Here is a 72,089-nt window from a genome sequence, read left to right as displayed (position 1 = left end):
AAGTCTTCGCCGTGTCAAGTTTGCAACACTTCATAAATACTTTTAGCCAGAATCGATAGTAAAATATTTCTCAACATGTGCTGCATACTGGAATAACTATTTTAAAGCTAGAATTGCGTATCGCTCATTCTTGTAAAACTGCGAAGTATTGCCTTTATTGGTAATGATTGCTATCTCCATCCAATCGTCTCTTGACATAGTCGTTAGAAGAAACCTATCGGACCCCAATTATGATTTGTGTATGATCTGCTATGGCACAAGATTCATATTTTTGAAAAACAATAAAGAAGTGGGAGTTGCTCCGTTTAATTTGGTCCTACACAGTGCTGCTCTTTATTTCCATGGTTCATCACCTGTAGCTTGCACCAAACTTACAGAAGGGATCTCCTGGAAGGATTGCGACTACTGAGGCACTCATAGCTATGAATGTGAGGAGAATCTGGATATATATGACATGGAGCAGTGTGTAAGCTTCACGAGTGTTCATTGGCTTACTGATATTTTACACTTTTTGAAGAAACTTACATATTACAGTGCTCGTTGTTATAGTACTTGTTAGGCTGGGTGGACACGACCTATTTTCAGACGTAAACGAGGCGTATTATGCCTCGTTTTACGTCTAAAAATAGGGCTACAATACGTCGGCAAACATCTGCCCATTCATTTGAATGGGTTTGCCGACGTATTGTGCAGACGACCTGTAATTTACGCGTCGTCGTTTGACAGCTGTCAAACGACGACGCGTAAATTGACTGCCTCGGCAAAGAAGTGCAGGACACTTCTTTGCAATGTAATTTGAGCCGTTCTTCATTGAACTCAGTGAAGAGCAGCTCAAGATATACGAGCGTCACAGACGCCTCGTATATTACGAGGAGGAGCATTTACGGCTGAAACGACGCAGCTGTTTTCTTCTGAAAACAGTCTGTCATTTCAGCCGTAAATGACAGCTAGCGTGTGCACATACCCTGAGTGTTCTATTGTTTGCCTGATCTGTGGAGTAGCAGTCTAATTTTAACCTCTTCCCGCTCTGCCCCGTAATCGTATGTCACGGTTCACAGTTAGTAAACTCCAGCCAGGGGTTCTATTGCGACACTGTAATGCCGCGAGTCCAGGAACTGAGTCCGTGCCATTACTTGCGAATGTCAGCTGTAATATACAGCCGACATCCCGCTCTAATCGCCGGGATCTGAGATAACTCTGATCCCAGACCACAACTAACATGCTGTGGTCAATGATGCCCTGGTTAGACAGAGGAAGAGGTTCCCTCTTTCACCCAATTGGCGCCCTGTGAAAGTGATCGCGAGGCAATAATGGGTTGCTATGGCAGTCAGGGTTCTCACAATGGCCGCCAGATATGCCATACACGGGAACCTATTTGTTTTACACTGGCACATATAATGAATTGCAATACATTATATGAGTAATCAGAAGATTAGATGTTGAACTCCCAGTGAGACTTCAAAATAAAACTTTAAAAATAAAAGTTTTCAAAAAATATAAAAAAATATATAAGTAAAAAAAAAATAGATTTTTTTTCTCCAATAAAGCCCTTTATTTGAACAAAAAAAAAGTCTAAAAATGAAAAACTATACAAATTCTTGTTACACACATCCGGTTCCCTTTTGCAGTCATTAACTGATTTTACGTAATCCTTCCTTTTAAGCGCGCCAGGGAGCAGAGTCTGGAACCATGTGCATTGTTCGTGACCTCATACGATTAGGTAACATTCGCTTTTCTGATCGGCCCATCTCTAGAGAAATAGTTGGTGTGATCCAGTACCAAAATATTTCCCAGAAGAAGCAACGGCGAAACATGCATTGGGCAGCTGGTAGCCCTCTTGGTCTGAATGCCTTATTTCACTTGCATCCCTTAAGTCTTTATAGTCTTTATATTGTAAATTTTAATATGTAACAAACGAATAAAGTAATGGATTCTTGATACATTATGTGTATCGTGTGGGCCCATTTTTAGGTTTAGATTTCACAGTGCATTATATGTATCCCAAAATAGTGTCATTATAAAATACCTCTTGTCCTGCAAAAAACAAGCCTTTATATGACTACTTTGATGAAAAAATTTAATACTTATTACTTTCTGAACAGAAAGATGAAAAAAAACAAAAGAAATTGCTGTATATATATAACATAGTCCACAAAACATTCCGGTCTCAAAACATTTTATTGATGCTAGATATACTGAAAGGGACCTTTATGCATGGATCATTGATCATATCCCTACACCACGTAGAGGAGGCAACAGAACTAAGATTTTGAAACGTAGGGAGCTACAGTAGGTTCAGAGGCTTAAAACACTAAATCCCCAAAATAGATTTTTCTATAGGTGGTGCTATATGCAGAGGCGTGGCTAGGTTCTCCTGCACCCGGGGCAAAGATTCAGATTGGCGCCCCCCCCCCAACTTATTTCCCGACATCTCCTTCCCCCGCGCAATGTTTGCTTTCTCTACCAATCAATGAGGTGTCATTTTTTTTTTCACTATTTGTTTAATGTAACTCGAGCATAAAAGCATTTCTACATATTACAAGCTATATAGTTATATAATGTAATTAACATAAAAATAAATTAAAAGAAAATAAATTAAAGAGGCCACACACAGCCCCCTGTAGATAGTGCCACACACAGCCCCCCTTGTAGATAGTGCCACACACAGCCCCTCTCTTGTAGATAGTGCCACACACATCCCCCCTTGTAGATAGCGCACACACAGCCCCCTTGTAAATAGCGCCACACAGCCTCCCTTGTAGATAGTGCCACACACAGCCCGCCTCCCCCCTAGTAGATAGCGGCACACTCCCCCCCCCCTTGTAGATAGTGCCACACACAGCCCGCTGCCCCTTTGTAAATAGTGCCACACCCCCCCTCTTGTAAATAGTGCCACACCCCCCTTTTAAATAGCGCCACACTCCCCCCCTTGTACTTAGCGCCACACTGTGAACAGAGCAGTGAGCGCTAGCTTGCCGCTACCACTCTCCGCTCTGCCTGGTGTGACTTACCGGAGGAGCCGAGGAGGTCATGCAGCGCAGGCAGCGGCGGAGTTCCTTCTGACTAGGGTTGATGACAGACAGGGCCGGCCTTAGCTTGGATGGCGCCCTGTGCATCTATTGCCACCCCCTACACAAACCAAAAATTAACCACATATATGGACACGCTGGAACATATATACTGTACACACATAAAGACAGATATTTACACATACAGGCAAATATACATACACACATTCTGGAATACATACATACAGGTAAATATATAGACGTATAGACACATGTACGCACACACACCGGCAGATAAATACACAGACAGGAACATATACAAATACATAAAAGGCACATATATACAAGCACAAAGACACATTCACAAACAGACCCATATATACGCACACAGGCACATATGTACACAGCACAGATATTGTAGTAGATGTTACCTGCAGTCCTATGTAACAACACAGATAACACAGTGATAACTCTCTGAGTACATATATTGTTGTAGATTTCACGTGCAGTCCTATGTAACACCACAGAAAACACACAGTAATAACGGAGTACAGATAATGCAGTATTGTTGCCTGCAGTCCTATGTAACACCACAGATAACACTGTGATAACTCTCTGAGTACAGATAATGTAGTAGTGTTGCCTGCAGTCCTATGTAACACCACAGATAATGTAGATGTTACCTGCAGTTCTATGTAACACCACAGATAACAGTGATAATTCTCTGAGTACAGATAATGTAGTATATGTTACCTGCAGTCCTATGTAACACCACAGATAACACAGTGATCATGTTCTGAGTACAGATAATGTAGTTATGTCATCTGAAGTCCTGTGTAACACCACAGATAACACAGTGATAACTCTCTGATTACAGATAATGTGGTAGATGTTGCCTGCAGTCCTATGTAACACCACCGATAACACAATGATAACTCTCTGAGTACAGATAGTAGTGTTACCTGCAGTCCTATGTAACACCCCAGATAACACAGTGATAATTCTCTGAGTACAGATAGTAGTTTTACCAGCAGTCCTATGTAACACCACAGATAACACAGTGATAACTCTCTGAGTACAGATAATGTAGTAGATATCACCTGCAGTCCTATGTAACACCACAGACAACACACAGTGATAACTCTCTTATTACAGATAGTAGTGTTACCTGCAATCCTATGTAACATCAAAGAAATCTACTGTAGTAGATGTAAGAGATAAACACATGCAGAGACACACACACACACACACACACACACACACACACACACACACACACACACTGTAACATATACACATACAAACACAGAGACACACACTGTATACACACTACAGACACATACACACACAGACACTCACTCACCACCTATCAGCAGCGATCAGCTACGCTGCGGCTCCCCCCCCCCCATTCCCTACCACCTATTTGCGCCCGGGGCACATGCCCTGTCTGCCCCCCCCCCCCTAGCTACGCCCCTGCTATATGATTCCCCTCTAATTAGGATCACGCTGAACATCCAAATCTGTGTAATAAGTTCAAAAGTACATTATAAAGAATAATTCTAATTTATTTTTTAATTTCTCTTTTACAGATATTGACACATGCACTCTTCACTGTCACATGTTGGAATACCTGACTGGATCCAGACTTTTGTGTATATTGTTTTACTGTACATTTATCCATTAAATATTTCCTTTTTTTACCTAAGTGTAGATTTGTAAAAAAAAAATTTACACTATATATTCCTGGGGTTGAGATTCCACCCGATTTATCTCTATTTATTTTAACTGTCCCATTATTATACTGAGGGTTGTCTATATGCTACCCACCAAGTTCCCTCGACATTTGGCAGTAAGTGCAAATTTGTTTTAATATTGGGGCAATAAAGGGCGCATGGTAGCATCCGGGTTCCTAATATAGGAAAATTGGAAAAGAGGCAGCAATGACAATGGCTGCATTGAGCAGCTGAAATGTTGCATCCTTTGCACATACCGTTATGTCCAGAATTATTTGGGCAGTGACACAATCCTCATGATTTGGGCTCTGCATGCCACCACATTGGATTTGAAATGAAACAACTGAGAGGCAATTGAAGTGTAGACAGTGCTCAAAAGTAATTGGACAAATTAACATTACCATAAATAAAATGTTTTTTAAAAATAATTTGTAGAGAATCCTTTACAGGCAATGACTGCCTGAAGTCTGGAACTTATGGACATCACCAAACGCTGGGTTTCCTCCTTGTGATGCTTTCCCAGGCCCTTACTGCAGCTGTCTTCAGTTGTTGCTTGTTTGTGGGTCTTTTTGCCTTAAAGAGACTCTGTCACCACATTATAAGTGCCCTATCTCCTACATAAGGAGATGGGCGCTATAATGTAGGTGACAGCAGTGCTTTTTATTTAGAAAAACTATCTATTTTTACCACTTTATGAGTGATTTTTAGCTTTATGCTAATGAGTTTCTTAATGCCCAAGTGGGCGTGTTTTTACTTTAGACCAAGTGGGCGTTGTACAGAGGTGTGTTTTGACGCTGACCAATCAGCGTCAAACACTTCTCCCCATTCATTTACACAGCACATGGCGATATAGCTATATCGCTATGGGCAGCCACATACACAAACACTAACATTACTGCAGTATCCTGACAATTAATATACATTACCTCCAGCCTGGACGTCATGTGTATTCAGAATCCTGACACTTCTGAATATTTTCTGTGAGATTTCCAGCAAGGCAAACTTAATCTCGTTTTGAATGACAGTTTACATCGTAATCTCGCGAGATTACATTTGCCTTGCTGGATGCTTGACAAAAGTCCTAATGTTGGACTGAAACATCGCACCGCTGTATGTTGGCTTGAATAAATCACAGTTTTTTCATTCATCCTGTTGGAGTGCTGCAAGATTTATTCCATCTGAATATTGATACAGTCCTAGGATCTGGACTGCTTGCTGGCACCCGTTCACATACAGTGAAGGAAATAAGTATTTGATCCCTTGCTGATTTTGTAAGTTTGCCCACTGTCAAAGTCATGAACAGTCTAGAATTTTTAGGCTAGGTTAATTTTACCAGTGAGAGATAGATTTATATAAAAAAAAAAAAAAATCACATAGTCAAAATTATATATATTTATTTGCATTGTGCACAGAGAAATAAGTATTTGATCGACTACCAACCATTAAGAGTTCAGCCTCCTCCAGACCAGTTACATGCTCCAAATCAACTTGGTGCCTGCATTAAAGACAGCTGTCTTAAATGGTCACCTGTATAAAAGACTCCTGTCCACAGACTCAATTAATCAGTCTGACTCTAACCTCTACAACATGGGCAAGACCAAAGAGCTTTCTAAGGATGTCAGGGACAAGATCATAGACCTGCACAAGGCTGGAATGGGCTACAAAACGATAAGTAAGACGCTGGGTGAGAAGGAGACAACTGTTGGTGCAATAGTAAGAAAATGGAAGACATACAAAATGACTGTCAATTGACATCGATCTGGGGCTCCATGCAAAATCTCACCTCGTGGGGTATCCTTGATCCTGAGGAAGGTGAGAGCTCAGCCGAAAACTACACGGGGGGAACTTGTTAATGATCTCAAGGCAGCTGGGATCACAGTCACCAAGAAAACCATTGGTAACACATTACGCAGTAATGGATTAAAATCCTGCAGTGCCCGCAAGGTCCCCCTGCTCAAGAAGGCACATGTACAGGCCCGTCTGAAGTTTGCAAATGAACATCTGGATGATTCTGAGAGTGATTGGGAGAAGGTGCTGTGGTCAGATGAGACTAAAATTGAGCTCTTTGGCATTAACTCAACTCGCCGTGTTTGGAGGAAGAGAAATGCTGCCTATGACCCAAAGAATACCGTCCCCACTGTCAAGCATGGAGGTGGAAACATTATGTTTTGGGGGTGTTTCTCTGCTAAGGGCACAGGACTACTTTACCGCATCAATGGGAGAATGGATGGAGCCATGTACAGTCAAATCCTGAGTGACAACCTCCTTCCCTCCACCAGGACATTAAAAATGGCTCGTGGCTGGGTCTTCCAGCACGACAATGACCCGAAACATACAGCCAAGGCAACAAAGGAGTGGCTCAAAAAGAAGCACATTAAGGTCATGGAGTCGTCTAGCCAGTCTCCAGACCTTAATCCCATCAAAAACTTACGGAGGGAGCTGAAGATCCGAGTTACCAAGTGACAGCCTCGAAATCTTAATGATTTACAGATGATCTGCAAAGAGGAGCGGGCCAAAATTCCATCTAACATGTGTGCAAACCTCATCATCAACTACAAAAAACGTCTGACTGCTGTGCAAATATATATAATTTTGACAATGTGATTTTCTGTTTTTTTTTTTTAATATAATCTATTTCTCACTGGTAAAATTAACCTAGCCTAAAAATTCTAGACTGTTCATGTCTTTGACAGTGGGCAAATTTACAAAATCAGCAAGGGATCAAATACTTATTTCCTCCACTGTATATATATATATATATATATATATATATATATATATATATATATATATATAGATAGGGGCGTAGCTAAAGGCTCATGGGCACGGGTGCAAGAATTCAGCTTGGACCCCCCTTCCCCTCACAACACAACCACCACTAGACCTCTGGGTGCACCTATGCCAAACTGCCTTGCCCAAGAACCCCCGTAGTATAATGCACCCACATAGTATAATTCTCCCGTAGCTACCCCCACAAAGTATAATGCCCCCATAACTGCCCCATACAGTATAATGCCCCCATAACTTCCCCATACAGTATAATGCTCCCCATATCAGCCCCCAAAGTAAGTATAATGCCCCACATAGCTGCCCCATACAGTATAGTGCCCCCCATATCAGCCCCCATACAGTATAATGCCCCCTATATCAGCTCCCCATACAGTATAATGCCCCCATATCAGCCCCCATACAGTATAATGCCCCCTATATCAGCTCCCCATACAGTATAATGCCCCCATATCAGCTCCCCATACAGTATAATGCCCCCATATCAGCTCCCAATACAGTATAATTCCCCCATATCAGCTCCCCATACAGTATAATACCCCCATATCAGCTCCCCATACAGTCTAATGCCCCCCTATATCAGCCCCACATACAGCATAATGCCCCCCATATGAGCTCCCCATACAGTATAATGCCCCTTCATATCAGCCCCCATACAGTATAATTTCCCCATATAAGCTCCCCATACAGTATAATGCCCCCTATATCAGCTCCCCATGCAGTATACTGCCCCCTGCCTTATCAGCTGCCCATGCCATATCAGCCACTCCTACAGTATAATACCCCCCGCCATATCAGCCCCCATACAGTATAATACCCCCCGTCACAGTATAATACCCCCATATGTGCATAATAGAAAAATAACATAATTACTTACTTATCCCCGTTCCCACATCGGGTGGAGGATCCTTTGCCTCCTCCGTTGTGTGCTATGAGTGACTCGGCGCAGACAGGCGCGATGACTGCACTACATCGTGCCTGCCTGCGTCGAGCCGCTCAGGGTGTAGTGAATGCAAGAGCAAGAAGTCGTCAGCTCCTTGCTCCAACATTGAAATGAACCGGGACCTCGGTGAGTGACTCACGACCCACCAGAGGTCTTGACACGACCCCCCATGGGGTCACGACCCACCGTTTGTAATGTATTGTGTTGTACTGTGCAGTTTGAGGTGGAGAGAGGAGGGGGGGCTTTAATTGAACACCCCCCCCCTCCTCTCTCCACCGCAAACACAGACAGAACAATACAACACAATACGTTACAAGACAACACAATACATTACAATACAGACTCTGCAGGTCACCTGGAGTCCTCCACATCGGCTCTTCCACGCTGGCTTTAATACCCCCCACGTGACGTCACGGTCACATGGTACACTAAGTGTACCATGTGACCATAACCAGCATAACCAGGAAGTGCCGGCTTCACGGCACATAAAATGTATTTAATCAGCACGCTGTATGGAAATAGGGGCCTCGTGGGCCCCCAAGGCTAAGGGACCTGGTCACAACTGCGACCCCTATAGCTACGCTACTGTATATTAGAATTAGAATATCATCAAAAATGAATTAGAATATCATCAAAAATTTTACTTATTTCAGTAATTTAATTAAAAAAATGAAATATTATTTAGATTCATTACATACAGAGTGATCTATTTCCAGCATTTTTTTCTTCCCCAGATTCTTGAAGGGCCTTTTCTTGACAATCCTTTCAAGGCTGCGGTTATCCCTGTTGCTTGTGAACCTTTTTCTACCACACTTTTTCCTTCCTCTCAACTTTCCATTAATATGCTTGGATACAGCACTCTGTGAACAGCCAGCTTCTTTAGCAATGTCCTTTTGTGGCTTACCCTCCTTGTGGAGGGTGTCAATGACTGTCTTCTGGACAACTGTCAAGTCAGCAGTCTTCCCCATTATTGTGTAGCCCACTGAACCAGACTGTTGGACCATTTAAAGGCTTAGGAAACCTTTGCAGGTGTTTTGTGTTCATTAGGTGATTATAGTGTGACACCATGAGTCTACAATCTTGAACTTTTACCCAATATTCACATTTTCTGACAGACAAAATTTTGGGTTTTCATTAACTGTTAGCCATAATCTTCAACATTAAAATAAAAAAATGCTGGAAATAAATCACTCTGTGTGTAATGAATCTATATAATATATGAGTTTCACTTTTTGAATTCAATTACTGAAATAAATTAACATTTTGATTATATTCTAATTCATTGAGAAGGACTACTATATATATGTATACAAACTATATTTTTTTCGACTACACTATTGCTTCCGCAAAAAAAAAAGGAAACTTTATGGAATGGAAACAAACGGAAGCCAACTGCAACAGAAGCATTACCATTGAAATCAATGGTAATGCAAATGGAAGCTATGGTTGCTGGTCAGCTTTCCGTTCATTGGTTCCTCCGATGGAAAGGTAAAACGGCACCGATGAACGGAACTCGGCAGTGATGTGAACACAGCCTAAGGTCCTGTTCACATCTGGAGGTTTCGCACCAATTAAATTCTTTTTAGCCTGTGGTTACTATGGTTCTTGTGGGACAATGAATGTTCCTTACCTAATCAGGTGCGGAATTGCAGAGAATGGTGACTTAGCTAGTGGCTACCTATGGTGCCTACAGAACAATGCAGGCTCCTTACCTAATCAGGATCAGAATTGCAGAGAATGGCGACTAAAGCCATCAGATTACTATTGAGCATATAGCACAGTGCATGTTCCTTACCTAATCAGGTGCAACTTTGCAGAGAATGGTGACGGTATATTACACTATACAATGGTTGGATTAATCTCTCACTGTTCAGTCATAGGGGGCTTAAAACAATATCAGCATGTTGGAGGTACACTTTAATGCTAAAAGTCTACACTTCAATCACATCTTGATTGCTTTGTGTCAAATCCATTGTGGTGGTGTACAAGGTCTAAATTATAAAAATTGTGTCACTTTCCAAATATTTATTGACTCAGCTGTCTATCTATCTATCTATCTATCTATCTATCTATCTATCTATCTATCTATCTATCTATCTATCTATCTATCTATCTATCTATCTATCTATCTATCTATCTAATCTATCTAATCTATCTATCTATCTATCTATCTATCTATCTATCTATCTATCTATCTATCTATCTATCTATCTATCTATCTATCTATCTATCTATCTATCTATCTATCTATCTTGTTGAGATCAGGACTCTGTGGGGGCCATATCATCACTTACAGGGCTCCTTGTTCTTCTTTATGCTAAAGATAGTTCTTAATGACATTAGCTGTATGTTTTGGGTCATTGTTCTTCCGCAGAATATATTTGGAGCCAATCAGACGCCTCCCTGATGGTATTGCATGATGGATAAGTACCTGCCTGTATTTCTCAGCAGCAAGGATACCATTAATCCTGACCAAATCCCCATTTGCTGAAATGCAGCCCCAAACTTGCAAGGAACCTCCACCATGCTTCACTGTTGCCTGCAGACACTCATTATTGTACCGCTCTCCAGCCCTTCAGCAAACAAACTGCCTTCTGTTATAGAAAAATATTTCACATTTTGATTTATCAGTCATCAGTCCAGTGCACCTGCTGTAATTTTTCTGCACCCCATTTCCTATGTTTTCATGCATAATTGAGTCACTTGGCCTTGTTTCTACATCAAAGGTATGGCTTTTTGGTTGCAATTTTTCCATGAAGAACACTTCTCTCCAGACTTCTCCGAATAGTAGATGGGTGTACCTGGGTCCCACTGGTTTCTTCCAGTTCTGAGCCGATGGCACTGCTGCACATGTTAAAGGGAAGTAAGCATGATGGCTTTGATCTGCTGCACTGTTTCCTTGGCTAACCACTGCATCTACGGTCATCAACAATACTCGATTCTTTGGGCTTTTTCAAAATAGCTTGAACAGCACATCTCAAAACCCCAGTCTGCTTTTAATGCTTTGCCTGGGAGAGACCTTGCTAATGCAGTATAACTACCAAGTATCTTGTTGCTGTGCTCAGTCTTGCCATGGAGGACCTGTGACATGAAACTTTGTTCCACAACCTCACCTTTGTAGCAGAGTTTAGCTGTTCCTCACCCAGTTATGTCTCCTACACAGCTGTTTCTGTTACAGTTAATGACTGTGTTTCAACCTACATATGAAAATGATGATCATTGTCACCTGTTTGGTATAATTGGTTAATCATACCCCTGACTATAATCCTACAAAATCCATGACTTTATGCAAGTGTACCTATAATAATTTATACTGTTTTGAAGGCAATGGGTGGTCGCACCAAATTTTGATTTGATTTCAATTTCTCTTCTGTCCATTCACTTTGTATTTTGTTAATTGATAAAAAAAAGTATTAACATTTCTATTTTTGAAAGCATTCTTATTTTGCAGAATTTTTCCACAACTGCCTAAAACTATTGAACAGTACTGTGTGTATATATATATATATATATATATATATATATATATATATATATTCTGAAGGTCACTTTATTAGAGACACCTGCCCTTTCAGGATTGGAAATTAGACACCGTGCAGCATAAAATCCAGTGAGTACGTTTTCTGTAGATCAGTTCCAGTGTGAATCCACATTAGAATTGGAAAATCGAGCAATCTGAGCGACTGTGAACGAGGTATGGTCATTGGTGCTAGACTAGCCGGAGCAAGTATTTTAAAAAACTGGCAAGCTTTTTGTGCAACGATATCAAGAATATATAGAGAATGGTATAATAACAAAAAAACATCCAGGGAATGGAGATTCTGTGGATGTCAACAAGTCGTCAATGAAGAGGATTCAGAGGAGGATGTCAAGAATCGTTCTGATGATAAGTAAAGCAAATTGCAGCCAAAAACAACTCTGGTGCTCCAACTAACATGTCCAAATGCACTGCTCATCGCTCCTTAGCACGGATGGGCTATAACAGCAGAGTGCAATTGTTATCTAAGGTAAAAAAAAAGGCAACACTCTAGTAGGAAAAAGAGTCCGAAAACGGAATCATTGAGCAGTGGAAAAACATCGCCTGGTCAGATGAATCCATGCCCCATGCCATTAGGAGAGTCGAAATTTGGCCCAAGCTGCATGAATTAATAAACCCTTCCCCTCAGGTGTCAACAGTTCAGGCTGGTGAAAGTGGAATAAAGGTGTGAGGAATGTTTTCTTAGCACACCTGGGGTCCTCTGATACCTTTGGATGGGCGTTTGAACAGTAGGGCTTACCTAAGCATTGTGGCTGACCAAGTTCATCCATTCATGACAGCAGTTTACGCTATGGCAGAAGGACACTTTAGCGGCAACTGGGAGAAGCTATCCTGTCCGCATGAGCCAATATTCCTGCAGAACAATTTCAACACCTAGTGGAATCTATGCCGACAAATTGCTGCAGTTCAGAATGCTGAAGTAGATATAATGTGATACTAATTGGGGGTCTATAATAAAGTGGCCATTCAGTATATGTATATATATATATATCTATATATATCTATATATATATCTATCTATCTGTCTATCTATCTATCTATCTATCTATCTATATATATATATATATATATAGATAGATAGATATATATATATATTTATCTATATATATATATATATATATATATATATATATATAGGGAATGGCCACTTTATTAGAGACCCCCCCATTAGTAGCACGTTAAAGAGTTACTAATCAGAAAGCTTCTGATGTGAACCGAAACGTTGCTCACGTTCGTGGTGATTAAACCAACACCTTCTTATCTACTTTGAAGTCCTGGTGCGGTTACTTTTTGTACATGTTTCGTTACCAATTTCAAGTCAATGAATTGATTCATCCATTCCGGTAACGTGCACATGGCCTGATTTACAGTGTATGGGAGTGCTGTGTTCGTCTCTTTGGCATTCATATATATATATATATATATATATATATGTATATACAGCATATCAGTATATATAGATTGTTGCAGGGCGGTTACTAAAGTGGCACATTTGTCTAGCAGAGAAAAGAGGACTTTCTCTGCATTAGGTTTTGTTCAAAATCCAGAATTGGGCCTGGTTGCTGCAGTGGGCATAGAAAGTCAGTCTCCCACTCCATCCAGACAGTACATGTCAGGCTGTCTAATTAGCCTTATTAGGAGCCAGCTGGAAAAGCTCCTTAAATCAGGTGCCAGCTGTTCACACATGGCAACCAGCCTGGGGAAGTAAGGCATTGCCAACCTGTGGGAGTCAAGAAGTTCTGGTAACAAACAAACACATATCCTGTTATGAGGTGCTGGGCAGTGAGTGGCCATACGGCCAAGGGTTTATGTTTGCTGTACTGTTCTTATGATTTGTCTTTTCTGCACGAGGAGATAATAAAATTGTCTGAGGCTAGTCGTCCTCTGTGCTGGAGTAATCTCCTTTCCTGTGCCAACCATCTTACCTAAGAAGTAGCATGAGCTAATTCTCCTGAAAATCTAACAATATATATATATATATATATATATATATATATATATATATATATATATATATACTCTACCCTCTCTCCTTTATGGCAACTACATAGTAATCAATCTCACCTTCAAATCGCATATATCTCACAAGCTATTAGTTGGAGACAGTCATGTAAAGTTTCCAAGCTGGTCTTCAAGTCACACTTTCTGCTTTCTATGGAATGGAGATTATTAAGTTTACTTTTCTAGGTTGAAAACCTTTCCTGATCATGTCCATCTGATTTTAGGTCTGGTTACCATGGGACAGATACGCTGCTTAAAAACCACAGAGCGTATTCGACCTGGAACCTGCAGTACATTTCGTACAAAAACCGCACCAAATTGTGGTGTGTTTTTTTTTTACGGGATTTCTGCTGCGGAAAGCAGCGATAAAAACCGCTCATACTTACGTAGGTCGTTGTTACGGTGACGCGTCCCTCCATCGCAGTATGGTCCGGACTGTGATTGGCTGCAGTGGTCACATGGGATGCAACGTCATCCCAGGAGGCCGGACTGCAGGAAGGAGAGGAAGGAGGAGGACGTTCTGGGTAAGTATGATTTTTTTTATTTTCCGAAGTTGCAATTTTTGCAGCGTTATTGCTGCGAATATACTACAAAAGTCGCATCACTGTGCTTCTGTTGCGGGTTTTACATCCCCATTCAATTCAATGAGGAAAACCCGCAATGGAAAATCAACCAAAAACGTAGCATAAATTGACATGCTTCGGAGTTAAATTCCGCACCGCAGGTCAGATTATAGATGTTTACGCAGCGTTTTTTTCCCCGCAGAGCAGGCATGGGATTTTCTGAATCTTATCCACTTTACTGCTGGTCTGCTACTGTAAATGCTGCAGAATTTCCATACAGAATTCCATTGCGGAAATTCCCCAGCGTTTATGCTGTGTGGGAACCCGGCCTTAGGGCTTATTAAATGTGTCAGTGCTTTCTTGCAAGAAGCCTTGAAGCCGAGTCAGCAGGACAAGATCAGGACAAGTTTTTAGTCTTTGGTGTAAACCAAAGTGTAACATTTACTGACAGCAAGCACAGATCTGTGAAGAACTGAAACAAAGTATATTAAAATGTTGCCTAACCTTTCACTATACGATTAAGCTTTATTTACAAGACTGGAAAACTTTATGGTGTAGGTTCAACTTTCAAAAATATGTTAGGCTACTGCTTAGGGTTATTGCTATTCAATTGCTATGTGAGACATTTCCAGAGATGTCCTTGAAGGTTCATCAAAGTAAGAGCTCTACTTTGAAGGAATACAAATCAATTGATCCCTTCTAAAAGTTTCTATTCTAAACTTTCTGACTTGCTCTCTTCTTCACATTATTGTAATAAAATATGTTAGAAACAACTGTACATTATGTAAAGGTCGCCACAGGAACGTGCAAATCATAATATTCTTCAATTTCATTGTTCCTTGGAGACCATAGTTATATGATAATAATTGTATATTTATCCCAGTAGTACTACTACTACCGAGGACACAAGTTGTACTTTGCTGTACAAAAGGGCACAAATATACAATTATAATGTAAAAACCTCAGCACCATCGCAATAGAAAGCATTTCTTCATATCCTTCATGGTTGCTTACACAGCCGGCTATGTACCTATGAATATATCATAATGCTAACAGACAGAAATATCTAAGCTAGTAACAAGTGTTAATGTGGAATGAAGGCATGGTCCAGAGAAAAGACATTTGTTGGCAGGATTTGCTCATATTCCAGCTGTTCTCAGAGCTGGAATTATTCAAACACTGAGATAATTTTTTTTCTTTGCATTGGGTTCCATTAACAGCATCACGATGATTCACTCCAATAGACATGTTCAGATGATCACAGCGGGGCAAACTACATGCTCTATTGGTTTAGCGAACATTACAAATATACAGCTTACTATAACACAGTGAGGGAGCACAATACCATGGAATTCAATCTTTTGAAAGACTTACATTGTGTAACTGTTCACCTCAAAGACTTAAAACTAGCATAATACCAACCGAGTACATCTGGATAGAAGCAGCAGAAGGGCTGACAATGGTTGATGCCAGGACATGTTTGTTTTTGGGTCCGAGATGGTCAGGTGGTGGAGTTCAAGCTTTCTTTTTATAATTTAACGTATTTAATTTTTTTTTTTTAGGACAACTACAGTATACAAAGCCCAAGAAAATGTTTTCAGTGACAAGATTGACAGCTTGTCGTTCTTTGTTCTATTTTTTGCATGTGAATAAAAATTGACTAGACCCTACGTTGGCGAATGGAGATTCTTTACAGGTCATTTTTGATATGTTATTTCAGTCTATTTTGGGTCTAGGACAATTTTAAATAAAATTATTTATTGCCAATCTATTGTCAGAAAATTACGTATTGGGTAATTTTTATGTTAAGCAAACATTTTGCTGGTGATTTATACTATTTATATTATATTGAATCTATGGACATCTTAAGCATCCATTAATGTCCCATGGTTCTTCAGTGTTGGTTGCTCTTCTATACATCACTCTCGCATTAAAGAAGAACTGCCATGAAATGTTTTATTTCTTTGCCTGTTTGTAATTGGCATCTTGTCCATCTAAACGTTATTTATTTGCTTACCGAGAGTTTATTATACAAAATGCAGGCTCCATCCGGCTCCCCCGTGCAGTCACGTGATCTGTAAACGGACTTGCCGATTCACACAGTGTCTTATGTGTGGACCGGAAGCCAGTTTCTTTATGTAAGTCTATGAGACTCACATTCTGAATCTCATAGACTTACTTAGAGAAACTGGCTTCCAGTCCAAACATAAGACAATATGTGAATCGGCAAGTGAGTTTACAGATCACGTGACTGAACGGGGGAGCCGAACAGAGCCTACGTTTTGTATAATAGACTCTCGGTAAGCAAATAAAAAACATTTAAATGGACAAGCTGAGCAAAGAAATAAAACATTTTGTGGGGGTTCTTCGTTAAGTTAATAAAGGGATATCCTGGTTGAACAGGTATGTTAGTAACTCTACCCATTCGCAGCCACCAGATACCAGCTCACAGCTGCCGGCCGCATTGGATTTCTGCGGTAACCGGCCCGCTCTAATGACGTCATGCCTGACAACAGATTTAAGAAGGAGCTTCTGCTATGGAACAACTGCCTATGTGTTAAGGTACATTTCCTTACTGCTATAGATTGACACCGTTGTATTGCTCCATCTGGAAATGTAGATTGGCACTTTACATTTGCCTATTTGTGTTCTTTACTTCCACAATTCCCCATTTGCAGAACATGTCCAAGAGTCGCTTCAAGGATGTTTGCATTGGTGATAAAAATGAGTCTGAGGCATGATGAATTCATACATTTAGGTCAGTAGACGTGTTATTTAAAGATACGGTTTATGGGATGTGGTCTAATATCCTTTGGTGTTCAGTTGGTAGGGGGTATCTAAAATGTGTTAATTCCCATAAAATGAGTAATGGGGCAATGCCAATTGAGATGGGTTAAAGATAATAATATTCTCTTTGTTTCCATTGACAGCAAGCAGAATCAGCACATTTAGCTTCCAGTACCATCTCTACGCTGATGACTCTGAACTATACACTTCTTCTCTACTGTATTACAAAGCACCAGTGATTGTTGTCAGTTGTCTCTAATAGAGATGAGTGAACTTATGAAAAGTTCGGTTCGGCTGGTTCGCCGAATTTCACGAAAAAGTTTGATTCGGACCGAACTGCTTATCTGTATTTTCATTACCATGCACATAAACCAATCACGTTCTCTGAATTTTCACAGCGCAACCAATCTGAAAGTTTACAGTGCTTGGGAATAAGTGACTGGGGCAGAAGAGGATGGAGGCGCAGCCTTATATAGTGGATCGAGCGGGTTCCCCAGCAGCATTTAAAAGAAACAGGATCCTGAGCTGTCCACAGAGTTTAAGGCAGCACAGAGTATTTCAGGAGATGAGCGTGCGGATATTGTGCGGGGTGGTGACTTGCCAATCATGTGAAGGTGTTATTGAGGACAGGAGTGGAGGAGAGGTAACAGACTGAGAGCTACGTAATGGTAAGAGCAGAGTTCACAGCAGCACAGAATATTTCAGGAGAGAAGCGTGCAGATGTTGAGGAGTCTATGACGCTGACTGGTCACTGATTGGTCAGCGTCATACACATAAACACGCCCAGTTAAAAACACAATACACGCCCAGTTGGAAATAACGAAAAAAAAACGCCCAGTTGTCCATTTCAAAGCTCATTTGCATATATGCAGACGACCGTAAAAACTCCCGATAATGCGGGTCGTATTTACGACCAGTAATAACGGGCTCATAGACTTCTATTGGCCAAGGGTACCTTCCCGTTTTCTTACGGGAAGGTGCCCGTGCCGTTGAAAAAGATAGAACATGTCCTATTTTAGGCCGTAATAACGGCACGGGCAGCCCATAGAAGTCTATGGAGCTGCCGTAATGACGGGTGGCTACATGTGTGCATCCGTCATTACGGCAGCGTTGCTAGGCGACGTCAGTAAATAGTCACTGTCCAGGGTGCTGAAAGAGTTAACTGATCAGCAGTAACTGTTTCAGCACCCTGGACAGTGAATTCCGATCAGAATATAGAGTAACCTGTAAAAAAAAAAGACGTTCATACTTACCGAGAACCATACTTGCCTTGGTGACGCGTCCCTCTCGACATCCGGCCCGACATTCCTGGATGACGATTCAGTCCAAGTGACCGCTGCAGCCAATCACAGGCCAATCACAGGCTACAGCCAATCACAGGCCAATCCCAGGCTGCAGCGGTCACATGGACTGCCGCGTCATCCCGGGAGGTCGGACTGGATGTCGAGAGGGACGCGTCACCAACGCAACGGTGACGCGTCCTATTCTTGAAATCCAGCCCGACTTCCCTGGATGACGCGGCAGTCCATGTGACCGCCGCAGCCTGGGATTGGCCTGTGATTGGCTGCAGCCTGTGATTGGCCTGTGATTGGCTGCAGCGGTCACTTGGACTGAATCGTCATCCCGGGAGGTCGGACTGGAGGAAGAAGCAGGGAGTTATCGGTAAGTAGGAACTTCTATTTTTTTTACACGTTGATGTATATTGTGATCGGAAGTCACTGTCCAGGGTGCTGAAACAGTTACTGCCAATCGTTTAACTCTTTCAGCACCCTGGACAGTGACTATCTCCACCGGGTTCGGTCAAAATGTGTTCGACCGAACCCGGTGAAGTTCGGATTCGCTGCGAACTGAACTTTTCCCGATGTTCGGACCGAAACCGGGTTCGGTTGTCCCGGTTCGCTCATCTCTAGTCTCTAACATCGTATTTTCTATCTTTTTGAAAAACTGAGCTTCTAGTGTTCCCTCTATTTACTACCTAACCTACCTAAACCTGATGTTTCCATTTCAGTGAGTGATACTACCATAATTCCTGGACTGCACGACCGCTGTTTTTAGGGTTATGCTCAAATCAGATATTTTCTTTACTCATAGTATTTAATCACTTGCACACCCATGTCGAATGCACCTCAAAAACATCTCAAGTATCCATCCTTCCTTACTGTGGAAACAGCCCGTACTCTTTGCTGTTCTCATTCTTTCTTGCTTGACTACTATAATGTATTACTAATCGGTAGTCCTCTCCTCTCAACAAAATCCCAACTTTCCAATATTTCATAAATGCAGCAGCAATGCTCATCTTTCAGCCCAACCGATATTTTAATGCATCTACCTTATGTCAGTCACTGAACTGGTTGCCCATTCCTTTTAGAATTCCATTATAAAGTCAAACTCTTGCCCACAAAGCTCTCCATAGTGCTGCAACTCCTGATGTTTGCCAACGATCTCACTAATTCTCCATAATCATAACCTCCAACTCCCGCCTCCAGGATTTTTCTTACGCTGGAATGCGCCAACTCTGGCAATCAGATTAATTCCCAACATCTACAGAAATAAGCAAGCTAATTGGACTCCCCTCTTATATATTGTTCCTCAGAACCCTACCATTTATTTCTACAAAATCTCTCACACTCTGCACCCTAAAAAAAACAACTCATATCTATGTCTACATAGATAATGGCTGGGTGACTGCCTCATGCAGCTTTATGTGTCTTCCCTAATTTTGCACAGTATGTGGTGCTGCATAAATATAGATTATTATTATTACAGGATTAATGTATAACAAAGACAAGTTGTAGCACATTGTGTGAAGCAGACGGAGATCCTTGTCTAGACAACACATAATAAAGCCCTAATGTGGAGTACCACTTTAAGGCTGAGTTCACACGGGGCGGATACACTGTGTAACAGCACGCAGCGTATCCACCCTGTGCACTGCAGGGAATTCCCGCCGAAAAAAGCACACCGAATTGTGGTAAAGTTTTTCGCCCAAAATGTCTGCTGCGAAAAACTGCAGCACTTAGCTGGACTGCTTGTAGGCCGGCCACCTGGGATGACGTTTCATCCATGTGACTGCCGCTACAGCCTGTGATTGGCGGCAGCGGCAGTCACATGGGATAAAGCCTCATCCCAGGAGAATGAAACACAGACTTCTATATAAATATAATATATTTTTTGTTTTCTGAGTTGCTTTTTTGCGGTGGGATCGCTGTGAACCTGCCGCAAAAAAAATGGAACAACTGCTATATGATGCGGGATTTACATCCCCATTGAATTCAATGGAGAAATCCCACATCAAATAAGCAGCTTTTATGTATATACAATTGATATGCTGCGGAATAAGACTCTGCATAGCAGGTCAATTTCTGAGCGTTTTTTCCGCTCAGTATTTACGCAGCGTGTGGATGTGGTTTGTTTTATCTCATCCACTCTGCTACTACTGTATTTACTGCAGATTTTCCACAACAAATTCCGTAGCGGAAAATCTGCAGTATTTACGCAAGGTGTGAACTGGCCCTAAGGATTGTCGCAGCCAAGAACCTTAGCAGTATTGCCTTTTTGTACATTGCACTTAAATATATCTCAATTGACAGTAGCATAAAAAAGGTTTCAGGTGCATTTGTAGGAAAAAAGGAATGGATTTGCATATGTCCTTTTTACATCTTGTCATTTACAACAGATGAAAATGGTAAAAGCAAAACCCTCTAAACCTTAAAGTGGTGTCAGCTGGGCACTTTGAACACTAGCACTCTTCCAGCTGGGAAACAGTAGCCTTAATATAGCTCAATTGCTCCAGTGTTGACACTGAAGTAAAGAGAAAAGTTTCTTCCTTGTCACAGAGTAACAACTGTGATGTGAAAATGTTACATGCTGTGTCTTCTGAACTTGTTCACTCTCATGTCAGAGAACAGTATTCACTGCAATGTGGAGCAACAGAGAATATGAAGAAGAGCAATATGAGTCGTGTCTACACTGCAGAGAAGTCGTAAATGGTAGACACATTGCCCAAGAAATAAAAAAAATCAAAGCTTTTGTTGAGTTCATTGTTCATCCATTACCTGCATGTATTTATACATATAGCAGGACATAGCTCTTTAGTCCACATTTATGTATATGCAACTTTTTTATATTGTGCATGTTACTCTAAAATAGTGTCTAATCTGTTGATCGACATATTTATTAACCATGTGCGCCAGAATGTAGTATAATTTACGGCATGGAGTGAAAAGTCGGTGCGGCTTACTCGATGGTGCCCTGTGCAGTACCTTTTGTTAATGCCCTATTACACCTGCCGATAATTGACTGGTGCAGCGAGCACCGAGAGACGTTGATCGGCGCTCGTTTGCTCCTGTCACAAGGAGCTATGGATGGGGACAAGCAGTTACATAGTTACATAGTTAGTACGGTTGAAAAAAGACACATGTCCATCAAGTTCAACCAAGGCATGGGAAAGGGGAAGTAAAAAATTTCTACACATAGGAGCTAATATTTTTTGGTTCTAGGAAATTATCTAAGCCTTTTCTAAAGCCATCTACTGTCCCTGCTGTGACCAGCTCCTGCGGTAGGCTATTCCATAAATCTGTTCACACAGTAAAGAAGACTTATCGCCTCTGCAGGTTGAACCTTTCTTTTTCCAGACGGAGGGAGTGCCCCCTTGTTTTTTGAGGGGGTTTTACATGGAACAGGATTTCACCATATTTTTGTATGTGCCATTCATATATTTATATAAATTAATCATATCCCCCCTTAGTCGTCTTTTTTCAAGGCTAAATAGGTTTAGTTCTCTTAATCTTTCCTCATAACTTAGATTCTCCATGCCCCTTATTAGCTTCGTTGCTCTTCTTTGTATTTTTTCCAACTCCAGGGCATCCTTTCTATGAACTGGAGCCCAGAACTGAACTGCATATTCTAGATGAGGCCTCACTAATGCTTTGTAAAGTGGTAATATTACATCCCTGTCCCGCGAGTCCATGCCTCTTTTAATACACGACAATATCCTGCTGGCCTTTGAAGCGGCTGATTGACATTGCACATTGCCCTCTGTCTAGGCTTCTGCTCACCTCTTCATAAAAACAAATCAGGTTGGTTTGACAGCTTCTGTCCTTAGTAAAACCGTGCTGGCTGTCACTTATAATACTATTTATTGTCACATAATTCTGTATATAGTCCCTCAATAGCCCCTCAAACATTTTCCCCACAATTGATGTTAAGCCTACTGGTCTATAATTACCCTCCGATTGCTCGTCCCCATACATTATTATCATCTCGGCAGCGCATCTCCCTGTTTACACAGGGAAATGTACTGCTCACAACAATATTTTACTTTTTTAAAATGATATGATCAGCAGATGATCAAGCGTTTGCTCATTCATCTGCTGATCGCTGCCCAGTTTAGACAGGGAAATTATCAGCAACGAGCGTTATATGAATGCTCGTCTACCTGATCGCCCAGTGCAAAACCCACTTTAGTGTCCCTCCACTTACATGGTGTACTGTCATACAGTGCACAAATAATCATTCCACAGAGCGCCTAATTATAAGCACCATACAGTGTCAACATAACAGTGTCATACATTGTCTAATAATATTTCCATTTAGCTGCCTAAACAACAATACTATACAGTGCTGCCACCACTAGACACTGGAGAAACAGTATATGTACAGTGCTTAAAGGCTATGTAAACCTCTGAACACATTTTCTATCTATCTATCTGACGAAACCCACGAATGGAACCTGGACACAGATGTGAACAAAGTCTATACAATGTTTCATTTTTGAAAAAAAATTGTGTTTAAAGGTTTACATAGCCTTTAAGTAACAGTGGTAAAACAATGCTTAAGTAAATATCACCATACAATTGTAAAATGGGCACTGTTGTTTCAACAAAGTTTGCATAAATGAATAGTACAGTCGATTATAAGAAACTTTGTAATATATCTTATCAGAGTAAGGCTTCGTTCACATCTGCGTTAGGGTCCCGTTTTGATGTTCCGTCGGAGCTTCCCGTCAGAACAGGACCCATGACTGAAACAAACGGAAACCGTTTCTGCTCTTATCTGGTTGTTTCCCTGCTCTTCCTCCCTCTATTAAACTGACTTTCACTCTGAAAATTCAGCTATATTCGTCTCGAGACGGACTGCAGCTCACATGTATCAGATTACAGATTGTCTATTGAAATTTATGGAGAGGGGAGGGGGAAGGAAATGCAGGAGATAAGAGCAGAACGACAGGCATAGAAACTTTCTATCACAACCAAAGCACTTTATTTACATCAGTACAGGTCAGTACTTCTCTATATGTGTCCTGCATGATCCTGGGCCTATTTCTAAGTGAGTGAGAGAAAGTTATAGAGTAGATTCTCCCCTACATACTGTGTGTAGTGTATGGCAGCTAGTCTCCACCCCCAAGCTCAGAGCCAATTGCAAACTATAGATATAGCATTCAAAGGTGAAATGTGCTAAATAAAATATAAGTCATATAGTGGCCAGCAATTGTGCTACTCCCCATGAACACTCACAGGCAGGACTATGCTGAAAAGTCAAATGAAACGACATATAGGCTTTAAATAGTACCAACATATAGTGAGCAAATAACAGCTACATCCTGTACATAGAGTAATAGTGATATATAAGAATGCTAAAATTCATGGTGGTTGCAAGCCTTGGGCACCAGGAAAGGGGTGCCCCCTTCAGCAGGAGCAGTTGATGCTCACTGTGTGACAAAGAGGTTGCACGCCCTTGGCTAAGATTAAAACACATTAATAAAATGCTATTTTTTTTTCTCTTGAAAAAAAAGTTGTATTTCTTCTCCACACAGGACTCTGACATACCCTGGCATAGAAAAAGTGGTGCAATTTTAACTGATGTTAAAGTTAATTCCAGTGATGTATAGTGGGACAAACTTATCAAGACACATGCAGTCTTAAAAATGTTATGGTAATTTACACAAAAGACCACTTTTAGGCCAATATTCTTGGTAAATCTTTGTCACTTATTTAATAAAATTAATAAGAATAGTTAGAAAAGTACAACATTGATTTAGGAAGCAGCACATAATAATGCCAGTAATTTTGTAATTTGACTATGGTAATTGCTATATTTAACTATTTGGGCCAACCTAATTTTATACCTACCCCTTGCCTTCTAATAACAGGTATTTTTGCAATGAAAAAAGAGCTAAAGGTAGAGGTGAAGTAAAAAAAAGTCAAAAGATCTCTGTAAACCAACCTGCGCTTGGTTGACACAGACTGCGTGACAGCTAAATAATAAGAATAATAATAATAATGATGATGATGATGATGAAAATCATGAATTAAAAAAAGGGTGGCCAAAATATTATTAGATTATTAAATGCCCCAGTTTTAATTCTGATATATACATTGGGCATTGATAACCAGTGTTTAGTTCTGGGTCTGCAGAGTAAAGGCGCCATACTAATGATATATTGCTGTGCTACCACTGACGTTACAGGTAGTGTCACTCAATTTACGGTATATCTCAGCCTGCACTTATTCACTTATTTAACATTTTATGCACATCGGCAATGCAGCAGGCCAGAAGTACATTTCAGGGAAACATAAAGATTTTGGCAGGTCAGACCAAATAGTGTCGCATGAGATTTGATCATCTCCGGGCAAAATCTTTGGGATATTAATGGACAAAAGAACTGATTCACTCAGTAAACGTTCTAATCTCAGTATCTTTGTGAATGATGGTTACCATGGGATAGATACAAATTGGCATGTAATATTACAAACTTTAGCTGCCGACTTCTGATGTCATTAATTATCGGGGTGGCATCATAGCTTTTTACAAACAAAGGCAGATTCTCATGAGTAGAACTTGGATTCCGAGCCGTTCTGCACACACATTTCTCTTTAAGTTACTGGCACGCTGGGAGTTATCACATAAGGATTTTGCATATTGATTTCGATGCAATTTGTATTACTCCAGCAGCTGCTTGCCGAATGTTCTTTACTGTTCCTATTTTCATTGTTTTACTGGCATTACATGTACTTTCAGTTCTTCAGGTTGGCAGTACATGAAGAAATAAAAAAGTACAGAGCAAGGTTTGGCAGGTAAAGGCATAAAGAATATTTCAGGATATGCACAGATCTGTACATGAAAATGAGGACTGTGATCAGCGCTGTGAAGTTTGCTCCATTTAAGGGAACAATCCCAGTAATTCAGGCTTAAAGGGGCTTGACAATGATTAACATTTATAAAATATATACATATCGATGGGAGCCCCACTGATCCCAAGAACAGGGGGGCTCTTGGTCACAGTAATTGGACCTCACCAGTCAGATTTTCCCTTTCCTGCAGACCATTAGTAGGGTGCAAACATTGAGCTCCTTTGGTTTGCCCCAGTCATGGTTGTATAGTAAATATAAGGCATCATACAAAGGACAGAGCCGCAAGTAGTAGGAACTTTATGTGCTGCCGTACCAGGCTACCTCGGGAGCTGTATGAGGGAGATATAGAAGCAATTCTTCAAGGGGAGAAATGTTCTGCACGTACGGCATCGGATGGTGTATTCCATGATTATTATGTGCGTATGCGTATGCATGTGTATGATATCGGAGGAATAAAGAGGTACAGAAAGGCTCCAACCATGCACTTCTATGGGTGCTTTACTATGACAAAACAGAGTCAAAATATGGCTATTTTGGTTTGATGATGGCTGAAAGCAAAAAAAAAAGTCATTTTGCTGAACACATGCTTACCTGCACAATGTAGAAGGATTTATAGACCATGCAAAACAAATTTTAGATTTGACATAAAATGACTGTTATAAAATTAAGATATGGGAAAATTACAAGAGGTCCTTTTACTCCTCAAAATAAAAAAAAGAATGCCAAATTTATTTATTTTAGAGATCAAATCCTGTACCTGCACAATACTACTCTTTAGACCTTCTATTGTGAAGAGTTCAGTTTTGAACACTGAGACGAACATAATAAAGATAAAGCACAAAGAAAGTGTCGCAGTAAAGAGGAGGTTTGGGAGAAGCGCAACTTGCCAGGTCAGATATTTCAAAGATAACAGTAAAAAGTAAGTTTTAAAGAATTTAACCTATTTCCAAATTGAGTCTGATATAAAAGGAAACGTTACACTATCTAACCGAAGGTTAAAAAAACGGAACAGTACAATATGCAACATGTAGGTATATAGGTAATTGGTATACCAAGTGAGCTATTTCTGCAAAAAAAAAAAAAAGTGACTTAGTAATACAAAACCCGAAATATTTTCCAAATATATGCATTTATATATATATATATATATATATATATATATATATATATATGTGTATTGATATATATATATATATATATATATATATATATATATATATATATATATATATATATATGTGTATTGTGACAGACCATGTGGAGAGGTTGTGGATGGGGTCTATATTTCCCCAAGATTTCTGTCTTCTGCTATCTGAAAACAACCAGGGAGTAAATTCAGCAGAGAATGTGGTTCTCCCTCTGCAAATAGGTTTTATCTAAAACCTGGAAAAGGGCCTGGTTGTTGGAGTGGGGAGAGATGGGTGGGTCCCCACTCCATCCCCACAGTCCTGGTCTTGGGCTGTCTAGCTATTAATCAGGGGTCAGGTGTGACAGGCCTTTAAAAAGGCTGCAGTTCAGTCACACTGTCTCTCAGCCTTGGGAGAGGAGCTTGTGAGAGCAAACCGACTGCATTCATAACAGGTTGTATGGTCTGCATGGTTTATGGTGGCAGGCATTAGGCCTGCACTGTGTTAGTTAGGATACCTGACTGTATAGTTAGTGCCGGACAGGCATAGAATTTTCTTTTATTTGTTTGATTTTTATTCATGTACAACCTGTAAATAAAACTGGCTGAGGCCAGTAGTACCACATCTTTGCTGTGCGGACTGAAGTTTACTGGCGTGTTTGATACCGAGTGCCCGTCTACCCCAGGAGACGAATGTCCCGCTACCTAATTCCCTTACAATATATATATAAAATGCATGCAACTGACTAACATTCATTATCCTGTTAAATGGCACATGTCAAGGGGTGAGATATATTGGGTAGCAAGTGTGTATATATGTGTATACAGATAGACCGGGGGACCTGTTAGGCCCTATGCCTTGACACTGTCAGCACTAACCCTACAATGATAAAAAGGCATTCAATATGCCCCACCACACAAATTACAGGACATTAAAGGATCTGCTGCTAACATCTTGGTGCCAGATACCACAGGACACCTTCAGAGGTCTTGTGGAGTCCATGCCTCTCAGGTAGCTCCTGAAGGCCCAGTTAGGCTTTAAAATAATCCATAAACTTGCATAAATTATAATCCTCCGTACACAATACAAAGCTGACTTCCTCTGCTCTCAAATTTTGTTTAATTTAAAATATCTGGCATTGCTTTCATTCTCCACTGTATTCTTCATATGTATTTTTGTTATATACAGTACACCTGTTCACCAGGGTAGACTACTGTCCCAATACCCAAAATAAGCACATCCGCTGAGGAATATGGCGCAACTGCTGATCTACTCCAGGAAAACTTTTGTAAAGCATTACATTTGACTTGACAGCTACGCACCATCTGTAAGCTTCTAAGGCTGCGGTTCTTATTTGTATACTCCTGGATACTGTATATTGATGAATAGGACTGGTCTTTTCTCCCATTGGAAAAATCGACATCAAGTTTTACTGCACATGTATATGGCCATATGATTAGCGGTACATTCAGGGCAAAATTTTGTCCTTGGAGATCAGGAAAGCATTTCCCAAAGCCTTTCTTTGTGAAAGTTTATCGGATCTCCCAGGACAAGATCTCCCAGGACAAGATCCTGTCTTGTCCGTGGCAATATATATATGTCTCATGCACAAAGCCTTGCACAACGGCAGTTGATTTAACAAGATCTGAGCAAATCAACAATGGTCACTTTATGTTTAGGTCTATGGGTCTAGAATTTACAAGCACACATTGGCTGTTACAGTAAAGCCATGCAATGTGTAGAGAAAGTACTAAAATGTAATGGTCAAAATTATACATTTTAATTCTGGAAAAATTTTATTTAAATATAATAATACAGAGAGAGAGACATAGAGCATTTCATATATTAACATTACTGCTCATGAATTGAATAAGTAGCTCTGCTGGTATATTAAGCTGGTTGGAAATGGTCCAGTGAGGCTCTAAATGCAGTTACTCATTTCCTGTCAATTCCTGGAATGATTCTAATTCTAAAAATTAAAAGTCTTCATTTCCCAGGCTAGAATTGTGGCCAGCTTACCATTAAGCAACATTGTGTTGTTTCATTTTTTTTCAAGTTTCGTTTCCTACTGAAATGCTCTGCATACTGATGGTGGTCATCACCAAACCTGACTCAAAGGGCCAGCAATAATGAATTATTCAGGGAAATATCAGTGCAAAGATATATATATATATATATATATACACATACACATACACATACACATGACATGGCATACAATTCAAAACAATTTTCAAATTTTTGAGTGGGATCAAGATTGTGAATATCAGTTTTATTTTTTTGGGGCCACTGTTACTATTTGGGGGCCACCAAAGTGGGCATTATTTCTGTATGTGGGGGTTTTAAAGGTACCATCAACTCTGTGTGGGCCCGAAAAAGGAATTTTTTAAATTATTACAGTGTAGGCGGCAAAAAGGGGGCATTATCACTGTGTGGAGAAACAAAAGGGGAACTGTCACTGTGTGGGGCACTATTACTATGTGTGGCACTAAGAGGAGTACCATTACAGTGTAGGGCCTAAAGAGGGCACTATTACTATGTTAGGCCGAATGGAGGTAAAATTACTGCCTGGGGCACAAGAGGGAGCATTTTTACTGTGTGTTCTACAAAGGGGGTAATTTAACTGTGTAGAACACTAATCCTATCTGGGCAACTATCTAACTGGCACAATTGTATTGTACTATTATTTTTGGAGATACTATCTATGTGGCACTTGTATTTATTTCTGAAGCGCAGTATTTTGGGGCACTGTGCAATAAAGCAGGAATAGTAATGGTAGAAAATGGGCAGCATTGAGGGTAGCAGCAGGATGGGGAGTTTCTGAAGAGGGTGGGGAATAGGTTGGAGTGTGCTGAAAAACCAAGGAGCCAAAGATGTCTGGGAAGCAAACTCTGAAGACATATGTCATGGCTGGAAAAAGTCTTCATGGCGGTCTGGGCCGGATAGAGAAGAAAAGGGAGAGTGAACAAATCTAATCATAGAAGATGACACCTGTCCAAACTTTTCCTAATAATGTGTCTCGAAAGTTGCACTGCTAAATATATAGATATACTTGTTTTTATAGTATTTTATGGACTGTGTAAAAAAGATTTCACAACCTGTTATGGGGGGGGGGGGGAGTCGCATGAAAGCTTTCCACTGGGCCAACCAATTTGTTAAAATTACATTTGGAGCTAATGTACAAGTTTAAATTAAAATTGCCATTTTAAATTTAAAATCCAGCTAATACAATGGATCTTGGCCAACAGTTGAGTATATGTGTCTACTCTGTTTAAACATTTTGATCTTTAAACAGAAAATAGCTATTCCGACATGAAATTATTCCATATAAAAGTGAACGTTTCTCCTATGTGATGATGTTGGAATATCTTTACAGATTTTATTTCTATGTTTTTCACATGATATTTCGATTTGAAAATAACCTCTTTCAAAAGGGCATATGGACTTTATAAAGAGGGGTTCCCCTGCTCAGGACCCCCTTTGATGAACCAGTGTGAAGAACTGCTAACAAAAAGCAGCTCTCATGGACATTTATCCCCTCAGTGACCAGCCTATTTTAAGTCTTAAAGGGGTATTCCCATCTCAGACATTCATGGCATATTCAAAGCATTTGGCATGAATGTCCGATAGATGCGGGTCCCCGCTCTGGGAGTTGCACCTAACTTGAGAAAGGGGATCGGCTGTTTCCGGAAACCCCGGCCACCTCTGCACTTACATTCCGCCAGCGGCGGCCTCACCAAGTAGAGATGGGGTCGGGGGACCCGCGTTCTTGGGTTAGGTGCGGCTCCCAGAAGGTCCTATAGATATGCAATGATTGTCTAAGATGGGAATACCACTTTAATGACTAAACAATTTTTTTAATTTTTATTGCATTCAAAGAGCCACTACTTTGTCCATTGATGTTTGCTGTATGTAGGTTTATTTTTTGAGGGAAAATATGTCGTTTTCATTGGTACTATTTTGGGGTACATGGGACCTATTGATCAACTTTTTTGGGGTAGGGATGGAAAAACAAGCAATTCCGTTGTCCTTTGCATGTTTTTTTTTTTGCGTTGTTTATCATGCGGATTTACTAACGTGTCAATTTTACAAAATAAAATCACTTTTTATTTTTTTTAATAAACTTTATTTCACTTAGGGGACTTAATGTGATCTTCTGATCGCTGATATGTGTTGGTATACTTATTGCACCAAAGCATTTCTGCCAGTATAAAACTGACAGGCAGTCTATTAGGCGGTGCCACTGGCATGGCATAATGAGCATACAGTCATAGCAGGCGTGGGGAACCTTTTTTGGGCCCCCAGCTACCATGTCAAACAATTAGGTGAATGAGAAATCCCCCTACCTCTTTAAACCACTTAGATGCCACGGTCGCTATTGACTGTGGCATCTAAGTGGTGGATCGGAGAGGGCCGTTAGAGAAGGAACCCGTCTTTCACCAGATAACTGAGCACCCACTCCACTGCGCACAGGTCATCCGTGAAGGACTTAGACTAGGCCGCCTAGCCTAAGGCCTGTTAGTGACCGCCGTTGAAAGGCGTATTAGTAGTCACTAACAGGTTAATTGAATGGTCACCATATAATGCTAGATTTCTAGTGGCCACTAAAACTGTACAGGCCCAAGTTGTATTTACTATAGCTGCAGTAAAAGCCCTGAGATGGGCATGGTATCCTCCACTGTATGACACCACCATCTATGATCTCTCGATACTGCATGGGGAAGAAATCGAGGGAGACAGGGGCCATTAGAGCCCACCTCATTGTAGCATGAGCATGTAGAATGTTCTGTATACTGAGAAAGAGAGGTAGAAATATTCTGCCTGCCTGCTTCGGAGCTGCTGTTTCCCCCAACTCCATTGTACTGGTAAAGTTCAGTAGGCATAGAGATCTCACATGAGTGCTACTTCTGCCTATTTAGAGTCGATAGTGGGTGAAAGTGCACCAATGAGTGTTAATGTGGAGGATGGGCTGTGGTCCAGACATTTCTGAGGGTGGCCATGTCTAAACCACCTCATCGGCAGTTGTATTCTGCAATAATCTGTTTACATTTTAATTTAGAGATGGCAGGATGGTTTAGCTTCAATTAATACACATCATACTGTTGTGACCATGGCAAAGAACAAGTACCTTAAATACAAAAAAATATTTTAAAAAAAAAGCGTACCAGCAACAGGTAGTTAGCTCATAAAATATGTTGCCAAACCAAATAATACAATATACAGCATAATAATTACTCTTTCCAGACTATATTAAATAAAGAGCATTTTGGGGGTTAGGGTCCCTCTAAAACCAAAATATATAGTAGTTCAGCAGGCCAACTACTGATCATAAAAAACACTAATATTATTCGATTGTACTGTATTATATAAATCTTGTAGGCTTTTTGTTATAAAAAAATATTAATCTGGACCAGCTTGCCTATTTTTAATTGACTAAAGTATTAGGATGCATAATTTCCTGTGAAGCGTCAGCACTACAACCCGAACAATTAAAGATACAAATGTTTCGTAATGCAACAACTGGAATGTGAACAAAACAATATAAGAGGTGGATAAATTCCCAATTGTAAATAATTACATTATCATACAAATGCCATTTTTATGGTATTCAATATACTCCATATGTAGAATAGCCTAGTGCCACAGTACTTTATCAATGATAATGACGCTGGTACCTGCCAGCTACGATTCCATGACATCCAGTTGGAGCCACTAGATTAACCAGATACTCTATTTCAGAAACTTAAATTTATATTGTGACAATTTTAGGTCTCATTGCCCCTCACATACAAGAAATGTAATTCAGCAAAGCCAAATTCAGAATGGAAAATGTGTCTGAACATCTGATTGCATTTGTAAAACCACTTTTCTGTACTTACGAAAATACTTAATAAAAAAAAATCTTGCAACCAGTAGCAATGCAATTACCTCTCAGACCCCCTTTCCAACATATCCTGATGGTTCTCTCACCACAGCTGTTGTTTATTTATTTATTTATTCCATTAAAGTGACCGCCTCATGAAGACAACCCTTGTCCATATGGACATCGGAAAGGGGTTCCCCCACTCAAGAGCCCCTCTATGAGCTTGAACGGAGCTCCGGCGGACTCTAGCCATTAATGTATTACATGGACAGCCATTCATCTGATGGCCGTGATCGTGTGATGCTTCATTTCTCCTGCAGTGGCGTCAGCTTCCACTGGCAAAATCAGCAGTTTGGAGGAGAGCGCGGCACACAGCAGGTTGCCGTGATGGCTGCAATCCATAAGGGGTTCTCTTATTAGTAAGCAGTGCCCCTGTCCAGAAACCTACAGATGTGTGTCCTAAAAGTCAGGATTTACATTTTTCAAATAAACATCAATATTGCTCGCTATATTAATATTGTCCACTAAAATGCAAGTTATCCGTTACATTACAAGCAGAAATAAGATATTAAAGAGGTTGTAAAGGATTAGAAAAACATGTCCGCACCCTTCTACAAACAGCGCCACACTTAGCCACAGGTTGTGTGCAGTACTGCAGATCAGCCACATTCACTTCAATGGCGTTGAATTGCAATAACACACAGAACCCATGGACTGGTGGGGTTTGTTTTTGGAACAATCCTGGATAATCCCAGAAATTAGCAACTTTACAAATCTTAGAATTTACTCCTGGAATTATCTATAGTAACCTATATAATGCTTTGGTCTCCTATTTTTGGTGCCATACTAATGCAATTTCTATATGTCACTGGAACAATGTGCTTGAAAATTAGTAGTGAGTAGCATGAATACCAACTATTTACCAGCAACATTCAATCAAGCAAGACCAGTATATCGGGAGAAACGCTATGGGAATAGTCTAAGGTTATGTTCACACAGCCTTTTTTGAGCCCTTTTTTGGGCCGTAAACTTTGAAAAACGGCCGCGTAAAAAAAGGCAGCGAAAAAGAAGTGCAAGTCACTTCTTGAGACTTTTTTTAGCTGTTTTTCATAGACTCTATTGAAAACAGCTAAAAAAAGGGCCGTAAAAAAAACGCGAGTGGCTTAAAAAACGTCTGAAAATCAGGAGCTGTTTTCCCTTGAAAACAGCTCCGTATTTTCAGATGTATTTGACTCCGCGTGTGAACATACCCCAACGCCCGAGGGGGGGTACTGATTCTCAATAATGTGACACAGCTGGTATAGAGTCTTACATGCAATGCTCCTTGGGAATGAAAATATGCTAATCTTTCTAATGCCACCTATTGGAGTACAACATACTGGAATACATAAGTAAGGGTGAATAATTTCTCAATTTAAAATAAGAAAAGTATATCTCTTTGTTTTTTATTCCACCATTCTAAAACAAGAAACAAGTTGAAACATTTTGTTCCCTGCCCCAAGGACACATACTGGAATTCTAGATCAATATTTTAACTTTCAGCAATAGATTCTGTGTAAATCATCATCCAGCCTGCATGCCAAATGTTATAGTGGGACCTCTCAGCCGTTCCCATAGCTCTTCATTCTTTCTCCATTTCATTAGCAGTGTAGCTGCAACAGAGTCATTAACCAGCTATTATAAAAATGAATAACACTTCAGACGCAATTTTAAAATGACAAGCAAGAAGACCGATACCATTTGTGTTATGCACATAGAATTATCTGATACAAATAAGATAAATGCGAAGTCTATTGTCAGAAATGTACAGTTCTGGATGCATTTATATGAGCCATTCATAACGTTCATCATAAAATCCATGACAATAAAGAGCGACGGCTGAAGGAAGCCGTGAAGTCGGTTTATACTGGTCTAAAATCTACAATAGTTTAGTATTAGATCACTTTTTGGATGTGCTGACCAATCTTTTCCTCTAGTAGTTGGTGTCTCTTTTCCTTTGGACCGGCACTTCACCCACATTCTTCCGTATTAATTGGCCGGAGACAGTGTAAGGGCTTGTCCCCACATAACGGATTTGCTGAAGAAAGTTTTCTCAGCATTTCAGCTTCAACTGGCAGACGATCCGCTGCAGAAAATCCACCCCATTTTGATGTGGGTTTTTTTACTACGGAAAATAGTGCAGATTTTTGGTGCATTTTTTTCTAGGGCTGTGTGATGGTGATATTTCCTCTTCCAATGATGTCATTTCAACCCCCTGTAAGAAATTCTGCAGTGTTCCCGCAGCAAATTACGCAGTACATCGGAAAAACGCAGCAAATCAGTCCACTTTCCGCAGTAATAATTGAGGTGCTGCGGAACTAAAATTACGCACCGCAGGTGAATTTCTGGACTGAATATTTCTGCAGCGTGTGGGTGACATTTGTTGAATCACACCTACTTTGCTGCTGCTGTATTCCGCTGCGTATTTTCCGTCCGCAATTCCAGACAGAAAATACGCAGCAAATCCGTTACGTGTGGACAAGCCCTAAGGCCAAGTTGGCATATGACGAAGAAGTGGTTCTAGGAAATGTTCACAGAGCTCTGTGGTGACTTCTGCAGGTTTAGTGGTAGTTATAGGTTAGGTGGATGCACACTATTTGATTAAACTGTGCGCTAAGAACTTCAGATTATAAATGACACTGTGCTACTGCAATGTTACACTTGTCACAGCACTTAAAGGGGTTGTGTAAGATAAGAAAAATGGGTCTCCTTTTTATTTTTACCCAGAAAAACTGTCCCTGGGCTTTGTCTGGTTTTGTGGCTCATCCTCACATGGCCTTGTTCACACATATGTCTCATTAGTGTGCTCCATGTTTTAGCATTGGACAGCACGCAACACAGACGTTCATATGGATGGTAAATGGTCAGTTTTTTGCGGACACAAATATGCTTGTGTAAATAAGCCCTGAAGTAAATGCTACTGAGCTAAAATACTAAGCAAAGCCCATGGTCACTGTTTTTCTCTAATCTCAGACTACCGCTTTAAACACTTCTTTGTGCAGATTACTGTATTGAGATATGCACATTATAATTTCCCAAAAAAGGGCAGCTGCCATGTCCCTTTCATAGTTCTATTTGCAAATGAATCCACTGTGTTACTATCGGGATTGGCTTTGGGCTACACCGGGAGGTGGAGTCTAAGGCTCCATGCACACGAACGTATAAAATCTCCGCAATTGCGGACCGTAATACTGACACCTTTTCAGTATCACTATGGATAGGTGTCCGTGCCGTAAATTATGGAGCATGTCCTACTTTTTGTTTTTTACGGGCCATGCTCCCATTCTTTGCATGGGAGCACGGCCTGAAAATGCAGCCCGTGCCCGCAATAATGGGCCGTGATTACAGGCACGGCCGTGTGCATGAGGCCTTAAGGAGAATTTTCTCTTCACCTTAAAGCGAATATATCAGGTTTCTGTGTTACCCTATCTGAGGGCAGTATAGGATGGAGGAGGAGATTCTAAGCTTGGGGATATATATACAGGTCCTTCTCAATGAATTAGAATATCATCAAAAAGTTAATTTATTTCAGTAATTCCATTTTAGAGTGAAACTCCTATATTATATAGATTCATTACACACAGGGTGATCTATTTCCAGCATTTTTTTTTCATTTAATGTTGATGATTATGGCTAACCGTTAATGAAAACTCAAAATTTAGTCTCTCAGAAAATTAGAATATTATATAAGCCCAATTTAAAAATGATTTTTAATACCAAAATGTTGGCCTACTGAAAAGTATGTACAGTATATGCCCTCAATACTTGGTCGCGGCTCCTCTTTCATGAATTACTGCATCAATGCGGCGTGGCATGGAGGCGATCAGCCTGTGGCACTGCTGAGGTGTTATGGAAGCCCAGGTTGCTTTGATAGCGGCCTTCAGCTCGTCTGTATTGTTGGGTCTGGTGTCTCTCATCTTCCTCTTGAAAATACCTCAGAGATTCTCTATGGGGTTTAGGTCAGGTGAGTTTACTGGCCAACCAGTCTACAATCTTCAACTTTTACCCAATATTCAAATTTTCTGAGACACAAAATTTGGGATTTTCATTAACTGTTTGCCATAATCAACATTAAAAGAAAAAAGTGCTGAAAATAGATCATTCTGTGTGTAATGAATCTATATAATATGAGTTTCACTTTTTGAATTGAATTACTAAAATAAATAAACTTTTTGATGATCTTCTAATTCATTGAGAAGGACTAGTATATATATATTTTTTTTTTTATTCAGTATTTTCATGTAAAAAGCTGTTTATATACTGCCAGGACTCCTAGTGAAAGCCTGAGAGTCCTGCTTGCCCGGCCCATACTCTGGTGATTGACACTTTTTCCTGTATGAGTTTGTATACAAGAAAATCTGTTAATCTGCTTTTCCTGGGAGGGGTAAGCAGGACTCTCAGGCTTTTTCTAGGAGTCCTGGCAGTATTTAAAAACTTTCTACATGAAAATACTGAATCAAATCACAGAGAACTATACAGTATAACTCCACATAGGGTAGCATAGGACACCTCACAAATCCTTTTTAAAACGTCTCTCATAGTGGGTATAGACTTTCACAAAGGGAATCCCTGGGTTACATTCTCGGAGTAGTCTCCGATTGCAGCAGCCGACTGATAGCAAATAGGTACTTCTGAAGCATGGAACCGGAAGCGATATGCAGAAGAGTAGTAATACAAGTCTGAGGTCAGGACACGCAGAGGTCACACAATAATATGTGAAGGCATGGGTCAGTGTAGGCAGTGAGGAATAAACATAGAATTAATTTTGAATCAATTCCAAACCGCAAACAAAACACTTTCACAAAACCAACTTAAGAACCTGGTTGGTCAGGCAATGAATGAGCGTCCCTAGCGGGTTTAAATAATGAGATGTACTCAGCCGTAGACTAAGCATTAATCACCTGGTCAGCGCTGATCCTTAAAAAGTTGAATGTGTGCGTCCCTGTGGAGGGTCAGCAGTGCCAGCGTGATGTAATGAGCGATGTCAGCAGAGAGTTGAGTTGAGCAACTGGTGTCCCATTAAATACATTGTCCCCTATACAGTGTTAGCCAGTGCACCAAAGCACTGTAAGCCATTGCCTCCAAACAGTGCCCGCTAGACTGTCACCTATGAGGTGTCATTTACAAATAAAACATTGTACAAAATTTTTTTTTTCCGATCAACACAATAAGAAAATTCTAAAATACATAATCTACATTATATGGATGCCACCACAGACAAGTTAGCTCATTATCACATTGTGGGGTGTCGACCCACTGGGCCGTACTGCATAGCGGAAAGGCAGCTGGCCAACCAGGTACAATACAATGTCTATAGTCCAGAAAGGGTACCTGTGGCAATTTTAGACAGTAGCGGTGATTCAGGCTTAAGATAAGGCTCCGGCAGCAGGTGGAGACCTGGTGGGTGTAACACAGTAGATGCAGCGGAAGACACAGCTCGACTTCAACTCTAGAAGGCACAGAGTCACGGTAGCAAAGGATACAGGGTACAGGCAGCAGGAAAGGGTAACACTGGGAACTGGAAACCGCTAGGAGACCATTTGCAAGACAAACTTTAGGTACACAACAATGCTCAGGCAATGATCAAGGGGGCAGAGCCCTTTTTATAGTCCAGCTGCATTCTGGACTGATTGCAGATCTCCTGCAATTGTGCGCGCACTGGCCCTTTGGGGCCGTGCGCGCGCCCTGCGGGAGACAGTCTCTGAACCAGGAAGTGAGTGCCGGCGTATCCCAAGAGAGAGATGCCGCTGAGAACTCACATGTCCATGGCCGCGGCCGTCAGAGGGTAAGTCAGAACGACGGGCCGCGGCCATAGACGTTACACTCATGCTGATGGATCCTTGTTATTAAGCAGTAGTATTAGAGATAATTGAACTGAATGCTTGTACAACCACCTGTGCATCCAGTCAAGCGAAAAGGCAAAATGTCACCTGTGCTATTTCACTTTAGCTCTTGGGTATACACATATCTAGGCAATATCAGTGTAAGGATCATTTATTGTAAACGCTTTGTTTCAATCTCTCAGACATCACTATTGAAACCTACTGCTGTGGTCACAAAGACACAAAAACATGGTACTAGAAGAAGGAGATGGACTAAATCAGAGATACGAGGAAAACTCACAATGCACAATCCACATTTTCAACATTTTTCTTTGATTCTGTGATGTTTTAGTGATTTTTGCATTTAACAGTTGTATTATATATACATTTTTGGACAGTACTGCAGCTTCATTAAGTAATACTACATTGAGGTTCTCTGAGATTCCTACAGTGCTTTATGATGGTAGAGTAAATGTGTACATGCTACTTCTTTTTAATTAATTTAATACACTCACTATATATAAGCATATATACACACATTTACTGCTTACGTATATACATAGACTAACTATATATGAGCAGTTATACACCATGCAGCCATAACATTATGGCTGTGATCACACATAGCTGCAACACTGCGTGGCCTTTAACACAACTGCTTTTAGCTGCACTTAAATTTAAAAACGTGAGGACACAACCTATAACCATGGACAGGTAAAGTAAATAACATTGATTATCTCATTACAATGGCACTTGGATATATTAGGCAGCAAGTGAACAGTCAGATCTTGAAGTTGATGAGTTGGAAGCAGGAAAAATGGGAAAGAAAAATGATCTGAACGACTTTGACAAGGACCAAATTGTGATGGCTTGACGACCGGGTCGGATCATCTCCAAAATGGCAAGTCTAGTTGGGTGTTCCCACTATGCAGTGACTAGTACCTACCAAAAGACGCACTACTGTAGCACAAATTGCTGAAAAGTTGATGGTGGCTATTATAGAAAGGTGTCAGAACAAACAGTACATTTCAGTTTGCTACGTTTGGGTTTGCGTAGCTGCTGACCGGTCATTACGTCCATGCTGACCCCTGCCCACAAATAAATCGCTTACAGTGGGCACATGAGCATTAGAACTGGATCATGGGGCAATGGAAGAAGGTGTCCTTGTCTGATGAATCAATTTTTCTTTTAGAGCATATGGACGGCCCGGTGTATAATACTCGAAGAACACAAGCCAGCAGAGACAGTGTGATTCTCTGGGAATTGTTTTGCAGGGAAACCTTGGGTTCTGACATTCATGTTGATGTTACTCTAAAACATACCACCTAACTAAACATTTTTACAGACTGAGTTCCCTAATCTCAGTGCCCTCTTTCAGCAAGATAATGCGTCCTGCCACACTGCAAAAATTGTTTGAATGGTTTGAGGAACATAACAGAGTTCATGGTGTTGACTTGGCCTCGAAATACCCCAGATCTCAATCCAATTGAGCATCTGTGGGATGTGCTGGAGAAAAAAAATTTCAATCAATGGAAGCGTTACCTCGCAATTTACAGGATTTAAAGGATCAGCTGCTAATGCCAAACACCACATGACACATTCAGAGTGGTTTTAGCACATTATTGGGCAGGTGGGTTATGGTTAAGGTTATGTTATTGCTGAACGGTGAATATATCATGCAGGCCCGGACTTACAATTTATTGATTATGCCAGTTTCCAGAAAAGCCACTCAGAAAGACTATAGAAAGGCAAGACTGTTGTACAAAAAAAATAAAAATAAGCCCAAAAAGGAAATGAAAGGACATAAATCTGTCAGGAATCTGAAACTGCTTCATCCACTGATCACGAGGGCTGTTTTTACACCCAGAAACAAGTAATAAGGTTAGAACCTTTTTCCTTAATTTCAAAATTAACCATTCCTAGGGAATACCGTTGCCATGAAGAGGTGTACTTGACCTGGAAGAATGTTTAGGTAGTTCTACATGTCAAAATAACATCCAAATGAATGCCAGGACCCAAGGTTTCCCAGCAGAACATTTTCCAGAGCATTGTACATTCTTCCCCAGGTTGTCTTCTCCGCATAGAGCATTGTGGTGCCATCTATTCTCCAGGTAAGTGACGCACATGTACCCGGCCACATAAGTAACATACAGTAGTAACATAGATTGTAAGGCTGAAAACAGACATATCTCCATCCAGGCAAAACAAACATGATGAGGCAAAGTAATGTAAAAGTGATTCATCAGACCAGGCCACCTTCTTCGCTTCCATGGTCCAGTTTTGAGGCTCCAGCGCCCATTGTAGTTGCTTTAGGTACCGTCGATAACCCTTATTTGTGGAATTCTAACTCACAGCATGCTCTGATAATTTGTTAGGTCCTGCTGGGAGTTGTACTTTTAAAGAAATTGTGTTTTTTTTTCTCAAGACTCGGCTGACATGTGTGCCCTGGCCCTAACTTTCCCATGGAGCTTGTAAATGGTCTGGAGGCCCCTTCAAAAGTTTTACTTCAGGGCCCAGAATTATATAGGTGCGCCCTTGCTTTAAACGGAAGTTGTTTCCTCAAGAATTATTATTTCGGCTGTATAGTCTTTGGGGACATTGGACAGCCCTGTAGGTACAATAAATAGAGGCCCCTTGGTTAGCAGCCGGCTTAGTATTGGTGCTAACATCAGGATGGAAGTTTTAAAGTGGCCAGATAAATGGGGGAGTTGTACTGCTAAAGGGTAGAGATGGACTGCAGTAGTGGGGAAGTATAGGCAACAAACTCTGCTGTCATCAGGAGAAGTCATCATAGTGGTCTGGGCTGTATGGAGAAGAAAAGGAAAGTGAATGATTACAGTAAGAGAAAATGTCACCTGTGAGCTACTAGATTTAATAGTTATGTATTCTGCCTGTGTTTAGTCTGCATCGTGATGATACTCTGCAGACCAGCTGTGTAGAATTGTTTATCTGACCACTATATGGTCACTGTATGTGGGATTATTGGTTATATAAGTCTTTGTATAGTCTTAGTGTACGGAAAGGAGAGGAAAGAGTTGATCCAGCGTTGCGTGAAGTTTAAAATGGAAGCGGATTTCCAAGTATAATGTTCCTTGATTTAAAAATTGTCCAGAGGTATAGTCCTGGTGTGAGGGTAAGCGGGCGGTGTTGTCCTCAGAGCCTACGCGTTTCGGATGCTACTGCGTCCTTAGTCTTGGCTGTAATGTCAGTCTTAGTGTACACATGTCCCTGACTAAAGGAGGGAGTGTACGCCTGTCCATGTCACTAGGGGCTTCTATGTTTCACTTTAATTTTTGTTCTTGTTTTGACATTGTGGGCTAAGGGAGGGGCGAGGTGCGTAACCAGACAATAATACGCTACTGTATAGAATGCCGCTTTCCCTACACCTAGATTTCGGATCTACCTCTGCCCTGCTTCATTTATTAGTTATACTGTTTGCAAAAAGAAGTCAAAACCAAAACTGTTGATTGTTTTGTTTTATAGCTCACATATTCTTTATTATTTTATTACTCTTATCCATGTAAACATTCAGTACCCGCATGTTTTGCTAATTTGTTTCCAAATTCTTGTGTTTACTAATCATGAAAATATTCAGATATTGCCCTTCTTTGCTCTATTAAAGGGGTTGTCCACGAACGCAGAACTGATGACCTATCCACAGGTTAGGTAATCAGTATATGATCGGTGCGGGTCCGACATTCGGACCCCGCACCAATCAGCTGCTCCAGCTGCCTCCGGACGCAAGATGTTTTGAAGGGTATGCAGTAGTTGGAGCATACAGGTATACAGATGGCTCAGACCACTGCATAGCGGCCGTTCCACAGAATTGCAGCTCTGCTCCTGTTCACTTAAATAGGACCAGAGCTGCAGTATTGCAGCTCGGCCGCTATTCCGTGACTGGAGCCATCTGAATCCGGTATGGACGTTTGGTGCCCGGAGGCACCCAGAGCAGCTGATCAGTACGGGATCCGCGTGTCGCACCCCCACCGCTCATATACTGATGACCTATCCTGGGGATGAGTCATCAGTTGTCCATTTGTGGACAACCCTTTTATTAGAGCATTGATATTAGTGCATTGTTGCTGAATGCTTTTATCAAGCTTTTTTGCAGCTTTTTTGCAGCTTTTTTTTTTCCTCTAGAAAGGAAATTATTTTTTATAATGAAAAAATTTGGACATTTATATTTTAATATATCTGAAATGGCAAATTTAAAAATAACCATGTTAGTACATCAGAAGTTACGGCAAAAGTCTGAGCCTAATAAGGTCGTTTTTGTTATTTATTTCTCTCTAGTGCATAGGGGAAACACCTTTTATAGTAGATTTCCACAATGAAGCGAATTGGTCATCAGTTTATTGCTGCAGGTCCAGTTTCTGAAATCCCTGGTGATAACATCTAATGGCTGACCATACATTTCCTAGTGGCTGCTGAAGGTGAAGTGTAGTTTAACACCGCCGTAATTAAATGAATAACCAACTATATAATGGGTGGCTGGACAGAGTGAGTCAGCTGTTTGTATTTTAGTGGTTCTCTGCTCCGTATATAAACTTGGTGTTCCAACGTCCGCTATGATTTCCATATGCCATATTGAGGAATATGGAAAGTAATTATCCTATTGAGGCAGACAGCAACAAGACCACAAGCCGGAAGCTCAATAGGCTGGCAACGAAGCGCTGCAATGTCCAGGCTTATATAGGAGCCACAATGGTGAAACCAATTATGCAATCAACAGAAGGCAGGAATCCGAGAGTAGCTAGACACTAAATCCAGCATCAGAGTTGTCCAGCAACACCAGTGGCTCAACGAGAAGCGCTAGTGCATTAGACACAGCAGTCTCCAAGTTCAAATCCTGGCACCTATAGTAGTTCATCAAATTTGGGGTTTGCTACTAGCCCAGCACCATCTTTTGTTTAGAAGATCTGGTATTTTTTACCAAGCTCATATAATTGGGTACCACAAGTTCACTCATTTTGAAATTTGTGGTTTGCAGGTGCAGTGTAGTTCATGGTTTGTGTTATTTTGTGTCTCATGCATTGGTCTAGATAGATAAGCTGCATGTAATTAGGGGACTAACTGAATAAAACTGCAGAGTGCGTACTGAGGTCCTGAATTTACTCCCTAAAAGAAAAGAAACTCAGGTGCACCAAGTGCCCACATAATAATGCCTACAACAGTGCTAAATCAGCAGCTGCTCACAGTAAGACACTCCGAGGACGTATGGCCAGCAGAAGTGATTAATAATAGTGATGTCGGGCCGCATAGCAGAAACCTGCAAGCCACATGCTGCCTTTTGGACCATTAATCATTGGTTGGGCACCAATGAATACACTGTGTTGTCCCAAAGTTTGTTAGGAAGTGCCCAAACCTACAAATGTGTCCACCCTTACCTGTGCTTGAATTTAAAGTCTCCAATTTATCATAAAACAGATTAAATACAATATCACGACATGCTAGCAAAACCCTTGACAGGCTGAAATTCACATCACAACCACTGGGCCACACATAGACACATTCAGCATAGACATCTCATGACAGAGTATCGCAAAATTATGTTTTTTTTTTTCAAAGCTGGTCATCTCGTGGCACACAACTCAGAACATGTTGAGAAAAAGGAAAGGTAAGGAATGACACGTCTGTAGATCCAACATGGTTACAAAATGAGTAGTGTGAGAGTTGTGGTTGAAAGAGCAGGAGATTTCTTTATTGCAATAAGGGCCCATTTACTGGGTTTTCCATAGAACCCATAATAGGGATAAGAATTTTTTTACTAAAGTAACTCCCACAATTCTCTGTCAAATGCTTCCATTTTTCTCCTATAATCATCTATGGATATGAAATTGAAAGGGCCAATAGGGGAGACTTTTGTTCAGGGTTAGCCTTTTCCAGGGCAGATGCTCTGCCAGCTTTACCTAGATCATTTCCCACTGTTTGATCCCATTGACAGGGGCAATTTTATGAATATCGACTCTTACTAATGGGGCTATTCACATTTTATAATTTTATGGCACATTGCTAGGGATCTTTGGGAACCCCACAGATCATAAGAATAAAGGGACAGAGTGCTCCCATTCACCCATTGTTAAAGGAACTCTAACACCGTTCCATTCAATTGAGTGGGGCTGTGTTGCAGTTTTCTACACAGCCAGTGGCACCACTGTTCAGGGAAAATCTATAAGGATTCCATAATAGTTAAAGCGACCCTCCGGTCCCGGGACAATATTTTAAATATGATGCGGTATATGAAGTAATCTTACCTGATGCCCTCCAGTTGTGCCTCTCTGCCATGGATCCGCCATCTTAGGGTTCCCTCTGTGCTGTCCTAAAATGGCCACAGTGCTTCTTAGGCTATGAGTCTAAAACACTTCTATTGTCCACGTGAGCAGTTCTGTCCAATTTGTGAACAGAGGGATTGTCTTAGACTCAGTCTAAGAAGCGCTGAGACCATTTTGAGACAACACAGAAGGGGACCCTAAAATGGCAGATCCATAGCAGAGGGGCACAACGTGAGGGCACCAGGTAATATTACTCCATATACCCCATCAAATTTATAATTTTGACCTGAGACCAGAGGATCACTTTAACTAGCGCTGCTTCATTCTGAGAATTGTAGGTGACTCGGCAGTCGGTTAGGAAGTGATGGCCTATCCCAACAATATGCCGTCACTTCTAATAGTGGGAAACCCCTTCAATAAGGTGACATTTCATTAAGTATTTACATTGTTTATTGCAAGTAATAAAAGTTACATAAGGTTTATAGGTCCAAAAGCCAGGGACCAGATATTAACCAGCTCGGTTCTGCGCAGATTCGGAGTGCTGAAAGTTCCTAACACCCCACTAAATATATTCTCCCAGAAAATCTGGTACACCCATGTGGTGAATTAGTGATTTACTTATACTGAATAAAGTTGACATTATGGGTTCTGGTCATCAGCAGGTCTATGCACATTCAGTAGGAAATGTTTGACGGATCTGTTCCTGACAATCATCTATTTATTAGTTAAGCGGGCAGAGTAACCGGGCTAAATCCTGCTGAACATGCTGCTTATACAGTATTATACATCAGCACAAAAATAAGAGATTGAAAAATAATGAGTTTGCGATTTAAAACAAAAACACAAATTCAGATCCATTGTTGAAGTACTGATTGAACTATGAATGCATTATTTTTTGTACTTTGAGACTAAGTAGGAAAAAAGGTAAATTGCCATTGATGGTGCGAGAATGAGCTAAAATAATCATAAACACTTTCCCATGAGGGATTATGGACATTTTTTCTACCTTAATGTATCTTCAGGCAATACCACTAATTGGACTATCATCATTTTACACGCTTCTGCATTTTGTTCATTCAAACAGGGAGAATGTTTGATTTAACAATTTTTCTTTTCATTTTGAAATTACAAAGTCCTGACATGAATACACAAAAATCGTATGTGTTGATGTTTTACTTTTAATCATGCAGTGGCTATGTTTGTAGTGCATAAAGCGTGCATTGATTTATTATTTCCATGACTGTACTATGCCATTTATTTTGATTCTGGACAGTGCCTGGCAATTACGGCATCTTTTGAACAAAATTCTGAGAATGGATTTGCATTCTTTTTTCATTGCTTTCTTTTTATTGGTGTTCAAAGAGGCAGAAAGGATGTTTCTCAAAATTGAAGTGAGAAAACATTCTTCCAAGCTAAAGAAATACAGTGATTTGCAAACAGATGGAGAAGGGTTTGGTGTAGTAAATGTTCTACTATGGTTCATGGTAAAATGGAGAATGTACAATCCTGGCAGCTCTTACATTGACAAAATTACTTACAATAGGGAGATGGCAGAACTCCATATATATCTAGATACTGGCTAATGCTTTTTTTTTTTTTTAGTACCTCCATCTTTTAAAAGGCAACAAAAGACTATTTTATGAACGTGAGCATTACTTGAGAGCTGACCAGTTGTTGAGTTAGGCTCTATTCATTTTTAAAGGATCCATGATAGATTTATCGGAACGTTACGATCCTTTTTTTTTTTTTTATCCCCCTCCGCTGTCGTCTTATAATGGGTCTATCAGGTTTCCATCAGAATACTGCAGTATGCAACATAATCCAGTAGATATAATTAATTATAATATCTTTAATGATTTTGATATGATTTTATGTAGGACTACATAACAGGACATATGAAGTTGGATGGAATAGAATAGAATTAGGTAGAACAGAAATGTAAAATTGTACTGTGTGACCAAGGATAGAAAGATCACTGATATATCTTCACAAGTGTAAAGTTTGTTCCTATGTAGTAATAGATTGGGCTAGTTGTGTTATTTTTTTGTACTGCCCTTTTAATGTTTAACGCCTGTGAACGATGCCATACATTGGCATCCATCACCCATGGGCTAATATGGTAACCATTTAACCTATCTGTTTTTATAGAATACCATGGGATAAAATAGCATAGCCTGCTACGCTATACCATACTTTTTGTTTTGCGGTAAACTGACGTATACCAGCCAAAAGGAGGCCCAAAAGAAACGGGACATAAAGCCAGCCTAAACATTAAATGGGACATAGTTCTCAATAGTATGGGCCATCAATGCTAATGTCCTGCAAAACATCTTTAAAGCTTCCTTGTGTGTACTGCCTCTCTCTCATAAGCTCAGGTCTTTAGCTCCAGACTTCTGCCTGGCTGAACTACATAATATCTTGGTCCCCTAGTCAAAGGAACGTCTGTGAGTGAATGAATGAATGAATGAATGAATGAATGAATGAATGAATAAATGTATGTGTCTTGATCGCAACGTATATTGACATGCTCTTAATTTTATTGTAATCTTTGTTGTTATCATTATACATACAGGACATATTATCAATAAGGTCTAATAGGTTAAATTTGCAAATCAACCGCTAAGAAATAAACTCTAGTGATTGGGTTCAAAGTCGACTCTAAATTGGGTTGCCTTTTTCTGAACCTTTAAAGCCCATTATTGTGTCAGAGCCTCGGCCCACAGGATCCTGTGATACCCAGATGGGCCAGATTGACCCTGTGATCAGTGACACCACTCTTACGATAAAACGCTATTAAAATCTGTCTAGAAAATTGTGCTGCAGATATCTTATGATGAAAATCTTGGAGAAGAAGTGGAGACTGTCTACTTAGCACCACAACCATGATTTTGTTCATCTTCAAATCGTAGTTTTAGATCTTTAATATAGATGCATTACAAATATCTACTATATGGGACTTGTGGTCCACAAAGATATAGTTAGATTTATAGTATTATATAGTTATTTGACTGTGTAGATTCTGCACCATTCTTTTTATTAAATTGGTATTGCTATTTTTATTGACACTACACCGTAACAAATTTTCATATGCGAGCTGTTGTCACGTAAACTATAATTCATTATAACCTTTCCCCTTTCAAAGGACAAATATAGTTAATTAAACCATATCTCAGCCTAGACAATGAGTGAGTACCGGCTATGATTAATGGCTTGTGTGTATATTGTCACTTAACAAATGCAGCCACTTCCGTCATATTTCAGAGTTGGTTTCAGCTTGTCAGTTGTTGCGCAGTTTTTCTAATGACTATATCTTCTATGGTTAAAAAGTTGCTATCAGAGATGGACGTTCACAAATTATGGGAGCTCTAATTGGTTTCTGCATAATTGTTGATCCTGCTGCAGCACTGATGGTGACATTTAACAGAAATACACATTTCACCGTCCTGAAATTCACTGACCACACAGACCAAGTTGATATTGTTCAAAGGAAAGTAGAATGCAAATAATGATGTTTTTATTTCCTTTAATTAGCTGTATATAGAAGCTCTCAGCTAATATACCGGATTTTGTGCCTGGCTATGAACTAATGAAGAACTGCTCTGTTTTTCAAGGCACCAATGTAACACTAATTTGTCTAAGGACTATTAGAGACAGAAGCAAAGTATTTGTGTGCTGAGCTACTTAATATTTTATGAAAACAGTGATCAATTTTGCTTTAGCCTTTTCAGTTCACGACAATCCTCTAATTAGACCTTAATAAGTATTTATAAGAAGTCGGCTACTATTAAACTTTTAAATATATTCCTGTTGGGGCATATATTACAAACTTAACTACATTTTAATATACAAGGAAATGTCTTGAACTGCCAATTGTTACATTTTACGTTATATGATTTTGAGATATAAATGAATAAATATATATATTAAAAAATAGTTCGAAAACACAAAAAATACTATATTATTGTTATATCAGAGCCCAGAAAGCCATGCCAGAATCTTTTTCCAATAGATACCGGTGAATTCTGATTTGAATTGATTTTAATGTGGTCTGTCAAACTTCCAGTATTTTTTATTTTAAGAAAAGCACTGCCAATTGTGCTATTCCTGTTCCGGAACATTCCGGAAAGCCTGACGAAAACCCAAGGGACCCGTTGAACACATGTGTGAAAAGAGCCTTACCTTGACTTAGTTGCTGGACAAGCAAACCAAGGATAATATTTACTCTTCTATTAAAGGGGTTGTGTGAGATTAGAAAAATAGGGACTGCTCTTCCCCCCCCCCCCCAGAAAAAGTCCCTAATTTAAGTGAATGGCTCTAAGCTGCAGTACCAGACACTGCCCATGGACAAAAGTGCTGTCGTTTCTGAGGGGAAAAATAGCAGATATTGTATAACATCTGTGAGTGTTAGTTGGTGAAAGTACTGGAATGTTACAGTCTTTTAGTGTAGAGCGTCACCATTCGGAGATTCTGTCATACTTGACGGGAAAAATTGTGCCGCATGCATGTAAGTAAACGGGGTTGGTCAGTTGCCAGTGGTATCTGTTGTACAGATCTGCCATGGGTTTCCAGCCTTTGGTTTCTCCCTTTCACTGAGAATGATGGGAGATCTTGAAAAAGGTAAATAATTGAAACGTCAGATGTATCATACATTTTCCAAACTGTTATTTTTAAGTGGCAGAGGAGCCTTTGGTCTCCATGGGCATCAGGGCTCGTGTGCGACTCCTACCTCTGCAGCCCCTTTAGCCACACCACTGACAGTCAGAGCTGGCTTTGAATGGTACACTGTGCAGTACTCTCTATTGCTACCTTTCCCAAATCAAAAATCTATTTTTCTAATATTCAATTGCGGACATTAAAACCAGAATTTTTGGATGAACTTCTAAGGTTCTATTATGTTGTGTGCTACAAATGTTGAACGAAAAGGTCTGACTCGCAATTGGCATTCTAATTCATACCAAAGTTGTTTGATGGGGTGGAGGACAGAGCTCTGTGCAGCCATTCAAGTTCCTCAACACCAGACTCATAAAACCATGCCTTTATTTATGGATCTCGATTTGAGCACATTAACATTACCTTTCACTAAAAATAAGGGGCCTACAAAAAACAGCCCCAGACCATTATTCCTCATCCTCCAAATGTTCTAGAAGTTAATATGCTTTCCAGTAGGTAGTAGTCTCTTGGCATTCGCTAAATGCAGATTCCTCTACCTAACTGCCAGATAGGGAAACATGATTTATCACTCCATAGGGCACGTTGTGAATGCTTCAGAGTGGTTTAAGCCACTTCAGCCGACGTTTGGCATTGTGCATGGTGATCTTAGGCTTTTGTGCAAATGAAAACCCATTTCATAACACTTCTGACACACAGTTCTTATGGTGATCGCACTTTCAGAGGCAGTTTTGGAACTCTGTAGTGAGTGATACAATAGAGGACTGATGATTTTTATAGGTGAAGCCTAGTTCTGCCATCTTGTGACCAGACAGTTTCATTTAGACATATAAATAAAGAGACTTTTCCAGTATATACACTAAACGTACAGGTGAAACGTGGTTTGAACTTAACCTAAGCTGTAAAAAATGACTGAATCTATGGCTGCAGTAAACGAGTCATAACGCCATGGTCAATTCATGACCCCAATCTGACTTTATATATGAAGTTATGGTCAGTAGTCAGTATTCAGTCTCCTCACCAGTGTCACTCCAACATGACGGTGCCCCCCCTGTGGCCACCCAGGTCAGTGATCCCGCCCTCCTACCTGCACGTCTTCCACGCGGTGGCGTAGAAGGACCCCCCAGGTAACGGACAGGCAACTGCAGGTGGAGACTGAGGCCTTGTCCTTTATCCAGAGGGTGGATGACGATGACAGGTTTGACCTTTTTGGACACACGTTGGCATCTTCCTGCCACCAGATGCCAACGGAAAGGCAAGAGGATTTCATGTGTTTCAGTTTCAGCAGACTTCTATCACACCCTCGCACTGCCGGAGGTGGGTGAACTTCTCACCCATTTCCGGCAGGCTTTAGGTCCCCGTCGTAGCCAATTTTCTGGCGCGGTCTCCACCGCTACCCAGAGACAAAATTTAGGCAATCCTGCCCCGTACCCCTCTCCTTATTTGCCCACTGCTGGAACACAATTTGTTCAATCTTTTCTCCCATACCCCCCTACCAGCAGTGGACCACAGCCTACTGGCTCAACACCCTCCACCCCCCCTCGTTACCATAACTTTTATTAATTTAGCTCGGGGTGGAGGTGGACACCTTGTTTTCCTGTAAGTTGTAAAGCAGGGGTAAAGTATGGTAGGTGGTTAATAAGGGATATTTTGTAAAACTGTTAATTTTATGTTTTAATAAACAATGTCTTTAACATTTATTTGCATTGTGTGTGTGTGTGTGTGCGTGCGTGCGTGCGTGCGTGTGTGTGTGTGTGTGTGTGTGTGTGTGTGTGTATTTTTTACTGTTAGGGCCTATTCACATTAGCGTTGCCTTTCCGTTCCGGGGTTCCGTTGGAGGTTTCCATCTGGTGAACCCCACAACGCAAAGTCAAACTGAAACCACAGCTTCCGTTTTCATCACCATTGATATCAATGGTGACGGAAACATTACTAATGGTTTCCCTTCGTCACCATTCCGGCATGTTTCCGTTTTAACGACAGAATCAAAAGGACAGTCGACTGGTGAATGGTGATGAACGGAAAACATTAGCAATGGCACGGAAAGCCAATGCTGATGTGAAAAGGACCTTAATTTTATTTGACTTAAGTCAGGGCCTATTTACATCAGTGTTGGGTTTCCGTTCAGGGATTCCGTCGGAGGTTTCCGTCGGGTGAACCCCTCAACATAAAGTCAAACGGAAACCTTAGCGCTATTGATTCTGTCGGAAAAACGGAAACAGTAACGGTGAACAACAGGAACCATTAGCAATGCTTCCGTCACCATTGATATCAATGGTGATGCAAATGTAAGAGGTTTCCGTTTGACTTTCCATGGAGGGGTTCCACGACGGAAACCTCTGATGGAACCCCTGAACGCAAAGCCAACACTGATGTGAACAGGCCCTCAGGCTTTGTTCACATCTGCGCCAGGTCTCCGTTTCAACGCACTCTGCAAACGGAAACCATGGTCACCGTATCCGTCACCATTGAAATCAATGGTGATGGAACCGGAAAACTCTGTTTTCCGCTTGTGCCAGTCAGGGCTCTGTTTCAACGGACTGCGTCAAAAGTGAACCCTGGTGCAGATGTGAACAAAGCCTTAAAGGGATACATATCCCATTAGCGTTAATCCACTCTATTTAGGTACATTTCCGCAACCAAATTACTGTAGAGTGTCCTGGTCATAGTTGTACAGAAAAGACTTGGCTTGACCATGACACTATACCTTATATGGCTGCAGTAATGGACCCGTTTAAGGAAGGACTAATCCCTAGTTTAATTTGTAATCTGTTGTGAACATTTAAGTGAGTTGCTCCTAATACTTCAGATTACAAATTAAGCAATTAAGTGTAGCTAAACGTTAAGCAAAGTTATGACATGTCATAGTGTCAATTTGAAGTTTATATTAGTGGGGGTACGAGCACTGAGAACCCCACCAATCGCTAAAACTAAGCAGCTGAAGCGATCATGTGAGTGCATAGCCGCTTCGTTTTTGGTTGGCTTTTTCCAGAAAGACAATGTATTGGAGTACGGGCTCATAGATTTTCTATCGTGTCCGCACACCGATACATTGATTTCCGTAAAAAGCAAAACCGACATGAAGCGGCTGAGCACTGACACTAGCCCTTTCAGCTGCTTAGTTTTAGTGATTGGTGGGGGTCTAACTGCTCGGACCCCCACCAATCTCAACTTCTGCGATGTCACTACGACATGTCAGAAGTTTTTTAAACGTGTAGCTACAATTAAATAAGGATGATCCAACAACATGAAATTCACACATAGCCATAGAATCGGATAGAAATATTTGATCACTTGTCCACATGTAGCCTATTTGCAGCGTAGTTTCCATCCAGATCTGTGGGTATCAGCAAAGTGGGTGAGATTTAACCAAACTCATCCACGCTCTGAATAGAAATAAAAAGCAGAAATTGACCTGCGGTGACTATTGTTTGGACCGCAGCATGTCAATTCCTGCTGCAGAAAGTGGACTGAATTTGAAAGTTGTTTCAGCAGCGGAAAGTCTGTTACTTTCAACAAAATTGCTGAAGAAATTACGTTACGTGTGGACAAGACCTTAAACATTCTAAGTAGAAAAAAAACACAACACATATATTGCAACTGAAATTTTTTTATTAAAGGCATACAATGTCTTTCAAAACAAACTTCATTTTTAACATAAATCCATTCGCGGAAATCTCATAGCAGGCTGGTGGATCAAACAAGTTGGATGGGACCCATGAGGAGATGGCTGCTCATCACTGAGGTATGCAAATTGCTGAGGCAAAGCACCTTCGGGACTCATGAAGTAGTCCGCAAAGGCATCTCTCACCTGTACAGCACGGTTGAATGCACGGTCAAAAAAACAACTGCCAGGTAGGTCACTAAAAGCTGCATGTTGATCCACACCCATGTCCAAACTGTCATAGTCGTGAACATAGTTGTGGAGCACACAGGCAGCTTTAATGACCATGTCAGCTGTGCCTGAATCCAACTGCATTGCACAGGTGAAGATCCTCCACTTACTATTCGTGATCCTGAAGGTGAACTCCACGAAGCGTTGTGCCCGGCTCAGCCCCATGTTGAAGACTCTCCACCGGGCATCCAGTGCCGTTCGTGTGTATGGGCGCAGCAGTTTGAGCGGAAAAGCCTCATCCCCCACCATGACGAAAGGGAATGGATGCGTGGTACCCGGAAGAGGTCTTTGACGGGGCAGAGTCAACTGATCTACCAGCACTCGCTGGCCGAATGTTGATGTCAGTAGCTCTTAAGAGTCCCCAGTGCTGCCATAGGCGCCAACTTCGATAGCAACAAACTTATATGAGGCATCAGCCACCGCCATCAGGACCACAGAAAAGTACTTCTTGTAATTGAAGTAATGTGGTCCTGATTGCGGTGGCTGCTGCACACGTATGTGCTTCCCGTCTATGGCACCTATGCAGTTTGAGAAATTGGCCACAGACTGAAAGCCTGCTGCTGCCTGCAACCAAGTCTCCTGGGTCGGACTGGGCATCGAAATGGGATGTAAGGCTTGCCAGATCACGTGGCATGTACTACTCACAATTCTGGAGATGGTAGATTTACCAACCCAGAATTAGAGGTGCAGAGATGCATAACTCTCCCCAGTTGCCAAACATCTGAAAGACATAAGAGAAAAAAACAAATTAGTACAAGGAGCAATCACGTATATACATGCCTATCTTGACCACATGCCTATCTTGACCATACCCACTAATATTTATCGTATAATTTTAGTACATGGTCAAGAAGACAAAACACACACAAAAGACATGTAAAATAAATTCACCGCAACGTGATTAGCAGCCTCTCCGTAGGACTGATGGCTCTCCTCATGGTGGTGTCCTGACGGATCAAATGGCTTGCCAGGATCACATCCAGCTGATCAAAGGCGCTGACAGACATTCAAAAGAAATCGGAAAACTTGTCAGGATAGCTGTAAAGAAACATCAAAATGGATTAGCCACTTTTGAGTGTATTATTAGTTACATTTTTTATTTTCATTCGCCACCATCAAACAACCATAACAGCGCCCCTGTAGATATTGCCAGAAGCCATTTGTAGATAGCGCCCCCCCCCCCCGTATAAAACAAAAAAACATTATGCTCACCTAGGCAATGAAATTAGCTGATCCACAACATCAACGGGATCCTTGCATAGACCGGCGTGATGCAACAACGTCATCATGCCAGCCTGCGCAGGGATACTGTCTCTGCACATGATAAAAAATGCATTACAAACATGGCAACCAGCCTATGGCAGAGCAAGTAGATTCCTCCCTGCTATGCCATACTGTTGAATAGTATCTGCATCCAAGCACGCAGATACTATTCAATGTAGCATGGCACAGCCATATCAGCTGCTAGCGGCATCTCTGAGCATGTGGGGGCCTGTGCTGGTGGGCAGCACAGGCACCCTGATGTCATGTGCCCCATAGCAGGTGGTATGCTTTCTACAGCGGTAGTGAGACCCCTACGAGTGGCCTGGATGCTGTGGATGCTAGAAATTATGGCATTTACTGGTTAAATATACAGGCTCATAGTTATCTCTATTCACATTTTTGTACAGTTGCAATAAGAAAAAAACAACTCACCATCGCAGTTCTGCATACAGCTGTCCAATGTGTCCCCTCTGTGGCCGCAGTTCATTAATGGGGTGCACCCAGTAACGGCAGTGGCGTTCTTTCCGTTGTTATTCCTCCTGTGAAAAATAAAGTATTGAACAGAAATGAATGCTTTGTCTACATTGGGGTAATGGAGGGTAGAAAAACTGTGGTTCAAAACTTACCTCTCGCCACCTGCGCCGACGAACAACATTAACAAGCACCTTCATGAGGAGGCGCATATGACGTCTCCTCACCTTTATTTGCGACCCCACTGCTGCCCTGCTCTTGATTTTGCTCCATGTCCAGCAGATTTCTCAAGCAATAATGGAAAATGGCATGTAGGAGGAGAATGGGTGGAGTTTTCATAGGAAGTACAACTTCCAGAAGGATGTAATTAGAAAACCGCGTCAAAAACCGCATCGAAAAACCGCGTCAAACATGAAAAACGCCTGGAGCAGTTTTTACAGGAGACATTTTCCGCTTGCAAAAAACTCAGGCGGCAAAGAAAGAGCCTTGGACCTCTGTTTGGGCATGGCACACTTATATAGTTTGTGTGATTTACATATAAAAGTTTATCAGCTTTCCTGCTATGATCAGCAGTTATAATCTATGTGTACAAGAAACCTAATACTAAAGTAGAAAACTGGTGTAACATTTGAATCTAAAATTGACATTAGGCAGAGTAGAGTGCAGAATTTGGTCTCAATGTCAAGGATTTGGCTCAAGCTGCATTTTCACGACTGTATTAGTTCATATAATAAGTTACAGCTCTCATCGTTCATGGGCTTTGTCAGGCAATGTTCAAGCCATTACTCCCAATAATTATAAAACAAATACATATTGAAAAGTTGTAGAATAATTTGATCACTACTTGGGGAAAGACACTAGATATATATAAATATTGTACATGACATGTTCTAGGCACTACAGATCCACTGCAAATGAACAGTGTGGTTATTAACTATGTCTATGTGCAAAAATAATGATAATTATAAGCATGCTTTGACTACTACCTACTGACATTAGTCAAGTTAAAATGAAATCTATCTAAAAGCACAACTAATTAATGAAACTTTTGACATTGACCACAATTTATGTTCTTCTTAAGACATTTCTAGATTATATTAAGAACTCATTCTCCAGTAATATAATGCAAAGTACCTTGTATGTTTGTAATATATCCTCTTTATTCCCATTACTAATGAAAATATGCTCAATTTATGTAATCCTTATTGGGAATTAGAAAAAAAAAGATTTTTGCTTCATATCTAATTCTCTTTTAAATGCCCTACTAAGCTTTCAAATACTGTCATTTGCTTTGCCTTGTTCATTTTTACATGGGCAAAAAAACTAGCTAAAACTTATTAACTAACAGGTCCCTTGTGTGCCAAGGCTTAAAGATTCATAGGAGGATTGAAGTACTGGGATATAGTAAGGCAATGGGGCCTTATGACATTTGTTCCTCTGACAATGACAAATTTCAACAATTTCTTTACATCTCCATGTCTGCATGTTCTGATCTTATAATGACATGTTTAGATCACACTGTTTTATAATGATTATAATGTACTCAAGTCAGTGAGTGACATTACTTACAGCTATGGCTCCAAGGCACAATATATATTAACGCCAGTTTTCTGGTAATTGTAGCTGCATTAATTAATGTTCTTAAGATGCAAGTTGTCATTCTTATTGTTAAAATTTCTAATTTCCTATCATTTTATTTTATCATATATGTCATTGAACAATCACCACAGGTCTGGCTGCGAAAACCCTTGGTATCAGCTGATGTTTCCCAGAGAAGCTGTGGTTGGCCATACATTTTTGGCAAATGTAGTATTGCATGCCATCCATTCGATTGTAATGGGCATCCATGTAATACATAGAAAAGTTGAGTCTGCAAGAGCTGCTCTTCCCAGTGGGTCTCCACTTTAATTATTAGAGTACTGTAGTGTCCCGAGTAGGGAGCTCCCTCAATAATGTTCATATGCCTTAAAGGCAAGTTTTGAACCTGGTAAATCCATTATTTCCATACGTTTCACTGGCTGACTAATTACAAACTCATTTGCAAATTGGGGAAATTCAATTTGGGAAAAACAATTTGCTCATCTCTCAAAAAAAAATCATTACTCTTATCCATCCAAAGATTTATTTCAATATAGTAACGTTAATACTGTCTCACACAGAAAGAAAACAAATAGTCTACCTATTTATCAAATATAAATCTCAACATTTCATTTGCAAAAAAAATATGAATTAATTGTCCAATAATTTGTCAGACTGCACGTTCTTCCCATCTGGGAAGGTGTTTATTTAAATTAAATTTAATTTAAAGAAAATGTTGCAATTGTATAAAAAAAACTGCTGAACCTCAACAAGATTTTATAAATCATTTATTTTACAATAGTGCTCAGAATACCTTCTACTCTGGTTTTGCACCAGTATGCACCTAGTTCAGTTAATTGGTACATATAACAGCATTTAACTTAAACATAAACTTTCCTGGGCATGTCCTTGTGCTTCTATAAAGGATCAGTTGAGGAAACAGAGATCCTTAGTGGTATATACGCATTAAATTGTGCATTCCTGGCCAATTAAAATATATCACAATATATCTGAATCTGCTTCTGGCACCCTTAGAGTGCCTGTGATAGTGATTTGTGCTAGATCCTGCCTTATGGACATAGTGACTTCTAGTGATCTTTAGCGCTAACTTTTAAGGACTTTAGTTTTATTCTATTTATTACATCTTAGAATTTTGTGCGTTTAATTCTTCCATTAGCGACTACTTGCACGGGCTCAGCTCAACTTCCGATATTTAAATTGGTGCTTCAGTAACCCGCCATTGCTCACTTCCTGCTTGACCATCCTCCTTTCTTCAGTCTGCTGTTTCTGAGACTATCCGCCTTTTCTTCTGCTAAGACTGTACCATAGAATTTTCCCTCCCATTTAAATATTTTATCTGGTCTTCTGCTGTACTGTCTTCAGGGAATAAACCGACTTGTGCAGTCCCTGGGCCCCAAAGTACCTGATACCTTAAGTCTCTGGGAAAAAAAAGGCTCATATAGGTGAAAGTCATAATATGCCAGACATTAGAACCCTATCTGAACCAGTAATATTACAGGCATCCAAGGAGGAAAGCATTACACAATGTTTTACACACTTACAAATAATTAGGCTACATGCACACGACCGTTGTTTTAATCAGTGTGTTATCCGTTTTTTTAATGGATAGCACACTGACCCATTTATTTCTATGGCCCATGCATGCTACCGTATTTTTCACAGATCCGTGCAGGGGCCGTTGAACCAGGCCGCAAAATTAGAGAAGATTCTATTCCTTTACGTGTTTGCAGCTCGGTCTTGCCCATTCAAGCCAAATCTGTGGAACATACAGAACGGATGCGGAGAACACATGGACCGCAAGAATCGGACAACGGATCCTTTGTTTACTGTCAAGAAGATACGAATGCTTGAGTGCATGTATCCCTACACTGAGTAAGTGCTGAAAAGAGTGTGCTTAGTGATGACGGATTAAAAAAACACTTCCGTTTTTTTCCCCACCCCCCGTTTACAAATGTAATGTAGTGTAAAGTAGTCATGTGTATTGTCTTACCTGGTGCTGTATTTCACGAGCCACCTCCCTGTTCAGGGCCATTGTGGGGGTCACATGATTGTATTCTGACAACTCAAATCCTACAGTGTCTACTGTATAAACCGGAGGAAACACTCTCAATGCAAGTCTATGAGACTCACACAGAGGTTCTCATAGACTTGCATTGAGAGCCTGACTTCCGATCCCTACAGAAGCCGCAGTAGGATAGAGGGAGTCAGAATGAAGATCACGTGACCCCATGGCAGCCCGAAACGGAGCGATTACCCATGAAATACACCACCAGGTAAGTCAATACACATGTCTACATTGCACTGCATCACATTTGCGAACGGAGGGTGAAAAAAACAAAAACGGCGTACTACTTTAATCTCGTCACACACATCGGAACAACTGATGAGAATGATCAAACTTAGAACATAATCATTCTGCTTAAAGGTTTGCCAAAATCATTTAATACTATTACTCCACTGTACACTTGCATGTGATTGCAAGATCCTGTATATGATTGCATAGAAAGTGCTTCTTTCAATTATTGGTTTTCCACTTCCTTGCTAATGCTGGACATTTATATTGATAACATTAGGTTTTTTTCTTCTCATAAAACTCTATAGCTTCTAAAGGTGACACTGGTCAGATTCTGTAAAGTAGAACCTTTTCAATTCCCATCCCCCTCTACACACTATTAAAAATAAAGAAAAACTTCTTTGAAAACTCCTGATCCATTGCTGTGTCCTGGCTGCTGTCTTCCTCCCTTGAATATTAGAGCTCTTAGTATTATGTGCAGACTGGGGGCAAGCAGCAAGTCTGTGAGGTGCAGCTTTAGCCAATAGGTGTAAAGCATTGAGTGATGTCAGAGAAGGCGACTTTATTTCGTCAACTTTTGATGTACAGTCCAGAAACATGCTGCCGTATTGCTTTTTCCTATAGAGTACATAGCACAAAAGAAACTTGTATTTCATGGGCCAAAGTGGAAGAATTAACAGCACTGGTATGTTACATGACTCTAGTAGTCACGCTTTAAAGGGCTTGCTTGAGATTAAAAAAAAAACATGGCTGCTTCCTTCCACAACAGAACTACTTTTGTACATGGTATTGCATCTCAGCCCCATTTAAGTGTATTTGGGCTCTGCTGCAACACCAGAGACAGCCCATCGACAACCGCGGTCCTGCAACTGGAAGAAAGCAGCCATGTTTTGTTTTTTTATCTCATACAACTTTTTTAAAAATAATGCAACATTAGATTGGACATAAACCTATGATATGTACTGCAGACACCTACACAGGAGCATGACATGTTTACATCATCCCTATACTCTTATCGGGTGACTATTACCTTTTGCAATTGTTATAATAGAAGCACTTTCCAATGTCCAAATCACTGTGGTCTGATGTTTTTTTAGCTTTACTTATTTGACATGTGCATGGAAAGCATTACTTAAGATACCAGAATTCTTAGATAAGAGATTCTGATGGCACAATTTGGTCCCTTAGTGGTATTCAATGAATAATGTTTCTGAAGTAATACAGAGCAATTCCTTTCATCTCCAATTTATTTGTGAAGAAGTTTACGGAAAAGCATTTTGTCACTGTTCTAAATAAATTCACCTATAATTTAAAGTATTTATAAGGATAAGTGGCTCCTTGCTAAACTTGGTATTAATCTTAAGGAAATGTTAAAATTTCCAAATAGCACAAGTAAAATTGAGTGAAATCCCGAAGAACAATCATTTAAAAAAGTTGAGGATCTGAGGTATGTTTTGTTATTTCCAAAAACTCACTTTTAGGATATCTCAGTCAGACATGTCATAATGGTCAGATCTGTGGGGGTAAAGCATCTGAAACCCCAACAAGCCTGTCCCAGTTGTGACCCTCAATAGAATAGAAAGGTTTTGTAAATGCACAGGCAGGTTTACATAACTGCCATTAATCTTAGTAAATAAGAACTGTACCGCAAGTATGTATACATATCCATTGAGAGCTGAATATGTGTAGAGTAGACAATTGAGACAAAGTATTGTTATTATAGTAGTTTTATAAGCATAGCAGCAATTACTTGAGCAAGTGTTGACTGTTCATATAACAACCTCTAGATAGGTTCACTTCCTCCTCTTTTTCTTAGCTTTATACTTTGCTCATATGGTATTCATTTATTGTTCTGTAATACAATTCTTAGACAGAAATATTTTAATGAAGGGAAACTCCAGTAAAATACAAAGTTGTCTATGTTAATTATCATCTGTAATAATGGTGTCTTATATCTGAACTGTTTCTTGTACTGTGAGTTTATGAATAATAAAATATCAGGCAGAATCTACAATCCAGGAATGAACTGAGTGACAACTGTAAATCTGCATATCCATATGTATTCTGCTGTTGTCACTGAATCTTCTCCTATAAATAATGTCAGAATATTGTCAACCAATCACCTTCAGGTCTCCCAGCAGTGGGCTGAAGTTTGCACACTGCCAATGACATGAATGCTGCTGCACAGGGCACAGTCTTCAGCCTCTCCTGTGCCTTTTCCTGTTCCTTAGACCTGCACCTGTGGCTCTCTAGATTTCTGTTTAGAATTTGGAATGATCTTTGTAAATATAGCTTCTGATAGATGGAATATTGACACACCTGCCTACGTGATGACTGGGCAAGGCATCATGGGACATGTAGTTAGCAGAGCTACTGGCTGCAGACAGTGATTGCTATGATCCATATGGCAGAGAGATGCAGAATTATTTAAAAGGAAGCTAGAGGTTGCATGACAGTAGAAAAAGACTGTCATAATGTGGGCTGGGATAGAAGGTAGTGGATATGATTTTTTTGTGTCTGATGTTTCTCTTTAGTTGGCTATAGTTTCGCTACAGTCTGCACTGTTATTCAGTCTGAATATAACTGATATGGTTGTAGCAATTTAGGAGCACTGCAGATCAGTAATATAGGCTTAAGATTACCTAACAAGAGCTTATATTAATAATGTTTTCAATATTATATAATCTGCCTGATTAGTTAATTGTCCTCTAAGTAATGATATTTAAAAGTTAAAGATCTGCTGTGTTATTTTTCATTTTTTCAAAGCATTAAAGAAAGGTTATAGGACTGGGTGACCCAGTGTCTAGACAAAATGTAACCTAGCAACAAATGCAAAGAAATACAATCTCATTTATCAAAGGAAATGTCAGAGTGACTACTTATTCAAAAAGAAAGTCTGTTAAGATGAAAACCAAAATTGACAGCAGCTAACCAAATCACAAGCAGTTGCGGAGTAATTTAGACCTTTCATTGTCTTCTAACTGTTCAAGTTATATCTTTTTTTTTTTTTTTTCTTATAATTGTTTTTTATTAACATTTTTGTAGATAAAAAAAATTGCATATTAGAACTAATTTGCATGTAGAGGAAAAATAGCTCAAGGTTATCGTTACTAAGATAACCTCAAGAGGATCCATAAAGTCTTTAGCTATAGAAGGAAGAGTAAGGAGTAAACATGTCATCAAGAACAACAATATGTCCCAGATTGTCTATGTCAAGTGTAGAAACTGTATATATCTACATCAACAAAACGTCTTCCATTAGAATCCCACTACATACAACTGTTAAATTACCCTTTGTACTATAATAAATCTTAAATCACTTGTTAGTGTTGTCCCAACTCTAAGACTATTACCTAGGACAGTAATGACAGCATAAACATAAAGAACTATGGTATCAGAACGATCCTCTGCATTCCCAGTCTGGCATCTCTACATTCTGGTTGATTGTATTTGAGAGCCTAAAGGGGGCAATGCACATTAGATTAGCCTACCGATTTCAGCAAGAGCGGCCAACCATCTAATGTGTATGGAGGTGTCCCAACTCTCCCAAGATGGCAGATGTTGAAAGAGAGAAGTATCCGGCTGTTGAATTTTAGCATGCTCGATCTTGCCCAAACCTTTTGTCTCTCGCTAATTAAAAACACAGGATTCTCGTCCAAGTATGTATATGGGGGAGTCGTTAGGAATAGCGACCGTTCAGCCGACCGCTATCTAAAGTGTATGGCCTGCTAAACGTATCATGCTGATGTACGGATCCCTAATCTGATGTCCATAGCTTGAAATGGGCCCAAACTGTGCCTCCATAAACATTTGATTATATCTCCAGTGAATGCTATATTAAGGAGTTATTCTCCCCTAATACCATTGTTTCTATGGGAGAAGCGCCATATGGCACCACACAGAGTATTTAAGGGTCTGTAAAAGAGAGTCGTAGGGACTCTGTGTGTCACCAAGTAGGGGCCGTTTACACAAGCTCTTAGGCTGGGTTCACACGAGCACATTAACGTCCGTAATGGACGGACGTATTACGTCCGGAAGTCCCGGACCGAACTCAGTGCAGGGAGCCGGGCTCCTAGCATCATAGTTATGTACGATGCTAGGAGTCCATGCCTCTCTGCAGGACAACTGTCCCGTACTGTAATCATGTTTTCAGTACGGGACAGTAGTTCCACGGAGAGGCAGGGACTCCTAGCGTCGTACATAACTATGATGCTAGGAGCCCGGCTCCCTGCACTGAGTTCGGTCCGGGACTTCCGCCCGAAATACGTCTGTCCATTACGGACGTTAATGTGCTCGTGTGAACCCAGCCTTAGAGAGCTGATCTGGTTTTTCCCACTTTCCCACAAAAAAATGCCTTTATAAATTTAGTTTGTTTCATTTCTTATAACAATTATATCAAGAGAGGTTTTGAGTTTACAGTGTACATGAGGTCTCCCCTGGGAGCAAAAGCTTGATATAATTAAGTCAATTAATGAAAGATGAAATACAGTAGAATTAGAATCAAGTTGGAGTTTAGTTTTATGCTAAGATGACTTGTCAGTTCCAGTCTAGCAGTGATCCTTGGTGTTTATTGTACTGTTAAGAAGAATGGTTACTCGGAGGTTATTAATAGGGTGAAAACTCAATGTCATCATGAAACATTATTGACAGTTTCTCCTAACATGCATAATTGTAATAAAAAAACATGGTCTGCCTTGACTCTAAATTCCATGTATGACTTCTCTACTCAGGTACACTCTGATAGCTGTAGGCATATTTATTCAGCTTTTTTCTTTATAGTTGTATTTAATTTGAGGCTGTAATTATTGCCTCTGTTTTGTATCTTTTTTCAAGAAATTCAACCAAAATTAATTGTTTAAAAAAAAAAGAAAATAAGAAAAGAATGGTTACTGAATGTGTGACCTAACTGAGGGGCCACTAGTATTATCCAATTTACTGAATTCACATTATTAGACTTGTCCTTACTGTGTCCCCTGATCGGTCCTGCAGAACTACAACCTACATTCTCTCACAGCTGTGGTTTCATATATCCCAACTGTACTGGCCTGGCACAGACATTTAATCCCCATATCCTATGGCTTTTTGGAAAAGAGCTTGACTTGATACATTGGCATACTTGGCCAGATAAGTGCCATTTTTTAACATATTGGAACATGAATGTTAAAGCTCATTGACTTTTTGTCTTGATTTTGTATTTTGAAATACCCCAAAATGTGTAGTCTAGTAATTTTTTACCATCCATCTTTTTAGTATCCATTTTATTACTACATGAAATAAAAGCAGGATTTTAGAAAATAGTTGTTATGGAGTCAGTCAGAGGTCCTGGACTTATGTAATAAATGTAAGAAATTAATATTTTGGTAAATATTGCCAAGATATTTTAAAAGAAATCTATCACAAAAATGTTTTTTAATTAGAAAAATGGGTTTTAAAATGTTACTATTATTTACCACTAAATTTCTAATGTGCCATTATTTTTATAAATACTGTTTTCACAGACAACTTCTTTAATATAATGATCATGGAGACAAGCTGATCTCTGCAGGTCTCTTGCTAGGGGAAGTTGCAGTTGACTGGTCATCGCCGCCACAGAGGAAATATAGCATTATATGCGGCCACTCAAATAAACATCAGATCTTGTAAAATATGGATGGCCTGAGTCCTCCAGAGCAGGAGCCACTGCATGTAAGCCTCTCTCCGATCTGGCTTGCTAAGGGTGGTACCAAACAGATAATCCCCTTTAATCCAGCATCAATAAGATTTGAAAGGTTTCGGGATACAAGATATTTGCATTATAGTCGCAGTCTATAAACCAATTTGTCATTGGTTCTCTCTGCTCAGTCTTTTTTTTCTAGCTGATGGGTTGGCAACCTGTCGCACCCATGCCACAGCTTGCACATGGGGCATGGTTTCCTGGCATGCTTCATTCTCCCAGTGTCCAGCACTATTGTGTGCTCGGCGGCACTGCACCCTGGGAGAGAGTGTGGTGCTGCATTGTCTGTTTGTCAGCACTGAACACTGGGCGGCACTGTGTTGTGTGCTTGGCAAGCAAACAATGCAGCAACATTCTCTTTCATTCAGCGTGGCCATTTCGCCAGGAAACCATGCTCCACATGCTAGTCTAGGGGGATATTGGAGGCATCTGGACAGGGAAATAGACCAGAATGAGGAACTAAGTCAGACCAAAAGGTAACCTAGAAAAGGTAGAGGAAGTTAGGACCAGGATCAGAGCTGGGAGACTAAATCAGGAGTTGTAGCAGAGGGCACGAAGGATCATATGTCAGGACCGGAGAAGTGAGCAGGATCAGAACTAGAGCGTTAACAGGTCCGATACCAAAAGAAGGCTAAAGAACGAATAACAATAATATCAGGGTCTAGGAACAAGGTAATAACCACACTGTGTCAAAGATTCCAAGCTTTTGTTTGGGTTAAGGAAATCTCTGGCAGCTCCCTCGTGTGTGCAGCCCCCCCAAGTTGTTTTCAGTAGCCCCCTCTCTTCTGTATGCAGCCCCGCAAACTGTTGTTCAGTAACCGTTCTCTCTCTCTCTCCTTTGAGCAGATTCCCCATGCTGGTGTTCCGTAGCTGCTCTCCCTCCTGTTTGTGTTAGGAAACGTCTGGCACTTTTAGGTTGTCATGACTACTAGTTAAGCTTCTGGGTGGCCCTGGTTTGAGTTGCAGAGCCACTCCTATTTCTCATTCTGCACCTATCAGGGCCAAGGGTGGAGTATTTTAATCTGTTCAGTTTTCTCATTGTTGCTTGTGATTTCTTGTAAATGCATTTGTCTGATCCAGCTCCTGGCTACACCCTGTATCACCTTGACTGTTTGGACTCTTTGAACTGGACCTCGGCTTTGTCTTCAGATTACCCTTTTGCTCACTGATTTGGATATTCTGCTCTTGGCTAGTTTTGACCTCTGCGATTTGGACTTTTAGTATCTCCTGGTTTTCTACTTTGCTTGCTGATTAGCCCTCTGGCTTGTCTGGTTATTCATTCTGGTATTGCCTGCAGTTGCACCTTCTGTCCAACACCGTATTCTGTGAAAGGAAACAGGGTTCTATGCAGCCAAATCCAACCTGCCTTGCGGTGGGCTCTGGTGAAGACCATAGAGTAGCCTTTGACTCTGCTGACCAATGTAGGGATGGACTTGAGGTAGCTGATTTACCTGCACGCTTAATCCAGACAGTCTCCAGCTGTCTTTGGGAAAGTGCTTGTATAGCAATTCCATGAACTTTCACTCTTGGGAATTGCTCAAGTAGTGATTCCTTGACAGTTGCAGTGTTACGATACTGGCGAACACTGCTGGAATCCTATGGTCAGAAGTAGCGAGCGGAGCACAGTGCAGAACCCGGTGAGACGTCCCCAGGAACAGTGCTTGGAGGGTGGAACACGAGTAGTAGTAAATAGCAAGGAAGTAGGAACAGTCTGGCAAAGACAGTTCTCAGAAGCAGGAGACTGGAACAAGTCACAATACTCAAGCACTGTTTGGTATTCCATGTGGTCTGAAGTAGGCCCAAACAGGAAACAAGATGGTTCCACACGATGCAACATTTGCCATCTTGGTTAAGGGCAGGTTTAAGGGCAAAACAGCAGCCTCCAGTGGTAAGGAGTAAAAGTGCAGCACAATTCTTCAAAGTGTAAAACAGCGGCCACTAGTGGTAATCTTGCAGTACAACAACAGAATCCTGACATTACTCCCTCCTTTCGACAGCGGCCTCAGGACGATGTTTGACTTGGTTTATCTGGATATCTTTGGTGAAATTCCCTAACCAGTCGAGGAGCATTGAGATTGCCTACGGGTTCCCACGAATTATCCTCAGGGCCATATCCTTGCCATTATATTAGATATTGCAACCGATTTCTGAATATCCCGGAGTCCAGGATGTTTTCAACAGTATAATGTTCTTGTCCATCAATTTCGATAGGATCAGGGGGAGGCAGGCGGCGTCCTGGAAATGGATTTGGAACAACAGGTTTCAGTAGGGATACATGGAACACTGGATGTATTCTCATTGGTCTGGGAAGTTTGAGACGAAAAGCCACTGAGTTTACTTGTCCAATAATCTTGAAAGGACCAATAAAATTTTGGCCCAATTTTGCTGAAGGTAAATGAAGTTTCAGATTCTTGGTGGAAAGCCATACTTTATCTCCCACTTTGAAGGTTGGAGAAGGTCTACGAGATTTATCTGCTGTTTCCTTATATTTCTCCTGGGCAATTGATAATGTAATTTTTAGCATTTCCAGATTCTGTTGAAGTGATTGTATTCTGTCAGTCACTGCAGGAATAAAAGTTTCTCTGGGAAGATTAGGAAGAATACTGGGATGGTAACCCAAATTTGCAAAAAACGGTGTTTGTTTAGTGGAGGCATTCTGAGAATTATTGTAGGAGAACTCCGCCATTGGAAGCAAATCGACCCAGTCATCCTGTAAATGGCAGATGTAGCATCGGAGATACTGTTCTAACATTTGATTTGTGCGCTCAGTCTGACCATTAGACTGGGGATGAAAAGCAGAAGACAAACTGACATTTATGTCGAGAGCTGTGCAAAAACTCTGCCAGAATCTTGATGTGAATTGTACTCCGCGATCCGAAACCACTTCATCTGGTATTCCATGAAGACGAAACACATTCTGAATTATAAGATCAGCAGTCTCTTTAGCAGAAGGTAGTCCAGGGCAAGGAATAAAATGGGCTGCTTTAGTGAGCCGATCAACCACTACTAAGATGGAATTCTTCCCTTTGGAGACTGGTAAGTCGACAATAAAGTCCATAGAGATAGATCCCCAAGGACGAGATGGAATTGACAGAGGCTGCAATAATCCCATGGGTGAGGTACGAGGAGTTTTGTACATGGCACAGGTGTTGCAAGAAGAAACATATTTCTTCACATCTTTTTGATAATTGGGCCACCAAAAGAAGCGGGAAAGAAATTCTTGTGTTTTCTGAATCCCCTTGTGACCTGCTAGTTTAGAGTCATGCATTAATTTTAGCACGTTTAATCTTACAGTTTCTGGAACGTAAATGCAGTGCTTGTTAGTCCATACTTGATTTTTGAAAGTTAGGGACACTTCATCTGGTGGGTGCAAAAGAATTGGGTCGGTCTCATAGGCTTCCTTTATCTCATCAAGCAAGTCCTTGCTATGGATCACCCCCAGGAAATTGGACTCGGAAAGAATAGTTGTTGGTGGTACTGTCGAGGAGGAGTCATTGGAGAACAACCTAGATAAGGCATCGGCCTTACCATTTCGGGAACCAGGCCTGTAAGAGATCACAAAGTTGAAACGATTTAGAAACAGACTCCACCGGGCTTGGCGGGGAGACAAACATTTGGCAGATCTAACAAATTCAAGGTTACGATGATCAGTTAGAACCACTATTTGTTGAGCTGTGCCTTCTAAATGATGTCTCCATTCTTTGAAAGCAGCAATGATGGCTAGGAGTTCCTTGTTCCCCACGTCATAATTCTTTTCAGCAGAAGTCAAACTTCGAGAAAAATGAGCACAAGGGTGAAGCAAATCTTTCTCTCCAGTTCTCTGTGATAGAATAGCCCCTATGGCACCGTCTGAAGCATCCACTTCAACAATAAACACTTTTTCAGGGTTAGGATGAACCAGTATAGGGGCTGTTGTGAATTTTGTTTTCAGATTGAAAAAAGCATCTTGTGTCTGAGGAGACCACACAAAAGGTATTCCTTTCTTTGTTAATTGGGTAATTGGTGTAATAATGCCCGAAAAATTCTTGATAAAACGTCTGTAGAAATTAGCAAATCCTACAAATCGTTGGACCTCTTTCACATTTTTTGGAGTTGGCCAGTCTCTAATTGCTTGAATCTTGCTAGAATCCATGTGTAACCCTAGGGGAGAAATGATATAACCCAAGAACTGTATTTCCGTTTGATGGAATTCACATTTCTCCAACTTGATATAGAGTTGATATGCTTTCAGACGCTCCAACACCATTCTCACATGATTCTGATGTTCTTCTGCAGAATTAGAAAAGATTAATATGTCATCCAGATAGATGACTACGAACTGATCTAACAAGTCCTTGAAGATATCGTTAATAAAATGCTGAAAGGTTGCAGGAGCATTGCAAAGTCCAAAAGACATGACTAGATATTCATAATGTCCATAACGTGATCTAAACGCTGTTTTCCATTCATCACCTGGTCTAATGCGAACCAAATTATATGCACCTCGAAGATCCAATTTGGTGAATATTTTAGCTTGACGAACTCTATCCAGCAACTCCGGAATACCATGCCTAGTACCTGCTCATTAATATGTACTTATGCACTTTAGCCATATATAGGTTGTGTCAGACCATTTTTACATCTGGGGGGCTACTCTGCTTTTACGTTCGGATTCCGTTTGTGTTCGAGGGTCCATGGCATTTTATTATGTCTAAGTGTTATACGTTGTCTCCATGTGTCTAATTGACTTTAATAAAGATTATTTGTATTTTTTCAAACACCTGGTCGTGACTTGTTTCTTGTTCTGGTTGCGAACCAAATTATATGCACCTCGAAGATCCAATTTGGTGAATATTTTAGCTTGACGAACTCTATCCAGCAACTCCGGAATCAATGGCAGAGGGTAATGGTTTTTAATTGTGACTTTGTTTAATTCTCTATAGTCAACGCAAGGTCTCAAAGAGCCGTCTTTCTTTTTAACAAAAAATATAGGTGCACCTGCTGGCGATGAAGATGGACGAATAAAACATTTAGCTAAATTTTCATCTATGTATTCTTTAAGAGCCTTCAGTTCCGGCTCTGCTAATGGGTAGATGCATCCAAAAGGTATAGCTGCTCCAGGCAACAGTTCAATCGGACAATCGTAAGGTCGATGTGGAGGAAGTTTATTAGCATTCTCTTTGTCAGATATATCAGTAAATTCGTCATATAGAGGAGGTAATTTAGGAGATACTTCAAGCTCCCCTTCAATCATTTCGTGAGATTGTTCTGGTAAAGACTCTGAGGAGGGGTAGTCCATGGTAGTCCAAAAATAATTGGAAAATGTGGGGATGAAATTAATAGGAAAGATAGAACCTCATGGTGATTAGGTCTCATAATTATCTCCAATGGTTCAGTCTCTTTATCAACTGGACCTGAGTTCAGAGGGGATCCGTCTACAGTTTCCATAAGAATGGGTGACAGTCTCTCTTGAAATTTTACACTATGTTTATTAGCAAAAGAAATGTCCATAAAGTTCCCATTTGCTCCAGAGTCCACCATGGCAGAGGCGGATATCCATTGAGAATCAATTCTAAACTTGATGGGGATAAAGCAATGAGTGTCTTTGTGGTTTTTTTTTTTATATTGGGTTCTGTGCAGGAGACTGAATGAATGAGTGCATGCACTGGTGGCACTTGTTCAGAAGAAACAGATTCTACATCAGAGAAGTCATGATCTGCTACTACCGCCACCATCTTGCGTTGACGACATGGACAATTGATAAGGAAGTGATCAGTTTTACCACAATAGAAGCATTGATTTTCTCGAAACCTTCGTTCTCTTCTGTCGGCACTTTCACGCTTTTGTATACTGTCAATTTGCATAGGTTCAGCTTGGTGTTCTTGGTAATTCTTTGTTTCAGAGTCTCTAGGAGTGGGAGCTGGAGCAGACGAGTAATAGTTATTATTACGGGACCAGGTAGAACCCCATTTTTCTTGTCGACGCTCTGACAGCCGAGTGTCTATTCGAATACAATGGTGTACAAAATCATCAAACTCTGTGGGAGCTTCAGCCTGTGCTAACTCGTCCTTAAGTGCACTAGATAGTCCTTTTTTAAAGAATGTTAATTTTGCAGCATTATTCCACTCAGTATCCATCACCCACTGTCTGAAATCTGTGGCATATTCGGCAACAGAGCGTCTGCCCTGACGTAGAGCCATCAACGCTGCTTCTGCTGTAGTACACCGGTTAGGATCATCAAATACTTGGCTCATGGCTGCTAGGAAGGCGTCCAAGTCATCAAGCCGAGCATCGTTGGTTTCAATAAGAGGGCTTGCCCAGGCTATAGCCTTTTGTGTCAGAAGCATAATAATACACAGCACCTTTGAATTATCAGTAGGGAAGTGAGCAGGATGTGCACCAAAATATAACTTGCATTGGTTTATAAATCCACGGTATTTGTCACGATCCCCACCAAACCTGAATGGTGGAAGCGGCAGGGTAGATGAAGAGGCTGGGGTCACAACTCGATTCTGAAGTTCCCGGATCAGCTCTGCTTGCTGAGCCACCATGCCTTGTAAACCCTGTGTAGCTTGTCCATAAACTTGAACATCATGGGTTGTTTGATTTTCAAACGCCAAATATTTAGTCTTTAAAGTTTGCATGTGTGAAGGATGATTTATTTGCTTATATTCTCTGTATGAAATTACATTGTGAATTATCAAGCAGGATGCCGAATTACTAAGATATGTATTATGTGAAAGTGATGATAATGTTTAAATGATTTAGTTTCATGCAGCAGCCATCTTGTCTGGAGTTCCCATCTTGGTTCTTTTGTAGTGAATAGAAAAGTCATTGTTCCTTTAATACAAGTAATGTTGATTTCGTATGTTTTATCTTTGACCTTGGTTCCCATGCGAAGATGGACAGGGAGTGAGATGGGAGGATGGCAAGTATGCGTGAGGGAAGGTCTCCCCCATCTCCACGAGAATATTCTGTCCAAGAGAGAGATAAGACACTTGTAAACATAATGTGTGAAGAATTATAATGATGTATTTTATTGTATGCTTTTTACTGAATAAAAAATATTGTTACATTGTCTCTGATTGGTTTACCTCAAGCCTACACCCCTTCTGAATTTCAGTTTAACAGTTTGAGTTTGGTAATAAATCCTTCAGAGGAGTATTTTTGAACATTTCAGCGTGTCTGTGTGTTTTCTTCTCCTCTCTCGATATATATCAGTGAAATATCCTAATTAGGATACTGACTAATGGAGTCTGGCCTTGAGAGTCTGTTGGGACTCGTATAAATTTCAGTCTAATATATTTTGAGCGATGGATTTCCACGACAGTAATGGTGCCGATAAAACCTGGGAAGATTGCACGTCTGATAAGCTGTCACTGGAGAGGTCTGGCTTTGCATCTGTGAATTACAAAAAAAACGCGGTAGGTAAGGAGCTTATTCTTACACCATTCACACATGTATTGCGTAAGCCTTGGAATCCAGCTGTCAGAACGTCACTTCTTTGGACGAGACTCCTTAGTCAGAACGGGTTGAAAGATGGATCCAAAAAGGTATGTTGAAGCTTTTTGTGTGATGAAGGATTGCAGGTGT

The sequence above is a fragment of the Rhinoderma darwinii genome, chromosome 1 (genome assembly GCF_050947455.1).
Source record: "Rhinoderma darwinii isolate aRhiDar2 chromosome 1, aRhiDar2.hap1, whole genome shotgun sequence".
Classification (NCBI taxonomy): domain Eukaryota; kingdom Metazoa; phylum Chordata; class Amphibia; order Anura; family Rhinodermatidae; genus Rhinoderma; species Rhinoderma darwinii.
The sequence above is the reverse complement of the archived record's forward strand: the minus strand, read 5'-3'. Positions refer to the sequence as shown.